Source organism: Berghia stephanieae, chromosome 5 (genome assembly GCF_034508935.2).
Source record: "Berghia stephanieae isolate SIO BIC M18660-M18661 chromosome 5, UCSD_Bste_1.3, whole genome shotgun sequence".
Taxonomy (NCBI): domain Eukaryota; kingdom Metazoa; phylum Mollusca; class Gastropoda; order Nudibranchia; family Aeolidiidae; genus Berghia; species Berghia stephanieae.
This window is the reverse complement of record NC_088364.1, coordinates 78,552,081-78,612,080: the sequence shown is the minus strand read 5'-3', so window position 1 is coordinate 78,612,080 and position 60,000 is coordinate 78,552,081. Positions and strand designations below refer to the sequence as shown.

Sequence of the window (60,000 nt, the reverse complement as noted above, 5' to 3'; positions counted from 1 at the left end):
TGTTCTTGAAGTGAGTTAAAATTACAGGATCAAATAAAAATATATAGAAATACATGTCGCATAACCAAAGCATAATAATAATATTACTATAACCTCCCTGAGTCAGAACTAATCATAGTCATAGTGAGAGTCATAGAAAATAGAACGATTCAAGTGAAATTAATTCATTATTTGTGATAGTGATGGAACACGGATTACACTAACTACAGAAATGGTGAGTCTTGACCAAATAAAATCCGAAACTTTTGTGTACATGAACCTTGTAACACACACTTTTGAACAGAAAACACCCCCTCCCCATACACCCCCCCCCACACACACACATAACACCCCAACCCCCCCCCCCCCCCCCCTTTCCACCTCTCTTCCCAACGCAACATCATACATTCTCAATACGAATTGAACTAGAGAGGTGGAGTCTACATTCATTGTGATTTGTTTGGGTAATTAAAAAATTAATCTCCTTCCACTGCTCCCCCCCCCCCCCCACCCCAACCTCTCTCTCTCTCACTCTCTCTCTCTCTCTCTCTCTCTCTCTCTCTCACACACACACACACACACTCACATTCACTAATTGACGCAATGACAATCATAAATTAGGCAATGACGGATCAAATGTAGCGTGCACTATTTATTGGCTTTGTCTACCTTGCCCTCCTCTTCTCCCAAACCTCTCATCTCCTCTTGACTTGAATATGCGGATGACTGGGTTTTTATTGACTTATCATGAGTAATTAATGGTCAATATACTAAATAGCTGGTGTCTGGAAACTGAACGTCAATAATGGCATTTTTCAGACTTAGTTTTTGTTCTCTACCTATCTCTCTGTCCGCAGTCTATGTTGGTTCCTCTCTTCTCCTCTCTCTCTCTCTCTCTCTCTCTCTCTTCTCTCTCTCTCTCTCTCGTGTGTGTGTGTGTGTGTGTGTGTGTGTGTGTGTGTGTGTCTGTCTCTCCCATTTTATTGTGAGAAAAATAGACGGGGAAAAGCATGGAGGAGGTCGAGAGTGAGTGAGTGAGAGAGAGAGAGAGAGAGAGAGATGAGAGAGAAGAGAGAGAAGAGAGAGAGAGAGAGAGAGAGAGGAGAAGAGAAGAGAGAATTATTGATTGATATAAGAGAGAAAGGACGGAGAAGTACTTAGAGAGAGAGAGAGAGAGAGAGAAGAGAGGAGAGGAGAGAGAAGGATTATGATTGATATGACGAGAATAACGTACGAAATACTACAAGAGAGAGAGATGAGAGGAGAGAGAGAGGAGAGAGAGAGGATTATTTGATTTGATATGACGGAGAATACACGTACGAAATACTATCAAAGAGAGAGGAGAGAGAGAGAGGAGAAGAGGAGAGAGAGAGAGAGAGAGGAGTTTATTTGATTTGATATGACGGGAATACACGTACGAAAACTATCAAAGAGAGAAGAGAGAGAGAGAGAGAGAGAGAGAGAGAGAGGAGAGAAGAGAGAGGAGAGAGGATTATTTGATTTGATATGACGGAGAATACACGTACGAAATACTAATCAAAGGAGGAGAGAGAAGAGAGAGAGAGAGAGAGAGAGAGAGAGAGAGAGAGAGAGAGGATTATTTGATTTGATATGACGGAGAATACACGTTCGAAATACTATTAAAGAGAGAGACACAGAGAGAGGGAGAGAGAGAGAGAGAGAGGATTATTTGATTTGATATGACGGTGAATACACGTGCGGAATACTATCAAAGAGAGAGAGAGATAGAGAGAGAGAGAGAGAGAGAGAGAGAGCTATGAAGATATTGTTGTGGATGAGAACAATAAAGAGCGGAATAAGAAAACAAATGAATTGTGTGGATGAATAGATAGATACATAATACATTTAAACATAGATATGAAGGTAGATCGATTGATTTTGTCGGTAGGTAGATGGATGGATGTATGTATGAAGGAAAAGATGGGTGAATAGATGAAAAGGTGAAACATAAAGAGAAATATAGATTCATAGACAGGTAGATAGATAGATAGATAGATAGATAGATAGATAGATAGATAGATGGATAGAAAAGCGGATGATGGAGAGAGAGAGAGAGAGAGAGAGAGAGAGAGGAGAGAGAGAGAGAGAGAGAGAGAGAGAGAGAGAGATGTAGTACCATATACCTGTCCCAACAACGATCAGGCCTGGACTAAAACCCCCCCTATCTCTCGCGCTCTCTTTCTATCTCTCTCTCTCTCTCTCTCTATCTCTGTGTGTTTCCTTATCTCTCTCTTTCCCTCTGTGTATGTGTATGTGTGTTTTTCCTTCTCTCTCTCTCTCTCTCTCTCTCTCTCTCTCTCTCTCATTTATCAATTCCGGGAATCGGTAACATCTAAAGATGGATGAAAAGAAGAATAAGGAGGAAGAGGCGGAGAGGGAGGTGGAGAAGTGGGAGTGAAGATAAAGAGAAAATAATAATGAAAAAAATATAGAGACATAAATAGATAGATAGATAGATAGATAGATATAGATAGATAGATAGATAGATAGATACATAGATAGATAAATACATAGATAGATAGATATATAGAGACATACAGACATACAAATTGATAGATAAATACAACCAAAGATAACATATTGCACTGTATATATTTGTCCCGATGGTTGTCCGGCCCCGTAGAACGTAAAATTTCGTCGGCGACTCGTCCTCCTATATAAGAAGTCACTGGTTAAGATACAAATTTGATCAATATCCTACAGAGATCTTCATTATTTTTGTTATCAACCAACTGGACCTGGGCGGAGACTACTGTTTTGTGTTAATTAGAAAATAATGCTTCAAATTTTACATTAATATTCTTAGCTGTCATCTCTCAGTCTTTTTTGGACTGCAGTTACTGTTATACTTATCATCATCATCATTGTCGTTGTCGTCATCACCACATCGTCCTATTTCCACATTGTACATCCCTCTATATTTACATACAGCAATCAAATTTTGAAAATAGTTTTTCTCTTTTTATATCTTATATAGTTTAAAACCCAAAACTGATATTGATAATTTTTCAAAATTGTTTTACAATGTAAAATATGTGATATTGATATGTTTTTTTTAATTGAATGTGTTCATTGTCTGTAAAAGTTGTAATACATTCCCCCAACATTTTAAAACAGTATTTTAAAAATTTATTGGTACCTTTATATAACCCATTAAATGATGGGAATTCATCGCCCTCCAACTGATGAAGGGAAATGTCATTGCTCAATATTTTATTTCATATTGAAATTCTTCATTTCTTTCTATATGTACATTAAATAAAATAAAAACATATGGCCCCATTTATGAGTAACTTTTTGAAGTTTTTCTCATGTTGTCACTTTTCTATATTGAAATGACTGGGCTACATAATTTGTCAATGTAAAAAGTGATTGTAACCCACTTGACTAAGTAACCAATTCAAGTTACCCAAAATGTCGTCTCTTGCTTGATTTTCAATCCAACAAGGACAAGTATGCGTCCAATCTACTGTTCATATTGCATTGATTGCCACGAGAAAAGCGGTTGACCTACAAGATGGCTACCAACAACAATGTGTATTTTACCTCGGTATCCTGCATTACCTCAAGTTCAATGTCCCATATAAATCTAACCACCAAGGGCTCAGATCTGCAGGCGACACAACACTTGCCTGAAAACAATGGTGAGGCTGATTTTTCCAACACCAAGGACGAACAAGCCGGAGTAATTTACGAGAGCCAAGAGAGATGACAGACCATACTATAAATGATTCAAAGGAAGTCTAAAAATATTTCTTTTCATTCTCTAAATGTGAATTTTAATGCCTAGAGCCTGCTGTCTGTAGGGATTGGCACATTATAAATACCATCAAATATTATTATTATTATTATTATTAACTCACTTATGTCTAAATGGCGAAAATCACAAAATTGTGTAATATAAAAAGATTACTAACCTCCGGTATCAAAATAATTGTTTGTTTCTAGAAATTTTATGGTATTTATGATACTTAAGGTCCTTTCAATGCTAGTAAAAAGGAAGATAAAAGAAAACTTAGAGGAGCAATATTTAGCTATCAAGTACCTGATAAAAATAAGAACACTGATACATTTCATTGCCCTCACCCTAACAATAATATATGCTTATTTTAAGGGGGGGGGGGGGGTGTCACTTTAGTTTGCTATTCTCGTATGTTATCCCATTGATATTGCCAGGATAAAACCAAATGAATACTTGATAAAGAAGAGGTAATGTAAACTATTTAATATCAAACATAATTCATTCATAGTGATTAAATTATATAATCACGGTAATCCTTTTTTTTTTTTGGTACTTCTAACATTCCCTTTAAATGAAATAAGAATTTGAAGCACTTATCGGGAAAATCTGTCTGTTATTGGGAATTAAGGAACGCAGTCAGATGCGAAAATTTTAGAACTATAAGTTTAATAAGCCACATCAACAAAATACTGTTGCGTATAATTATCAACAGGCTAAGGAATAAGATTAACCCCGAAATCGCAGAAGAACAATATGGATTCCAACCTGACAGAGGGACAAGGAACGCAATATACCTCCTCCGTGTTTTAAGTGAAAGAGCTATACAGGTTCAGACCCCACTATACCTCTGTTTTGTCGACTACAAAAAAGCTTTTGATAGAGTACGCCACGAAGAAATACTAAAACAACTGCACTCCATTGGCGCTGATGAGAAAGCCCTCAGACTCATGCAAACATTATACTACACCCAGCAGGCATCTATCAAAATCGGAAACTCTACAGGAAATTCCATTCCTATTAAGAAAGGAGTCCGTCAAGGGTGTGTTGCCTCACCAGATCTGTTTAATCTATACCAAGAAACAATCATGAGGGGCATAAATAATATGGAGGGAATAAAAGTGGGAGGTCACAACATAAATAATATAAGATAAGCAGACGATACGGTACTCATTGCAACATCAGAAATCCAACTTCAAAAGATTGTTGACAAAGTGGTAGTAGATAGTGAAGCCAAGGGAATGGAAGTGAATATCACCAAAACGGAATGCATGGTAATACAGAAAAACCCCGAAAACAACAACACCTGCAATATAACGATTCACGGCGAGCAACTTACCAACGTAGAAAGTTTTAAATACCTAGGTTCAATAGTGACAACAGATGGAAGATGTAACCGAGACATACGAGCAAGAATAGCTCAAGCCAAACAGGCCTTCATGGACCTGGGAAACATTTTGAAAAACAAACAGATGTCGTTCGGGATTAGATTCCGAGTCTTGAAGTGCTACGTGTGGCCAATCTTGTTATACGGATGCGAAAGCTGGACTACAAATGCAGAAACACAAAAGAACATTGAAGCTTTTGAAATGTGGTGCTTGAGAAGGATGCAGAGAATATCGTATACTGCACACAAAACGAACGAAGAAGTGCTAAAACAAACATACCAACAAAGGAAACTAATGCCCTTAATAGTGGATCGACAACTATCCTTTTTCGGACACATAGTAAGGAAAGATAAGAATGAATACCTGGCAAGTTGTGGAAAAATACCTGGTAAACGCGCCCGGGGGAGACAAAGAAAAACACTCATAGACCAACTGAAGGGCTTCACCAGCCTAACAATCCAAGAGCTGTTTGAAAAGGCAAGAGACAGGGAGGAATGGAGAGAGATAATTCATGCAGTATCCGAAGCCTGGACCAGGCATGGAACCTAGAAGAAGAAGAAGAAGGAACGGGACCGGGACATCCGAATTGGAAATTTCCCAATATAACAGCAACTGACCTCCCTGGCCACTATGGGAGGACAAAAACCCCACCCAGTCACAGATTGATACAAAATAAGCCCAACATTAAAAACTTAATCAATAATCGAGATATATGATTTACAGGGAAAAAATATGTAATAAAAACATGGATATCCACATCCAAATGTTTCCCTCATGGCAGAACACTCCAGGCAGAGCTCAAGCAAAACCAAATGGGTCCCATTATAGAAAAAAGACATTAAGACATACAGAAAAGGAGAAAATGATATTGCGGTATAGATAATATAGCAAGGCCGAAGACCAGTGAAGAAACCACTGACATAGGGGCAGTCAATATTCTCCCACCCAAGGAGGGAATTTTACAGCTATGTGATGTGGTATGAGTATGACACTAGACTAAGGCTACTAAGAGTCCCACTCTGAGTGGTGCATAGTCGAGTCCCAGGAAGAGGCTCTTTTACTCACACTCTCTCACTGTACTCTGGTGTAAAATGAGTGCCTGGGTGTTAAAAGCGTTGTTTCTGTCAGAAAGATATTGTAATACCATCTAGCAGTAACGGGCGTCATGTCTTGTCCTACATATTCACTATTGCTGTTGGTCTCCTTGTAAAGCATTTTGAGAACATTTAGTGGATATTGCTCTATATAAATGCTCAGTTTCTATCCATCAATAACCGATGATGAAAATATAAAAATAGCCTGATGTCAGTGTTTGTTTTTAACAGATTTATGGCGCTTGCGACACATTTAGGTCATTTCAGTGCCAGTACACAGTCAAAAGATGGGACAGTAAATAAAAATCTGTATTTATTAAAAGCACACGAGAATAAACAAGTCAAAGGGGAATGGCTCAAATAGGGAACAGATGTAGATTCCAAGATCACACTATCAGTGTGCTTGGTTTGAGATCACCTTAACTCACTCAACCCTAACAGCGACTATATCCGTAGTTTACCACGGGTTACTTTTACCCCAAACCTATTTATTACATTTTTATGAGAAAAAATTATAGGCGTATCTAGTATCAAAATCAAAGCTAATGTTTTTAGATTTTTTTTGCATGTTGATGACAATTGAATAAAACTAGCTATGTACGTGCTCATTTTTAATACATTTTTTTCCAATTTTGAAAAGCAGCAAAAATCTTTAGGATTGGGTGAGTTAAAGTCTCATCCAGGCACAGGCACAGGATCCTACCACTACCAGCAAGAGAATACGCTCAAATGCTTACTAAACAAAACAAAAATATTACAGTACATAACAGAGAGATGATTTGCAATGAAAAACACATGTCTCCCCAAATTAACACTATACACTTGACTTTGACTCTTTCCCCCTTTCAGTCAAGGACTCCAGCCAGGGCCAGAACAAACCAGGTCATCTCATTCCACAGACAGATAGAAAGCAACTCGGAAAACACATATAGGGGAATAGAAGACACAGCAAGTGAACACCATGGGAGATCAAAGACCCCACCCAGAGCTTGATGACAAGAACCACATAGCAAAATATTATGGAACGAAAGTCTTTTTTATTCAGTACGGTCTTCCATTTATTTGAAAATCAACGAAAATAATGTTCAGTACAATATGCCACAAGATAAAAGTCATCATAACCAGGGGGCAAAAGGAACAGAAAGCAACTTACACATGGTCAATGTCATCCATAAATTTCTATTATTATACAGAACAGAGATAAAAAATAGAAAAAAAAATATACCCCCCCCTCCCACAATATTCAAAAAAATAATTTTGACTATCCTATTACTATTATTTAATTTCTTTTCCTTTTTCTATGTGTTGCAATTTAATACTAAAACTAGATATTCTTTCTAATGCTTTAGACTTTTATAATTCAAAATAAAGGAAATGCATGCTACCTAATATGATACTGGACAAAAGGTCATTTGTGTGAAATACAAAGATATTAAGGTTTATTTTAAACAAAACTAATCAAAACAAAAAACAAGAAGGAAATAAAAAAAAAATTAAGGAAACAATAACCGAATAACTTTTTTGTAATCAACTTCCTTTTATTTTTTAACACAACACATTTCAAATGATCCATAAATAGAGAATTTGGTACCAAATTAGAGCAATTGGAGCCAGTTTATCCAAAACTATAGTATTAGCAACAATTGATAGCCCCCCTTTGGGTAGTATGGTAGTCTATTACAATATACTCAACATTCAAAGAAGGCTGATTTTTTTTTTGCAATTACTTTTCAAATTTTAATGTTGCACAAAAGCCTGCTCAAATTATCACTAAGTCTAGAAGAACCAGCAACCAAATCATTGCTGGGAGGTCGGAAACAAAACAAAACAAAACAAAAACAACTGAGCCCCTGACCAATACAAGTCTGTTTGCTATTCTGAGCTTTCAAGACCTTCTTAGCAAGCATAAGTAATTATAACCGAGTTATTATACGTACAGGAACCTTTTATTGCGGCTTCATATTATTGAAATCAACCCCATTAAATTTAATTATAAATTAAAAAGCTTATTTCTTAAAAAGGGAAACAAATTGTACTCCGTTTTGAACGTGCAAAGTGTATTAAGTAAAAGTAAAATACAAACTTGTAAAAAGCTATCAATTGTGATGTCATCTGAACCAGTATGATTACGTGTTTCTATTACTCATAACGACACAGAAGCAAATTAAAATTTATGCATTCATCCACCTTTTTCTCGTAAGTTTTTAAGTTATGCTTTGAACCCCAATTCAAAACAAGTAGAAATTCAAATGAGTAACTGTTGAACAAACATCTTCAAATGTCTTAATTAGCATTATAAAATTAAAAAAAACACATTTTGTAACATCACGCAGGGTTATTCAACGTATTGTTTATATTTCCTTGATACTTAACCTCATATAACATAAAAGGTGGGAGATTTTTTCAGATGATCATCTGTCTCAGACTCTTGTAAAAGTTAAATGTTTATGCACAATCAACAGGATACAAGCAATTGCACTGATATAATTAAAATATTCTTCAACTGTTTTGTGACTACTTCTACCAACAATAAACCTCTAAAGTTAAATTAAGAACCTGAAAAAGATTTTAATGATAGAGTGCCAGGCAAAGGAGAAAGAAATACAATGGACATGAAAACACCCCAAAAAACATCAGCTCCTCCAGTGGAGAAATTAGGTTTAACGTCCTGTCAAGGAAGGCTGGTACTTTTTTTATAAACTTTACCTTGTATTTTTTTTTTTTTTTTTCTCTTGCACTGGACATACACACCTGTTCAAATTATTATCTTGCACCAGTGCCTAATGTAATTTTTTTCAATTTCATATTTTTCAAAGGAAAATTATACTATTAATACTACTCCAGAAAACTAATTAATTACTAATTACACATAGGTGAATAAGAAAATGGAATATGGATTATATTTTCTCGGGTTACAATCATCCCCAATAATTACAAACAAATCATCTCACATCTCCAGTTGGAATTTGATAAATAACACATACGAATATTACCTTCCACATATGTGTACCAATTATTCATAATAAATATATAAAGTGCGAAGCTATTGAAGCGCACATTCATTTTGGACCTTTGTATCCTTATTTCGAATTCTCACACACACAAGGAGTCGTATAAGTTGAGGCAAAATATGTGCAACAACCATATGACAGCTCTTGGTGATCAAAGTGAAGAAAAACAGTAGCATTAATTTTTTTCACGAAGACCGCAAGACAAGTTTCTGTGAATTATTAATGTATTAGATATCAAATTGTCTATTTTTTCAAACAATGAATTGGAAATAAATCTAAAAAAATGGATGATTCAATTATTTTTGGAATTATTTGTTTCACAGGTACCAGAATCAATGATTTTTAAGTGTTTAACTTACTTAATGCTAGTGAATACATTGGGAAGTGAACATTTGTATTGAAAGGATATTTATTAGGAATAATCAGTAATATCTAAAAAGACATAACCTTTTACCTTTAAAAGAAGTACGGGCAGATATAAAAAGATAATCATCTTAACATTATATCAGAATAATTTTAATGTAATTGAATATTGAATATAGCAATGTGCCAAAGTAACCATTTTATATGACAACAATACAAAACACTCCATTGATAATGTCAAGACTTCTTGGAAGCAGCCTCCTTTGCATCTTTAGCTGCTGAAGTAAAAGAAAATGATGTAATTAGATGAATGATAAAGCCTTACTGACACCAAACAACTTATCTGTCTGATCTAATTCATCTTAAATCTTTTAGACAAAACAAGAAGACAGAGACTTTTATCCCACACCGCACCTCAACACATAAATGCAATACACATGTTAAAGGTTTTTCAAAATGTACTGCACCAATCTGATGCACACCAACTCATGACATCTGCGTTTTTAAGCAATAGACTATATATATATTTCTTTTGTTGAAGATCTCGGTTTGAGGAAAGTTAACATGTAATTAACAATTTCCGCATGTGGTGAGTTCAATTCCTTAAAAACTGTGCGATCTATTTACCTTTCAGCTCCTCATCTCGTTTCTTAGCTGCTTCTTCCCTTTGTTTGCGTATGATGGCTAATCTGGCCAAGTCTGCTTGTGCCTCCTCTGTCTTGCCAGCTGCATGCAAGGCCTGGTATTTACGTTTGGCTTCCTGTTTCTCAAGCTCTTCTCTGGATGGAAGACAAACGTGATTGAGATATTGACAGCATCTTTTTCAAAATCACACAAAGCAATCTCAGTGCTCTCTTTGATATCAATTTATCATTAAGGTTTACAAATTATAAGCTACAGATAACATTTTTACCATTAATGTGGGAATAACATCAAAATCATTCATCTGCAAGTAGTAGTCATTTGATGATGATAAAATGGCTTTTTTTTTTTACAAATAAACAAGGTGGAAAAAAAACAACTACTCTAATCTTTGAGACTCATAATAAAATGAACTGAATCCAGGAACATAAGAACATAAGATTTTTTGTTGGTGTTAGCTATATACTCACGGAAACTTACATCCTCTCTCCCTTTCTCTCTATCTATCTATCTATCTATCTATCTTTCTATCTACCTACCTATCTATCTATCCATCTCTCTCTCTCTCTCTCTCTCTCTCTCCCTCTCTCTCTCTCTCTCTCTCTATCTCCTTCTATCTACCTATCTCTCCTCCTCTCATTTTGTTCATTGATATATATTTGGTATGATATACTAACCACCCAATCAATCGCTCTCTCACCCCCATCCCCATTTTTAAGACCTTTTTGCAGTTACTTTTACTATATATACACATACACAGACATACGCACACTGACACACATACACAAACATATACACATCCTCTCCATTCTCTCTCTCTCTCTCTCTCTCTCATTCTTTCTCTCCCCCCCCCTCTCTCTCTCTCCTTATCTCGCGCCACTTCTTGCATCAACACTCGACGCCCTTTCCTCACATTAACTTTATTTCCACATTTGACAAAATGTGATATTTTGTAAATTTACATATTTGTTTGTGTTTTTGTTTACTGTCTCCTGACGACGGCCAAGGGCCGAAACGTTGTTTGTTTTGTGTTGTTCCCTTATATATGAGTCACATCTACTCACTTTATATTTTTTATCTCCAGCTATATATATACTTTTTAACAAGAAAGTGAGTGAAGAAAATTATGTGAAATCACCTGCCTGGATATGCCTGATAAATAAATAATTAGTTTTGGTATGAACACCCCCCCCCCCCCGCCCATAAAAAAAGTAAATTACAAAAACAAAGAACCCCCCCCCCCCCCAAAAAAAAAAAAAAAAAAAAAAAAAACCCCAACAAATAACCCGAAATATAGAATGAACTAATTGCTATCAACACAGTTGATAAATATATTATTCACTCCTCTCCCCCCCTCCCCCTCCCTGCTATGCTTGGAAAATTTGTAGACTAAAAACACATACCTTTCTCTCCTTGAAAGGCTAGCCGTCCCACTGCCACTCAACTCTGTAATTTTCTTGGCTGCCTTATTCCCTTGTCTATTTGGATTTTCAACTTCTATGAGGTGTGATACACCATCCACTCTAGCCTGTTAAATGCAATGGAGGGAAAAACAAGAAAATTTCAACTCGAGAAATAACTCTTGGACCCTTACAAGACATAGAAGTGGATGTATGTAGGATTTGTTTTCTGTTTTTTTGAAAGCTAGATTGAAAGACGAAATTTTTCGATTCTTCATACTTGAAAAAAATATCTTGGATTTAATTCTATTTCTATTAATTTCTACTTTAAATATAGATTTTCTAAAACTAAAAGATAATTGAGTCAGTGTTAGATCATCATAAAATCTGATTTAATTAAAATCAGCTAAATAAATAACTGATAAACTACTTAACTCCATACTACAAAAAAAAAATATATTTATAAATTAAAAAGAAGAAAAAAATTGCTTCTTCCTGTTTTACATTTTCAAAGATTGAAAATAAGAGAGTTATTTGCCATCATAGGCTGAATCTTTGTTCTGCTCAAAGCCAATAAGTTTTGAATATAAAGATATACCACTACACAAAGTAGATGGACAACTTGGGCATTTAATTGAATGAGCTTTATTCACATATATCTAAATTAAATTTAAAAATTAGTCTTGAATGTTGACTTTAACTATATTCAATTTCCAATCATAATCCAACCTCCTCTTCACTGCTTTCGTCATCTGAGTCAGATGGAGGCATGTCCCTGTTTTTGGCAGCGGCATCATCATCCTCGTCAGAGCTTTCAATCCCACACTGCCTCTGGTGACAAATTATTTTGGGGAGAAAAATTAAACCATACTCAATATAATTTGTAGAAACTGATATTTAAAAACTTTTTTAATCTATAAAAATATGATTGACATCTATGTCAATCAAGATAAATTAAGTCAAATTAAAGTGATTCATTGATGGGGACAAATTCTAATAAAACTGACTGAATCTGAATAAAACTCAATAGGAAAAAAATAATTTTGCCCTCAAAAAATTACAGAACAGACCACAAAAATATATTTTAAATAAACAAAACAAAAACCTTACCCTCCAAGCTTTTGCCTTTTCATCCTTGACAGCATCTTCCCTCAGTTGATCTTCATCTGTGAAAACCCTACGTCCACCTTTGTGATTCTTCTTCCTGCCACGACCTGCTCCACCACCTGATAATTCAAAGAACATTTGAAGTCATCTATTTGATGCTAATATGAAGAAATTGAAACCCAGGATTCATAAGCCTGTGTGGCTTTGTTGTCTTGCAGTTGGTCCCTGATTTGAATAAGTTACATAAGAGTAGAAGCCAAAAATTTTGTCAGAACTTCAAGGTCTCATTTCAGGCCTCATGTGAGCTGCCAAAATTGTCAACTAAGCAACCAAGTCTATGACTATGACTATCAATGAATTGTAAGTTAATAAATTGTTAACAAGGATTAAATCTCATCACATTTTAATCACCATAGATCTTTTTGTAATATTTTTGTAAATTTGCTCAAAGACGGTTAAAATGAATAGCGCTTTTTGTGCTTGATTTGTTTTTTTCTCAATTCTTACAATAGGGTTCAAGATTTTCGCTTCATATCTATTCTTTTTACACACACGTATATGTCATCCATCACTACCTATAGCTGAAGTGTTTTGAGATTATAGCCAGATACCATTTCACACGTTTAAAAATTTAAATAAATGAATTCGGATGCTGAGAAGACAAATACCGCATTGATTCTGCGATCACAGCCATGACTTTCAAACATGCAAAGCAGGGAGTCTTTTTGTAGAATTGATGTAAGTTGAAAAGTTGAAGATGCCACAGTATCTTCATCGATGTCATTTATCAATGCCATAATTTAAAAAAGATTTTTATGAGTTTCCTGCAAAACGCACACTCAAATCATTTTATTTCTAGTCATGAATTGACCCACCAGTAAGTCCAACATTTCCTTATTACCCTCAAATATTATGAGTGTATAGGCTTCAAAATATTTTCAACGTGCCTATTTGCTGTAGTCTAGTGATTGGTTTACACTTAAGAAGTTAGAATTAGTAGTAAAGGATGATCACTTCTAAGTCTAGTCTAGTCTTAATAGGATTAGTGCTTTGAACCAATGTGTTTGTAGATACTTGCATGAAGCTGCTATCACGAGTTGAAAAAAGGCGAGAATTTCTGTTCCAATTATTGAAAAGGAAAAACTTAGGGGTAATCTTTAAATATTATATTGATTTTTTGTTTTCAGTGAGATGAAATGGCAAGTTGTTTATATCTCTGGAAAAGGCATAAAATTCTGCAGAGCTGTGCATCATTATTGTCCTTCTATGTCATACCATTGAGAAAACTTTGTGTGAAGGAATTGCATGTTAAACGCTTATACCTTTTGAATAGGAAATAATCCTTTTTTATCAAAAAATGTCCATTGGAGAGTCAACAAGGATTGTCTCCCTTTATATATCGGATTCCTGAGCACCTTGCAAAAAAGCAATGACTATTGTATTACCATTAAGGTAGGTTCACAGAAAATTACACAGCAAAATAAGTTCACACACAAAAGTTATATTCTCACCACAAATTTAATTGACAGGAAGTTGGTAAAATAACCTATTTTCGATAATCTATAATACACCAACTCATAAATTTGTCAGTCCATATCTCCATTTTTAGAAGGTCAATTTTCAATTTGAAAATTTCAAAGTGAACAACTAAAAAATGATGCCGCTGCAATGGTGTGTTTGAGTTTGGTGTACCACATGAATGACAATTTTATTATTAACATTCCCAATGTTCCTGTAAAGTGGTTGTCACTCATTTATGACGGAGGTCACTCAAAGATTAACGGAAGAAATTTTGAGGAACAAAAAAAAAGTTTTTTTCTCATTGAATCATACACTATTGATAAAGACCATTAATGCCTGAAATGTGTATGTCACTGTCTCATCTCTAGTTATTTAGATCCCCTGTTTGTAGATTTTATGATTTCTGTGATGTACGATGTATCTGAAGGTTTCTGACTTGTGCTTGATTTTCCATTTTGCATTTGGTTACAAATGTTCAAATAATAATATTATAAGCTATGTAACGTAACAACTTTTGGACATATTATTGTTATAACTTTTTAACCAAATGATATAGAGCAATAATTTTTTCAATCTGATAAAATTTCAATTCCTTTTATTATTCTTTGCTAAATCAATTGTCATATTTCTATTTCTAAAAAAATTCTTGCAAGTGCCTAGACTATTGAATTATTTTTAAAGAAAACGGACAACTTTTAGAACAATACTACCATCTATGATCATTAGTCAAATATATTTATATGTATGTTGGGTCACTGAACACGAAAATGTCATAATTTCTGGGTGCAATATTCTAGATTTTTGTGTATAATTGTTTTTGTGTCCAGACTACTTTGCTACTTCTGGCAGCATAATAATATCCTTCCATCATTGACTGACAGGTCATTTCTCAACAAGATGGCCAAGACAACATATTTAAAAGTTAATTTAAGGAATAAAGTAGTTAGTGGGAAGGGTCTCAAGCACGAAAATTTTAAAGATTGGTTAAAGGGGAATTTTCAACCTGCAAGTAGTAGTAGTGCCATACAAATAAATGACAAATGTCTAATGAAATGCAAACAAACTCCAAAATTATGACCCAATTATCAATTTTCACTTGACCCTAATTTTCTATATACCTCTCATACATGAAAATGAGTTAAATGAAAATAGCAAACGCAAAGAAGATATATACATATGAAAATAAAGAGACCTTAAAAATGAACTTGCCATCAATCCACACAAATTAAATGAATACCAAAAGTGGTCGACTGTAAAACCCAAACTTTCCTTGTAGCCGTGAGATGCAGCAGACCTTTCTCTAAAGGTAAGTGTCTCCAATTTACAACAGAATAATATAAATAATTCTGGAACTGTTTGTTGTACAGAAACAAATTAGGTGTCAAATTACATCTGATAGGGTCAAATTAAGGTGCAGGGCTACTGAGTTTTTAAATTTTTGCCTACCACTACCAACCAGGAGAAATCACCTCCCAACTTTTAATTTATGATTAGAAACGTGATTCGCACCAGTCAGTTTCCAGCATCATTCCTAGCTCTACAGACTCTATAATCAAACAAATCTTTCAAAAACACAATTGTAGGGCTAATACTAATTGCTTGTTGTAGTTGTATTGTGCTAAAAGTCAAAGTTGACAACAAAAAAAAAGTCACACATAGTATGCGTAGGCACAGCAGCTTGTCATTTGTGCGGCTATGTGGTCTTGTGGTATGACACTCGTGCATAGTTGAGTCCTTGGAATCTGGAAAAGGCTCTTTACTCACATTCTCTCAATGTACTCAGGTATAAAATGAGTACCTGGCCGTTGACAACGTTGTCTTTGTCCGAAAAAAAAAAAAAAATGTAATATCGCCTAACAACAGGCGTCATGTTTCGTCCTACATGTTAAGTGTTGCTGTTCGTCAGGGACCCCCTTCCCTGTGCCTGTAATTCTGTGAAGCGCTTTGAGCACTTTAGTGGATATTGCGCTCTATATAAAAGCTCAAGTTATTATTTTTTGTTGATTATGAAGTGATGTTGGTTGGAGTGAGTGTAAGTGTAGAAAGAAAAAAATAGTATAACTAAAGAAGACTAAAATTGACAACTAAATGGTGGTACTTCTTATTCTTAATAAAATTACAAAGAAGTTTAATTAAGTTAGTATTTTATTGATGTTTTTCAAATCCATCAACACTTCTAAAATTTATATTCAAAATCAAATTTCAGTTTCAGTTTCGATTGCCACTCCTACTGCCAGGCATCAGTCAGAGTGAGAGTGAGGACTGATATAACTATACTATAACTGATACAGTCTCAGTCACAGTTAATTGTCAGTTTCAGTTCAGTATGGAACTATCAATCAACTAACGTCTCTTTTCTTTACTTAAAATTTTAAAAACGTAGAATGACCTATTTCAGTTTGAAAATATTTGATTACGAATCCGACATTTACCTCTAGGCATCTTGGCTTGAGATTATATATCACAAAAATAAAAAATATACCGCCGTAGTCTGGGTTTTCACTTTCGCACGCAATAGAAAGTTCTTGTTGGATAAAAGACAAATTGCAATCGCCAAATTATGGTTCCTTCCTTAACACTTTTTAACTCTCCCAAGCTGAAAATGGATGGAGTGGCTAAGTATTTATTCTAGGTACTATGAATATATCAAAATTTTAGTTTACATCGGTGGTAATAATTTTGGCTTCCGGGGGGTTTATTATTTCTATAATTTGTTTCCAACTCAATGGTGTAATTGTTTGAACATCATCTGAATGAAATACAAAATAAGCACAGTCAAACAAAATCTAGTGTAGATAAAAGGATAGGCAGAGAAGTTTAATGTGCACTGGTGCACTTTCTTTAATGCCAGCTGAACATATTCTATGCTGAACTTTAGTATTTATCCAGCTAATGTCAACTATCGCTTTTATTCTAAATATTAATCTATTTTGCCTATCTGTTTGTTGTCGTAGTCTCAGTAGTAGTAGTAGTAGTAGTAGTAGTAGTAGTAGTAGTAGTAGTAGTAGTAGTAGTAGTAGTAGTATGGTATGGCACTCGCTTTCGGATCGGAAGGCCCTGGGTTCGAGTCCCGAGCGGTGCATAGTTGAGTCCTTGGAAAAGGCTCTTTACTCACATTCTCTCACCGTACTCATGTGTAAAATGAGTACCTGGCCGTGAACAGCGTCGTCACTGTCGAAAAAAAAAAATGTAATATCGCCTAACAGGCAACATGTCTCGTTCTATGTGTTACGTGTTGATGTTGGTCAGGGACCCCATGTAAAGCGCTTTGAGCACGATTAGTGGATAGTGCTCTTTATAAATGCTCTAGTTTTTTTTTTGTAATGCTCTAGAAGAAGAGAGAAGAGAAGGAAGAAGAAGAAGGAAGAAGAAGAAGAAGAGAGAAGAAGAAGAAGAAGAAGAAGAAAGAAGAAGAAGAAGAAGAAGAAGAAGGAAGAAGAAGAAGAAGGAGAAGAAGAAGAAGAAGAAGAAGAAGAAGAAGAAGAAGAAGAAGAAGAAAGAGGAGGAGGTGGTGAAAGAGAGAGAGAGAGAGAGAGAGAGAGAGAGAGAGAGAGAGAGAGAGGGGGGGGGGGGGGGGGGGGGGGGGGGGGGGTTGAAATTATTTGGCATTTTAGCTACAGACTATCTGGCAATTGCTTCTTGCCGAACATGTGGACATTTGGACATGGAAATCGAAAGTAGAAGTTGTAGATGGAAACATAAACATTGGTACCTATTCATTCATTGATCATTGCATTCCCTCTCTTTCTTTCTTTTATGAAGGTATATTTACCAAGTCAAGATTTTGATAGTGGTATTATTGTTGAGTTGATTCTTTAAAATAATTCAGAATGGACTGTGACAGTCCGATGTCCTAGTCATGGTCCTCGTGTCCTCTGGCCCTCTGTTGAGTTGTCCACCAAGTCCAACAAATTATTTTTATCATTGTCAGTTTTGTGGGAAACGGTCATTTAGCGCAGTATATATATTATTCCCCAATCTTTTAAATTTTGAGTATGGAAAAGGCAGAAATAGAGGATAGTGCCGACATTGAATATTTTACTCAAAAGAGAAAGATAAGTAATGACCTCGACCATCAAGTCTTGTCAGTTCACGGTCACAATGACTACGACGGATGTGATGGAATTGGAAAGCCTTATCAGATGATGCAGCAGCAAGTACAAGCAGACATGGATAAACAAGTCGATGAAGAATTCGACATTAAGCAGGAAAACTCCATGGAATTTGTGAATTGTGGAGTTAACGTCATAGGAAAGACATCTGATTTCTCCGAAAATACCGACCAGGAAAACAACTCCAAATCAATAGAATCTTCTCCATCGACTCTTCTTGGACCAAGACAAGATGATGGTGATATCGAATATGGAAGCAATCATGATACATCAGAGAATGGAGATTGTGATCCTCATACTCATAATGCTTGTAAAGATCCATCACATTTAAAAGAAAACCCGTCACTTGATTTGTTCGACATGAAGTCTAGTTCGGTATCCAACTTTGATCATTCACACCAAGGACACGAAATAATTAGTAGGGTTTTTGACCTGACTTCTGGCACTTCCATAAAGCAGCAGGATTCAAAAACTAATGATTGTGATTATGAACCAAACAAAAGTATTGAAATAGAAAATCAACCATCATCACAACAAATGCAGAACTTTCGATTAGTCACATACAGTGATTCAGAGAGTGGAAATGAATCAGATTCTTGTTTAGAATCAGAAACTGAAACAGAGTCACTCCATACAGGGGATTTAGAGTCAAACTTTGATGAGGATGAAGATACTGATGGCGCCGGCAGTGATGAAAACACTGGTAATGGTGACAGCCATGACACTAAAGCAAATAGGTTGGTATTTTGTTTATTTACTTGAGAGGGGATATACATGGGGTGCAGTTAAAGTTAGGAACTGAAATACCTCCAATTATTTATTTATTTTTTGTTTTTGTAAATGCATTGCATCTTAAATCGCTTTTTTAAACAATTAAACGGACATATTTCACAATTTAATAAATGATTTATGTACAATTATGCCTATCATAAGATTATACTATTTATTACACAACAGATGAAGGAAGGGATAATAAGTGAAAATTGTTTTGGAGAGGTGAAACATAAAATAAAGTAAATTAAATACTTATCACACGTGAAAGCTTATCTATTACTATTAATATTAATGTTTTTTTGTTTTTGTTTTAAGTTGCAAAAAACGTTTTATATATTTCAGAAAGAAACTAACCCAAAAGGCAAATGATGACCGCAGACTAAGGACTAAAGGAGAGGTATTCCCTGAGGTGATTACTTGACTATACTCCTCTTCCTCAATGATTTTAGCTCACAGCCTTAATGCCTTCCTCTAATGTGATTTTTAATGAGCTGATTTTTACCCAAAAAAATTTTTATTTGTGATTCTTCTAAATTTAGAAGTATATAGAATATAGTTATTATTGATAAAAGCATATTCAGTCTCAGAAAACATTTGCTCAGTAAGTTGGAAGACGAAAAAATAAATAATAGAAAACAGTCCAACAGAACTGACAGGTCAAATATATATTTACTTGCTGTTATGTAGTTTGATAGCTTCTGATTCCAACCTTTGCTTTAGGTCCCTGATTTGGATATCACTGAAGGTACTAAAACTGATACGTTAAGGAAAGGTTCTTTCCTCACACTTTTTCATCAACTTGCTGGTAATATTAATGTCTTTGTCTTTGTCAAAAGAACAAAAAAAAAAAAATTAAATCTGTGAGCACATTTAGTAGTTGAATTTTCACTACCACTTAACTCACTCAATCCAAGATATTTTTGCTACTTTTCAAAATTGGAAAAAAAAAACATGTATTAAAAGTGAGCATATGCAATATATTTTTATGCAACTACCATGAACATGTAGACATTAAGATCATTAATAGCTTTGATATTACGCCTATAATTTGTCTCAGAAAAATGTAATAAATAGGCATGGGGTAAAAGTAATAGTAACTCCGGGCATACTACGGATATAGTCGGTGTTAGGGTTGAGTGAGTTAATACATAAATGCTCACCTCATATAGCTACAGGTCCAGTTGTTATTGTAACTAGATATATTCATCTTTTGTTTTCTATTTGTCAGGAGTTACCTCCTCTTGAATACTTGACCATCTCAGCAGGTGATGATGTGGAGTTAGAAGTTTTGGGTACAATTACTGGTATTGTGGATGTATTAGGTATGTATTTCGACACTTATCTTTGATATAACATTTTTAAAAAAAAGAAACTTATTCTATTGCCATATACCTTGCCTAGTTCTTCCCTGTGTGTAGGATAAGTAAATAACTTAATTCTTGATATTTCATTGATTTGAATTCCAAAATGAGTAACAAATTAACAGAGTCGACTCTTTACATCCAAGTCTACCACAATATGTCTCATATCTAAATCGTATTTTTTTTGGGGGCCAATTTTTCAGCCTAGAAATAGAAATGTTTCAACTTTGCTTTTCTACTTTCTAATGTTGGTCACACAATCACCGTATTTAGATCAGTTGTATTCATATACTCACCCCCGCCACCCCCCTCATTACTTTTAACACTTAAATTTTATTGATATCCTGAAGTCTGTAATATTTCCATACTGCAGAATCAATGTGCTGGCTTAAATGTAATAATTCCCTTTGGGTTCAGAGTTCAGAGTGTCATTATTTCCACACTTAGTTCAAGCACATTTTAGGAAACTTTTATTCTGAGTGACAATAATAATAATTATCTGGTCTGTATCATTCCCATTAATCAATTTTGACAAAACAGTTTTCATAGTTTTGTGTGTGGCTTATACTGGAATCTGATATCGTTCAAAGCTATTTTTCAAAGGACATTGATGGTGTTGAAGTTACATCGGACCAAAGATCTTCTCAGTGAAAACGGACTTTTTATCTCTTAATAGTCCATATCTGCAGTCGACCTCATCTTAATGTCTCCATTTAGAAACTCTTAATGCCAGCCTTTGACATAATCAACATTTTATATACTTCGATCTTCTTTCAGTTGTGATCAAGTCAGTGGAATCATCTCCAGCCCTTTTTGATGATACAGTTTTGTTCCAAGAGAATAGGCAACCTCTTGGACTGGTGAGTGATTCTCATATTTTCAAGAAATCCTGTGACCATTTGTGTCAGCAGATAGTTAAGTCTTATGGTCTGTGTGGGGTCTTTGACCTCTCATGATGGGCAGGAGGTCACACTGTGTTTTCTATCCCCTTATATCTGTTTTCCAGTTGCTTTTTGTCTTTGTCTTGGAATGGGATTACTTAGTTTTGTCCAAACCCTGGATGGAGTCCTTGACTGGGAGGGAAACAATCAAATGTATTGTCATAGTTTTGGGAGATTATATTTTTTTCCTTCTAAATCATCTCTATGTTGTGTACTGTTACTTTTTGTTTGTTTGTTGCAAATACATTGGTTTGTAAACATTTGAGTGTATTCCTCTCTGTGTTTGTGTCTAGATGAGACTTTTAGGTGATCTAAAATTAAGTACACTGATAATGTGCTCTTGGAATCTACATCTGTTCCTTATTTGAACCAGTTCCCCTTACTTTTATGTGTGCTTTCAAATTGTAAATCCATGAATTTTTTTACTATCCCATTTTCTTCCTTTTTACTGGACTTTAATGTATCTCAAACACCATAAAACTCTTAAAAACAAAAAACAAGTCTTTTGGTCTTGTCAATTTAATTTCAGTTCCACATGTGATGCAGACACCCTTAATATTCTGGTAAAATATGAATCTACAGTTTTATTTTCCATCAGTCTGACAAATTCAGGTTTTTTAGTTCTTTCACTTTCACAGTTAACACCACTTTTCCCCGAAGGAAAGCAGTGAGATTACTTATTTGTTTTTTTTTTGTCTGTTTTGATGTCATGGTATTATTTGTCAAGCCTCATGATGGAAAATCTATTATTTAGAAAATTCATTTCTTTTGTATTGTTTTGGTTTCAGAACAGAACCATTTGATACATTCTCAATTTTCATTTTGTTTCAGATATTTGAGACAATGGGAACAGTTGAGATGCCTTTTTACACTGTAAGGTTCAACTCCAATGATGATATTGTAAGGAAAGACATCAAAGTTGGTGACAAGGTGATGTTTGCTCCTCAGGCAGACAATTTCACCAAATATGTATTTATAGCACAGCTCCAAAGGTGAGTAAAGATAATCAAATGTTTCTTATATTAAATTCTCTCATTAATCACTTCCAGTGCAAAAATTTAAAGTGTAATTGTTGAATTTAGTAGAGCAGGATTCTTTTTTGTATGACTAGAACTTATCTGTTAAAATGCTCGCACCGCTCAAGTCTTCTATTTCAGATGGTGTTTGTATGGGGTATAACTTTGATTTATTAAGCAGGGAATTACTTTACAAAATTAAATATATTTTCTGAATTGTGCAATGTACAGACATGCTTTAAATGCCAGGGGAAAAGAAAAAGAAGAGTGAATGGTCTTTTTATGATGACAAAACATATAATAAAATATTGAGAGGCTGAAAGAAAAATTGAATCCTTGTTTGATAATAGCATAAATGACCTAAATCAGTTCTTAATTCTCTCTGGTCCCCATGGTTGAAAATTGAACAAATAATGTTCGATTTTCCATTCATATGAACTCGAGAGAGTTAAAAGGAACTTACAATGCACAGGATCTATTGAGTGGTGACATGTTTTCCTGTACCATGAAAGATGATGACGTCAGGCAATAAAACTTTAGAATCTATCTTTGCCACCTTTCTTGCACTGGCTCATGCAATCTGCTTTCAACAATTGTTCAAATAATGTATAACACATTAGATAACTGATAATATGTTGCAGTCTTTCTCACTCCCTTTATAGACATTGCATAATACTACTGATTTTATCTATGGCTATACCATGAATTGATTTGTTGTTAACACAGGAGAAACTATGTAGATGCATCGTGGGAAAGTGACAACGAGCCCCCTTTAGAAGTGAGTATTTGAAGTTTTGTCAGTGTATATCCATTTTCAATGCATTCCAGTCGATCATTAATGATCTTTGATAAAGAAGAACCTGAGTAATGTAGATTTACAATGCATAAGGCATGGAAAGAATAATTTATATTATTATTTTTTGTTTTTATTTATAGTAACTTAATGGATATCATTCCAGTATTTATTTCTGTCTAATAATAACCAATCCTTCATGATTCTGTAAAAGCCTCAGCCTACAGGAATTCTTTCATTCATTTATGAAGACCTTTTTTTATCAAAGTACAAGAGCAGAAGTTCAATAGATTAATATCATTGATATTGATATTGATATTAATTATTGTTATAGCAAAAAATAGAAACATTGAAATAGAGACCTAAACGTAATTACACAAAAGGCTTTTTTTTCTTTTCAAATTCAGAAAATCTGAAGAATTGCTTGTCCATAAACTTTTAGATGATCGCACATAAGAGACCTTTAATGAGAGATCTAATCAAAATCTAATGTTTTGATTAGGACGATGATGACGATGATGATCTTGTAATGATGATGGCTGTCAATCTATATTTTTTTTTTACATTACTATTACCATTCAGATTACACTAAGTTTTTACTCTTTGTCATTTTGTTGTCCTACCAGGCAAGAGACTATTCTGATGATGAGGAGGAGCGAAGGGTTAAAAAGAAGTTGTCTTTTGCCAAGAAGAAGAAAGCCAGTGAAGAATCAGCAGGGACCAAAAGGTAACGTCAGTGTTGGCTGTTGATGGAGATACAGCAATTTTTACAATGATTATGTGATCGATTGTTTGACCTTGATTCTGAAAGAAAAAAATATACATGTTTTTTGGGAAAAATAAATTAAGTCTTCTCAATTGGAATTCTTGTTTTCTCACATATTGAAATTATTATATTTGTATACATTCTTGTTTTTTTTTTTTTTTTCTTCAATGCAGGAAAAGACGATCCAATAAGAAAAGCAATGCTTCTGGTAAGTTTTTTTTTTTTTTTTTTTTTGATTGGCCTAAATTGATATGTACATATTTGTGTTGGCAGATCTTTGTATAGTGCATCCACATTTATAACGACATTTGTTTTAATGACATCCTATTTATAGTCACAAGTCCCTCATATATTCATTAGTTATAAAAAAGTCACCATAATGACACACAGATTATTGAAAACCTTGTTTAGTGGTGTCTTTATGGTGATAATTGACAACTTCATGTAGACAGTCAAAAAGAGACTTTAATGAAAACGCTTGATTGGTTGGCCAATGATATTTATTCCACTCAGGGCTGACACAAAAAGCTAGCTTAGGTGGTGCTGTCTCGCCCTAGTAATGAGATACAGTGCTATCGACCCATTATCATTATCTGTGATTGGTGATCATGCATTCGAATATGAAAACTAATCACAATGTCCATTACACTTACCACGTTGAAGAGAAAAGCAATAACTATTTATCTAAAGCTTGAGATTCTTGCCCACGTCTATAAAATAACATTGGAGTAGAAGGACATTGCCGCCAAGTATATGGTTTCCCCATAAGATTTTATCCCTGATCATCATTGGGGATTTCTCTGGTCAACATTCTAGGTGGGGTTCCTACCTCCCACAGTGGGCAGGGAGGTACTTGCTGTGTCTTTTATCCCCTCTTATCTGTTTTCCAATTGCTTTCTGTCTTATTCTTGGAATGAAATTTTTTGGTTTTGTCCTGACCTTGGTCAGAGTCCTTGGCCGAGAGGGAAACAGTCGAATGTATAGTTATAGTTTTGGGAGATGATATTTTTTTCCTTGTAAATCATCTCTCTGTTGTTATGCATTGTATTATGTTTAGTTTACACATTATATTATATGATTGGTAAACATTTGAGTGTATTCCTCTTAGTTGGGACCTGTGCTTGTGTCTGGATGAAACTTTTAGTGATCTCAAACTAAGTACTTTGATAGTGTGCTTTTGCAATCTACACCTGTTTATTTTTTGAACCAATTCCCCTTTTTCTTCCCTTTTCTCGGATGCTTTATTGTAATTCTATAACTCTTTACTATCCCATTTTTTTTCTTTTTTACTGGCGCTGATATGACCTTAATGTGTTGCAAGCGCCGTAAAACCCTTAAAAACAAAAAAACAAAACATGGTCAACATTGCATTCTTGGTACTTTACACCCCCCACCCACCCAAGTGGTTGCTCATTTATGTCAACTTTCTATAACAATATATTTTTCTTGTTCCAATGTTGCCATGACCTTTGTCTAATGTATTGGCCATTGGCCTCCCGATAGCTAAGTGGTAGAGCACTCGAGCAAGGGGAGGGAATCAATCTCGGGTGAGAGGAGATTTTTTTTTTATGACCTTCCTGTCGACCCATCTGTGATTGGGTAGCTGGGACTGTCATATCTCGTAGAAAGTACTTTGTAATAGATTTTCATCCTGTCCAAATGGTAGCAAGCAATTTTTATTGTTCTTTTAACACTATAGAAACTGTAAACTTGGATCTATGGGACTCATGGCTCTGAAGGACTACAGTGTATTGGTCTTATTAACTGTTCAGAGGTGGATAAAGCAGCAGTCTTTGTGTGGTGCTAACAATTTTATCATATAGATAGTATGCGCTTGGCTAAGAAGCTCATAACATTGCCATCCGGAAAAATAATGGACCAACACACAAAATTATGTGTAACCATGAACGTTTATAGTCTGGATAACACCGTTTCGTAAGTATTACTCATAAACGTGGGGGCAAAAAACAATAACAGACGAGAGTGACGTCAACTGCATACTATCTATACACAACCCATACGTAATGATTCATGATTCACCTTTTTTTTTTAGTACCAGACGGAAACAGCTCCTCTGTGGGAATTCCTTCCAGCAAATCAAGTTTGCCCCAAGGAACCATGACTCGAAATCCTTTTGGAGACCCGACACAATTTAAAACAAGTAAGTAATGGACATTAGGCATGATTCTTATTTTTCTGTCCTGAATTTGGGACTTAAGTCTTTTGATGAAAATTTATTGAACAAAATTATTTTTATTTATGAAAGTGACACCAAGTCTTGACGAGTTTTGTGGCCAAAATTATAAAAGGGAGTTGAGTTTTTTTGTTGTTGTTTTAAAAACTTTTTTTTTTTTACAGAATAGGGCATTTGTCATTTGTAACCCATCTACTCAATCTAGTATTATGTCAGAGTGACCCAGATGTCGAAAAGTGAATGTCAAGCCAAAATGATCAGAGATGTGACATTTTACGTTTAAGTTCTTGAAGTGATTAGAACACAGTAAAGACACTGCTTACAAATGATTAAAAGTTTGTGTTGAGAATTTCCAATAAGTTCTTCATAATAGACACGTTTCTAGCATGGTGATTGGAAACCCTTCCACAATGCAATCATGAGCATTTTTATATCAGTATCCACTAAACGTGCTCAATGCGCTTTACAAGGGGTCCCAAGCCAACAGCAACACTTAACATGTAGAACTAACAAGACATAACACATGTTAGGTGATATTATAATTTTTGCTGTTAATGGCCAGGTACTTTTCAATATCTTGAGTATGGTAAGAGAATGCATAAATGTAAGGAGCCTTTTTCAAGGAGTTCACTATGCCTTGCTTCAAGTAGGACTCGAACCCTGGACACTCTGTGGACCATATTGCTGCACAATGTCTAGCAGACCCAGCTATCAAATCACTGCTGACTGGGCATGTTGTCAAAGGCCTTAAGACAATTTGATAATTATGTGCAGCCCAAATACAATTGTAAGACCTTATGTGACTCTTGGCATGAATTGAATACAAGATGTAGAAATGGAAATTTGGCTTGGCATATGCTTCTAACACCGATAGAATTGGATAATTATTTTCCTCTTTGACCACCAATTAAGTGTGACATGCAGTGCCAATTTTTGATTTGAAATAAAAATAATTGTGATTTTGCATGTAACTCTTGCACGAGTAATGTAAGAGTCGAATGCTGACATGTTTGCTTATTATTTCCCCAATATTTACCAATATAGGTAAAAAATGCTCGATTCTTTGGAAAATCGCATTCATTTCGCAAGAAATAAACTTCAGATTTGTAATTCATTGTCATACCTCAACATTTTCTACAAATTACAAATATTTTTTGCTCTTATACATCTTCAGCAGGAAAAAAGAGTTCTGCCCCAAGGTCAACAGCAACTTTTCTGCCAGCCACAACATCAACATCAACTTTTCTGTCAGCAGAAAGTTTTAACAACAGCAATTCTTTCTGCTCTGCCCCGAGAGCTCCTCAACCCCATACAACGTTCGGTGGTAAACCTTCCTGGCAAGGACGGACAGGATTTACGACACCCCAACCTGGCAGCTCAGTCAACTCTACAACAACAAATAACAATAACAATGCTGTTATCAATCCATTTAGTTTTGTCCCTCCTACTTTTAATCCCCGCTCACCAGTCTACAACACTACCATCCCTGCACGGCCGAGGTTTGGAACAGGGGTAGGGCAGGCCTCAGGTAGAGGGGGTGGGTTAGGGACAGAGGGACAGATGATCACTTCACCTCATAATACACCACCAACTCCTCATTTTTCATCTCCATTTGCAAGCAGCTTCAACAACCCTATCATCAGGCCTCCCACATTTAACACCAACATACCTCCACCTCCTTTGCCTGGGATGTTTTCACAATTCACCCAGTCCCAAGCCTCTCGCTCCACCGGTCCCCTGCGTCCTCCCCTCAATTCTCCCCAACGTTCCCCATTCTCACAAGGGCAACCTGTAGTTGTTCCAACCATCAATAATGCCCCTCCACACCCACCCCCATCCTTTTCAGCTTCATCCCACCCAGTTTACCAAAGTCATAGATTTGCTCCAGAGTGATGACAAGACGAGAATGGTGATTGATGTATCAAGATTTTATAGAGATGAAATTGCTAGGGTGCAAGAGTATATTTTGTGAGTGAAAATAAACTAGATTATGTCTTGGAGGTTCGAGTCAACAATTAGACACTCAGACAATATTCCCAGGTATAAAGAGGGATTGTCTTTGAAAATTATATATACTTTAAGTCTCATCAGAGGTCTTTTTTTTTTAAACAGATTTTTTCTCCTTTAATAATAAAACGCGAACAGTAAATAGTCCATTTACATTGAGATTTCGTTTTTTCCCGATTTTGTTATTCTTCTCAAAGTTCTAATTTTTCATTTTTTAATTCAAAGAAAATACCTACAGATTTTATTTCTTGTTTTATCACCGGTGGAGAGTATGCTTTCACACTCTGCCAGAAGAAAAAAATACACTGAAATGTTGAATAAAACGTAATATAATTACTTTTTAAAAAAAGAAGAAATAAAGAAAAGATACAAGGAATTTTTCTGGCTCTGCTCTTGTCTTTCTAGGTATAGACTTTACAAATAGCATATTGTATTTGTCATTGGCAGAAGAAGGGTTAAGCCTGAAATATTCCTTATAATTTTTTTATTTTTATTCAACAGCTGTTACCGTGGAATCCTGATAAAGCCAACACTGCCAGATCAGAAAGATCGTTGACTTTAAGCAGGGTTGACTTTATCCATTATCAATGGAGCACACTTTCGACTTTCACTCAGGTGGAGAACAGAAAATTTGAGACCGACAAGAGGTGTTGACTTTAAAGAGTGTGGACTTTTTGCAGAAATCAGTTTCAAAGAGTGTTGACTTTAAACAGATTCCACTGTATATTAATTTTTGGTCAATTCTTTAATAATCTACAGCTTCAGACAAGAGCTGGAGAGCGTTGTATGGCCAGTTATGTATTTTTTAAACCATCAAAACTATTTTGATTTACTTTTTCATTTTGGCCAGAATTTTTTACTTCGAATATATGAATGAATCAAAATGATTTTACGATATTTAAAAAATGTTTATACTGGAGAAGAGATAAAAGAAGTATTTTGTTTTAAGAATTTCATTAAATTAAAATTTGTTGAAAAAGATAAAATAAATAACGAAGATTACTTTTATTCATCCCCAAAGGGTTATTTATTTTTCCTCAGAGTTTATTCCAAGGAATGATTGGAAGGTTCGGTTATATGCCAGGAAAGCTATTTTCATGAATTTGGGAAAAAAACCCACCAAACTTTCATATCTTTTCCTCTATGCACATCATGGGTGCCAGTTTTACGGTTCATGCCGGAATTCCGGTTTCGCAATATCTCAAAGTCAAATACCTCCGGTTTCAGTGTTTTGAGTCATCATCATATCTTGTCGCGCCAGTGAGTCAGCCAGTCCCGGGCAGTCAGTTTGCATTCCCTCAGGTCAGCATTGGTGCAGTGAGGTCCCAGCGAGCATTCGGACAGGATGTGGTCCATGGTCTGTCTGGGGTGACCGCATGGGCATTCAGTGCCCGGTGAGATTTTCCATTTAAAGAGGTTGGTGGCGGTGTTTCCCACCTTTGCTCTAGCTCTGTTCAACGCCACCCATTCTTTTCTCTTGAGGTCTGTGCCTGCTGGGAGCTTTTCTGTTGGGGGCTGGAGGGCATCGTTTGCTGTCTTGTCCCATTCTACCCATTTGTCCAGGCGGAAGAATGCTGAGTGGTCTGGGTGAAGGCTCTCTACTGTGAGGAAGCTTTTTCTTGATTTGAGCCTGCTTTTGGGGCAATTGTGGTCATGAAGGGGGTGTCTCTGGTCCATTTCCTGTTTGTATTTTTGTATTTGGGCATGAGTTTCCCTCCGGATGTGTGGTGGGGCTATTCCTGTGCACGGTAGACCAGTGGTAATGGTGTTGCTCTCAGCTGGCCCGTTATGATCCGGCAGGCGTTGTTGAGCTCGGGGTCTAGCTTGGAGGCATGGCATGATCGGGCCCATACAGCTGAGCAGTACTCCGCAGTTGAGTAGCTGAGGGCCAATGCTGTGGTCCTTAGAGTTTTAGGGTCAGTTCCCCAGTTCATGTTTGCCAGCTTTCCAAGGAGGGCATTACGCGTGGACGCTTTTGCCCTGGTCTTTCTCACGTGTTCTCTGAAGGACAGAGTTCGATCAAGCGTCACTCCGAGGTACACTGGGTGGTAGTTGTACTCTAATGTCTGGCCATTCCACTTGATGTTAAGTTTTTTGTGGGCTTGGTGGTTGTTGAGGTGAAATGCACACACTTGTGTTTTCCCTGGGTTGGCGTTCAGCGAGTTTTTAGTGTAGTACTTTGTAAGGGTGTCTAGGGCATTTGTCAGTCTGCTCTCGATTGGTTGGAAGGACACATCCTGTGTTGCGAGGCATAGGTCATCAGCATATATGAATCGGCGGATATTTGGGAACTCAGGCTGATCATTTGTATATATATGTTGAAAAGTGTTGGAGCCAGCACTGATCCTTGGGGAAGACCATTCTTGTGGGTGCGCCACCTGCTCTTCCGGCCATCCATTTCAACAAAGAAGCGCCTGTTTTCGAGAAGTGACTGGATAATATTTACAATTTTCTTATTCTTTATCATTTTAGCCACTTTGAGGAGTAGGATCTTGTGATTCACTGTGTCATAGGCTGCAGTGAGGTCGACGAAGACTGTGCCAGTGACCTGTTTTGTCTCAAACCCATCTTCTATGAATTGTGTAAGGTTAAGAAGTTGACCACATGTTGACCGTCCTGGTCGGAATCCAGCCTGGTCTGGAGACAGTTGTTCGTCTAGACTGGGTGACATGCGGGACATAACCATTCGCTCAAATAGCTTGTATGCGATGCACAGGAGGGAGATCGGGCGATAGCTTTTCTTGGATTTTGGATCTTTCCCCGGTTTCAGTAGGGCGACTACTCTTGCTTTCCTCCATGCACTTGGCAGCCTGTTTGTCCTTGCGCATACATTGAAGAGGTCCAATAGCCAGGATAGGGTTCTCGGGCCAAAGTGTTGAATCATCTCAGTTGTGATTCCATCCAGTCCAGATGCTTTTCCTGCCTTCAGATGGGACAAGGCCTCTAGTAGCTCCTCCAGGGTAAAAGAGTCAAGATGATCTTCACTATCCTTGAGGGCTTTGTCCATTTCACGTTTCAGGGCTTTTAGTTGGCCTCGTGCTTTCTTGGCTGGTTTCCCATTCAGTAGAAGCTGATGTGCTACTTGGTCAGGTGTTACTGCAGCCACTCTTGTCTGGGTATTTTTGTCATTATTCAGTTTTGAAATTGTAGTCCGGCCTTTTTGCTGTTTAGGGTCATATTGGTGGAGGTTATTAATTCCTTCCATCTTTCTGATCTTTCATCGGCTATCATTGATGTGAGTTCTTCACCCAGTTCTAGGGTTTCTTCACTGAAAGGATCCACCTTGTATGATTCAATGTATCTTTCATATAGTTTCTTGCTTTCATCTTGGAGACATGGAATATAACTTTTTCGGCATCCTCTGGGGATGTTTTTCTTTGCAACTTTCCATATGAGTGTTCTAAAGTCGTCGTATCTCTGTGGGTCACTTTTTATATTGGTGATCTCATTGTCTAAATCTTTAGTAAAGTTTTCCCAATTTGCTTTTCTAAAATTGAATCGTGGTATCGCATTTGATTCGAGGGCTTTAACAGCTGGTTTGATGCTGATGGTAATAGGCCTGTGTTGAGATTTCGGTATAGGCTCACCTACAGTCCTTTCAAAGTTTGAGAAGTGTTGAGAGGATATGAATGCCAGGTCCGGATTGTAACCTTTCTTCCACCGGGCACTCATAAAGGTTTTCTTGTCTTTGGGGTTATGGAGGATTGTGAGGTCATTGCCGGCCGCCCACTCCTCAACAGCATCTCCGTCAAGGTTATTTTGCTCATATCCCCATATAGTATTATGGCTGTTAAAATCTCCAATGATCAGGGTTGGTTTTCTATCGGATAGATTCATTTGGGGCCACTTGAATGGGGTTAATGGAGGTTTGTACACAGATATGATGGTAATCAGTGTTGTTTCTACTCTGAGAATCTCAATGTCATTTTCTGAGTGATCATCGCTTTTCAGTATGGTAGATTTTTCTCGAGTGTACATGGCACTTCCATATTTTGGGTGTTCGTGGTGTATTACTAGTTGCATGCCAGGTATGCAAGGTGGTTTTGAGTCTTTGTGGGTTTCCTGTAAGCAAATTATATCTGCTTTTAGCTCTGTCAGTATCTTGCAGTTGGTATGGGAGATTCCTTCTGTGTTGAAACTTACAACATTGAAGTTTTCCATTGTCTGGGCCGAGGGGCTATCCTTTTACCGCCCAATTTATTCTCTCTGGTCGCGTAGTGTAGCAATCAGTCTCCTTCAGAGAAGGATTACAGGAGCACGACGTGAACGTTTGCTACTTGCTCCCAGTGTTTTGAGTAAAATAACCTAAAGGGGGCTGAGCGTGACCTTCACTACCCTTATGGCCTCAGCACGGAGATTAAAATGGCGGCTGGCAAAGTTCTCGCTCAGCCCGTGCGAAGCGTGTGGGTATTCTACGTAATAATCTGAGATAACCAGAAAATTACGCGCAGCAGAGGAGTAAAAAAATAAATGAAAATCATCATTCCTTAAAGACCATAGATTACCAAGTTTTGTTCCTCAAGTTGCGGACCTACCAAGTACCACGTTATTAATTAAAAGAAAAGGAATAGATCTAGAATCTAATCTAATCTAGAGCTAGATACGCAAAATGTAACAATATAGTTCAGCAAAGCAGACATGAAACATGATTGCAGCTCTCTCTCTCTCTCTCTCTCTCTCTCTCTCTCTCTCTCTCTCTCTCTCTCTCTCTCTCACACACACACACACACACACACACACACCCACACACACCTTCAAACATGAAACTTGAATAGTGTTCTTAGTAATTCAAAATAAACCTTTTTTAAAAAGGTCTCTATTAACAACTGTGATTAATTCAATGCAATTCAATATATCAACATGTCACAATCAGCAGGTAAATTGTATTACTTCATGATTTGACGTAATATGATGTAATGATGTCGATGGTGGTAGTAATATTATTATATCTGTTATCTGCATTTTTTGCCAAATTGGGACCTAAAATTTGCCAAAAAACCCCCCGAAATTTGCCAAAAAGACCAAAATTTGCCGAGGAGAACTAAGCATTTCAGTAAAAATTAACACACGATACAGAAAAAAAATATATATTAAAAGATTTATTTGACTTGAGAAATGAAATGACTGTGAATAGCGTTGTTACAAAGATTTTAAAGGATCATTATCCGTAGAGAGTAGCTTCCCTTGGTTCGGGCCCAGGCAAAGCTGCAACATTTCTCAAAAGTTTCGCACTTTTTTTTTGTTATTTTGTTTTCACTTCTTTTTTTCCCAAAAATTTGCCACGCGATTTGCCAATTTTGGGAAATTTGCCAAAATTTGCGGATCCCCCTGATATTTGCGGCGCAAAAAATGCAGATGACAGTTATATTGATGAAGCTAACTGCAAATGATGATGATGAAAGTAATAAAACGTGACAGAGTTGCTCTATAAAGAAGGGGTAGGGGGTGTCATTTCAACAAGAGAGCAGGGCTGGAAAAGTCATTTTAAACTTTAAGTTAAACAAAATGTAGCTTGGCCCTCATTGTTGCTAACACAGACTTGCCAACCAGTATGAAATTCTGTATTTTAATATGCAAAGCGACCGAAAATATGAACATTTGGGGAAATGCAATAGAATATGCAAAAATACAAGAGTTAGTCACAAGAATAAGAAATAGACCTTTTCCTTTATCAACTGATCGATCAAAACGATTCCAAAATAGGAATTTCCTATATTTGATTTAGATCAAACAATGCAATGAATGGGGAACTCACAATTCAAACTACCCATAAGCCCTTTTTAACAATAACCCTTTAATTCTTTCTACTCTATGTCATTTAATCTAACACTAGATTAAGACTTATTTGGCAGTGTTTGCCCTCTTTGGAAATCCTCATTTATTATAATCATTGTATTTTTAACTTTTATCACTGCTTTGATTAAAAACGAATACTAAATCTCAAAATATGATTTTTTTTCATGTTGAGAATATGAAAAAATCCTATAATTTGAGGCAAAATATGAAAAAAAATTTCCATGTAGTTTGTAAGGGTTGGTAAGTCTGCTAACAATAGAAACATAAGGGAGAAAAAAGCATCAGGAAGTGAGAACAGAAAAAGCAACAATCAACAACCTTCTGTTTCTTTTTGTCAGGGTTTTCAATTTTCTGGCTGATGTTGCTGTCGTTGCCTTGTCGCAGAAGTTTATGCTGTAAAAGTTCAAGAAAACGTTGACTGTTGGCTTTATTGTCCTTCTGATTAAATTTTTATAGTTGTTGTCGTAGTCACTGCAGCGTCCTTCGAGGAGCCCAGTGGCATCTAGCCGTTGCATAGACATATTGATGAGAGTCTTTCTTTGGCTGCGGCAAGCTAGAAATTTCTCCTCGATTTCTTTGTTTTTGATGAGAATTTGAAACATTTTGAATATTTCAAATGTAACGGTCAGTGATCGGTCTGAAGGCCAAGTCAGTCCTCCTCTGTCCAAGGCAGCTATATATGAATAAGTATCAGCAGTCGTTTCAACGTGTAGTGTCTTGTCCAGCCTTAGTTCATTTTTGCATTCCGCACATGATGTGTGTGGCAACAACTTTGTCACAGCATAGCCAGACACAAACACTAGCGCTTTCTTCTGTCCATCAGTCAAGTGAATTGTATCGCAGTCGGGAAGAAGGTGGAGGAAGCCTTTGTTTTCGTCATCTACAGTTGCAGCCAGCTGGCATTTCATCTCCTCCAATGGCTCTGCTATGTCGTTAAGCTTCACTGTACCTTTGCAGGCAGAGACCAGTTTGAGGACACTCTACAGCTTCAACTTTTTTTCCCCTTCAAACAACTGCTGCACTGAAACATGGTAGCTGCAGCCACTCAGTTGCCGATACTGGCCGAACCGGAATTCCAGGTTGTCGGTCTGGAACTTACCGAAAAGGATATACCGGTACTTTTGTCAGTCAGTATGTATGGAGTCAGGTGTAAGAAAGCCTTTAGTGTATGCTCAAATGCATCCATTGTTTCCTTTGACAGTGTTCCTTCTCTGGGCTTCAGATTAAGTTTTCTCCATCGCTGAAGCCAATCAATAGCCTGACGGAGAAAGTTGATGTTCTGGTCTTCCTCTCATTGGACAACACTGCAGTCATCATTTCGAAGTCTTTTTTGTTTCATGGGATGTTGACATTCAAAATGTTCCACAATTTGACGATGAGTGAGATGAATGACGTATCAATGCTCCATTTCTCTCCAAAATGTTGAAGGGCGACATTGTTTGTGGTGTTGAAGACTTTCAGCATGAGGTTTACATTTTGCTTCTCAGCTAATGTTGGATAAAATGCCTTCTGGTTTAAAGCTGGGGCCAATTTGACGACAGATGATTTCTCCTCAGCATATACTTTCCTCATATAAGACAAAGAAGCATTGCAACGTTGATCTTCAGAAGTAGTACTTGAAATTGAAAATCTGGGAAAGCAAAAGGTTTTCTCTGCATCTTGCTGGGCTAACCAATTGTTCCGAATACATTTAAAAATGTGTACAGTGTCAAACAAGAAAAATAGTCGCTCATTTGGGTTGAAGGGATTGGGGATGAAAGTTTGAAGAGTTCCTCCTCAAAGCGTTGAAAATGCATTTCTATTAATACGATTATTATCAGATATAACACAGATAACAGTGTCATGGTCTCAAGTGAGTAAAGAGCTACTCGACTATGCATAAAGATATATGTAGAGTGAGGCCCCAGAATTTACTAGTTACTATAAATGAAAAACAATTAACGATTTGTTTACAATGAAATAAAAATAATGATGAAATTTAATTAAAAGAGATAAACAGTGATCGTGGCAGTTACAAATAGAGATATGAATATTTTACGTAACTTATGATAATATGTCAGGTTCGTAAGTTTACGTTTCCAGGCAGTTGATGGGCTTGGATGATCTATTCCTCTGATAACAGGATCGGACTCGTAAAATTCCACTTCCAGGCAATTGGTAAGGAGTTAATATGTAATCCTTTGACAGCGGGCTCGGGTTTGATCCTTGAAGATTATACAATCAAAGTTAAAAGCTCCGGCGTCTTAATGGTGTAGATATAATATCTACAAAGTCCCAAAAGATAAAAATCTTCCAGTATATAGAAGGAATAGAGCGACTGGCCGTCCGGCATAGATTGTGAAGAGAAGTGAGTGTCAAATGTTAGACCTATCAGCTTTTATAATAAGTGGCTACGTGACAGAATGTAGAACGAAAAGTATTCACTAATTAGAAATTAATTCGAGGGAAGGCTATAAAAGGAAAGACGATCTAATATTAGAAGGTAAAGTTTATCTAAGCCTACCGAAATATAACTGGAGTGAGATGAATTCAGTTCTTAATAAAATAAAATTTAATAAGATAATTGTGAACAACCTTTACTGTGACAAACAGAAAATCCAATTTCATGCAGAAATTTCAAAACTTTGACAAGATGTCATGAAGGACTTGGGCATTTACATTTTTTTACTGGAACAATAGCCACAACATCTTTTTTCTTTGATAATACGGAAGAAATCATAAACACCTGTGCAGTGCTTGCTTCACATATAGTTTCATTGTGTACAGAAGACCCCTCCAGCTTTCCTCCTGTATAAGACATTTTGTTTGAAACATGAATTTCATCCAGCATCAGAATTACTTGATGCTCGTTCTCTTCCATCATTTCACATTGTTTACGAAGATATTCCTCGTGAAGAGAAGACTTTTCAATGCCACTTTCAACATTAAACACGGAACACAGTTTCTTTGAATATGATGGGTGTGGAAGAGTTAAGTTTGAACTTCTGATCATTGAATATACTTTGGGCGCAGCCGCTAATACTTGAAAAGCCCATAGAAGAGTTTCAGTAGAATAGCGCTTCACGGGTAATGTCAGTAGTCTCAATTGCTCCACCAAAAAGGAAAATTTGTCATTGTCATTAAGTAGATTGTCATACTTTGTACAGTATTCATGATCACCAGATATGTTGTTGCTTATTGTGCTCAAGCCATCAGTGTATGCCTGAAGTTGTTCTTTCACATTGACATCTGTAGGCACAAAGTTATCATTAGAAGAAAAATGGGAAAATAGAGAGTCAAGCTGTGACCACCTTGTGAGAGTAGGTGTAGACTGTTTCCCAAACAGCCATCTTAATGAAGTGTTACGAACTTGAATAATTACAGACGAGGATAGTGTGAAAGCGTGCACACTCAAATCACTGAATATTTTAATAGCAGCAACAAGAGAAGATTTTGAAGTGACAACATCTTCGATCCGATAAAATGACCAATACTGTCCATTGTTCTTGACTATCCATCCATCAATCCCACGAGTTTGAAGTTCACAGCTAAGTTCATAAAAATTGTTAATTTTGTCCTTTTCCAACGAATCATCAAATATTTGTTCATCTCTTCTGTCCACCTCCTTTTGCCTCTCTTCTGGTTTTTTCCTTTTGACACTGGATGACTCTGATAAATAGGAAGGGCAGTTTGGAAATTTACTTGGGTAAGCACTGTCAGTCAGTTTAGGTATTTTTCTTTCAACTGTGAGGACACTTCCATCTGTTTTGAAAATAGAAGTTATAATAAAATAAGGTTAGTATTAGTATAGATACCCGATACTGTATTTTTGTGCTGGTTTCCTAATCCTAATCGTCAATGAATGGAGATCTAGATCTAGACTCTAAACAATGAGTCCGTAAAGCCTATAATATATTAAAAACTAAATATATGATACATATATTACTTTTGAGACGACCCCTCTTTTCTTGCACTTTTCTTTTGTTTATATTATGCATTGTTGTATGTAAATAGTTTATTTTATTTACCTTGTCTGTCATACAATTCTTTAACCTTGTATTGTGTTAATTGTATTCTTAATGCCCTGCGCGGGTGGTTGGATTGGAGCATCACCCTTGAATCATATACCTATGATGTTCGCATGGGTGTACGATCCGATAGTGATGTCGTTTCTTCTTCTCTTTACTAGCCTATCCTGCTTCTTTGGTTTGTGATTGTATTTTTGACAGGGGATATTTTTTTTTTCTGTAAATCTTCTGCCTGTTTGTTCTTGGTTATTTATAATTTAGCTTATGATATTTTTAGCTTATGATTTTGATTGACATTTGTACTATTTTTGTTAGATTGCTTGTTTTTTTTGTTTCAGCGGTCTCTCATATAACCTCAATTGTGTTGGAAGAGACCTAAAGCAACAAACAAACAAAAAATTAATGCCCTGCTTTGTGTTATTATTTTTGCATTGTAAAGAACCAGTGAGCCGGTGTTCATCACTAATTTTTCCAAAAAATGTTAGGGAGTACCTCTGGTACTTTTTGTCTCTCTCTGTTCTTTGGCTCCCCTAAAGGGAGACAACTGCACTATGAGTATTTCACTATGTATTATAAGTTGGTTTTAAAATCAAATTAATTTCCTCATTGTGTCAATATGTTTGCTGTGTAATCATTTAATAATGGTATAAAAACGGTGATGAAATAAGAGTTAAAGTTTAGGCCGCATTTTCAGTAGGAACATTTTCAGGTTTGGCAAATTGTGGAGATTTTAGTTTCAGGTTTCAGCACTTCTTCCTGCTGGCCCCATGATGCACACGATTTTATAATTACGTAATAAATAAAGGGGAAAAAGAAATAGTTGAATTTGTTTTGTTTGTGATTTTTTATAAACACTATAATTTGACTTTTAACTCGCTCAACCCTAACACCGACTATATCCGTAGTATAATCGGGGTTACTTTTACCCCATGTGTATTGATTACAATTTTTCTGAGACAAATTATAGAGATAAAGATAAAGGGAGTAAATCTGACTCATGAATGTACAACATAAAACAAACGACGTTTCGGCCTTTGGTCTTTTTCAAGTAAACACAAAATACATATATATTTATATTAGATTGCCATAATAATATAGGCGAAAACTTGTAAATGTGTGTGTGTGTGTGTGTGTGTGTGTGTGTGTGTGTGTGTGTGTGCAATGGAAAAAGAGAGAGAGAGAGAGAGAGAGAGAGAGAGAGAGAGAGAGAATGAGATGACGTAATGATGTCAAAACTATATATATATATATATATATATATATATATATATATATATATATATATATATTTTATATATATATATCTCAAGAATAAGGGAGGGGGGGGGGGGTATTGAAGATTACTAGACCCCTAATTATGACAATCTAATATAAATATATATATATTATGTATTTACTTGAAAAAGGTCAAAGGCCGAAACGTCGTTTAATTTGTGTGAGTCAGATTTACTCCCTTTATCTTTATCTCCATTTTATTGATTCATTTAGGCACCTCTATTTATTAGGCATATTATAGGCATAGTATCAATTCTATTTTTTTTTAGTTCTTACATGTTAATGATAGTTGAATAAAACTATCCATGCACATTTTTTCTTTCTTAATCCTCTTCGGGCCTTGAGGCACATCGGGCATCCACCAGACATCTCCATTTTTTTGCGATCGGCTGCTTTTGCGGTGGCTGTATTCCAGGATCTATGCACATGCTCATTTTTAATACATTTTTTTCCAGTTTTGAAAAGTAGCAAAACTCTCTAGGATTGAGTGAGTTAATAATAATACACTACCTTTTCGGCTGTCTGGGTGGGTCTTTTAACTCACTCAACCCTGACACCGACTATATTGGTTGTTTACCCGGGTTACGTTTATCCCATCCATGCCTATTTATTACATTTTTCTGAGACAAATTATAGGCGCGTTTCAAAGCGAATATTTTTAGTTTTTACATGTTAATGATAGTTGAATAAAACTATCTATGTAGGTACATGCTCAATTTTAATACATTTTTTCTAATTTTGGAAATTAGCAAAAATCTCTAGTATTGAGTGAGTTAATAGTAATACACTACCTTTTCAGCTGTCTGGGTGGGGTCATTTAACCTCCACAATTGGCAGGAGGTCACTTGCTATTCTTGCTATGTCTTTTATCTCTCTTTATCTGTTTTCTGAGTTGCTTTCTGTCTTTGTCTTGGAATGGGATTACTTTGTTTTGTCCTGGTCCGGGTCGGAGTCCTTGACTGGGAGGGAAGCAGTCAAATGTATAGCTATAGTTGTTGGGGATGTGATATTTTCTTTCTTTGTAAATCATCTCTCCATTATGTACTGATAGTTCTATTTTTGTTGTTTTTGTAAACATTTGAGTGTATTCTTCTTAGTGGGATCTTGTGCTGGTATCCGGATGAGACTTGTAGGTAACTGGGTGGGGATCCTGACCTCCCATAGTGGGCAGGGAGGTACATGCTGTGTCTTCTATCCCCCCATACCCGTTTTCCAATTGTTTCCTGTCATTGTCTTGGAATGAGATTACTTAGTTTTGTCCTGATCCTTGCCGGAGTTCCTTGGCTGTGAGGGAAACAGTCGAATGTATAGTTATAGTTTTGGGAGATGATATTTTTTTTTCTTGTAAATCATCTCTCTGTTATGCATTGTAATATCTTTAGTTTACATATATTATATGATTGGTAAACATTTGAGTGTATTCCTCTTAGTTGGGACCTGTGCTTGTGTCTGGATGAGACTTTTAGGTGATCTCAAACTAAGTACTTTGACGGTGTGCTCTTGGAATCTACATCTGTTCCCTATTTGAACCAATTCCCCTTTGTCTTACCTTTTCTTTTGTGCTTTAATTGTATTTCTAGAACTTTTTACTATCCCATTTTCTTCCTTTTTACTGCTGATATAACCTAAATGTGTTGCAAGCGCCGTAAAACCCTTAAAAACAAACAAAAAAGACTTGTAGGTAATCCCAAAGTAAGTACATTTATGATGCTCTCTTAGATTCATTCCATTTTAACAATTGAACCAATACCCGTTTGTCTTACTTTTTCTTTGGTGCTTAAAATGTAATTATAGAACTTTTCAACTCCCCCATTTCCTTCCTTTTTACTGGTGCTTAATGTGACCTAAATGTGTTGTGCTGTAAAACCCTTAAAAACAAACAATTTTCTGTGGTGAAAAGAGTTGCTCATAAGATTTGTGTAGTTGTCTACAAATCCTTGAGCACTAACAGTCCGTCCTATATTAAAGACCTAATCATTTATGTCTCCAATAGAAACTTGAGGTCAAGCAATGACCAATCAATCCTTGTCAAACCTAAAACCTTGCGTAAAATAGGGGAACAATCTTTTGAATTTTCGGCCACCCAATTTTTAAATTCTGCCATCACACGTGAGATGATCTGAATCATTGACAACTTTCAAATATCGCTTTGCGTTTTATCTTTTTACGTCATAAGTTGCAATACATACTATTATCATATTTTGTTGTTAAATTGAATTCATATCATTTTTCCATCAACACTTATCTGACTGTAATAAGTTTTGTTTTATATCACTGTAAAGCGCTTAGAGCCTGTGACAACGGGGTAAAACGCTACATAAATGCCATCTATTAGTATTATTAAGATGTCTGGTGCTTTTGATTATCAATCTAGAATTTTTCTCACCCCCCTCCCCCCTCTTTTTTTCCTTTGGGGGGGGGGGGGGTGAAATGTGGCCTAAGAGCAGCACAAAGACAGTTTTTTGTGCATGCTAAAACCAAATATATCATTGGAAAGATCAAAGATTGATCTTTTTATTGATATATATATATGTCATTGCATTTACAATGAAAATACGTGGTGAAGATTAAGTGGGAACTTGCTGGAAATCAGCTCATTTTACGTCCAGAACCTGTTATAGGGGCAGTTTGGACTACCTACTAAGAGTGTTGTTATCGCTGTAAATCCCTTTCAAACAAAACCAAAACAAGAATATCTGGATCATGTCATTTTATATCCTGATAGGAGTCATTCCAGTCTATGACGAGGTGGAACAAGTTTCCAAATAGATCGGTTTCTGGTATGAGGATTTTTGAGATAAAGCCTAGGCAGGCTTTTGATAAAAAAAAAGTGGTTTTAAGTAATTTTATTTTTTGAAAGCCTCTGATTTCAAATGGAAAAGGAGTGTTCATACTTTTCCAACATAAGATAGCCCTGACGAATTTGAAGAGTTCTTGGAAAAATCCCACTGATATCCATTTTTGAAATTTTAATGACTGCCCCCTTTGAGTGATCTCAGAGGTCTAAACATTCCCTCTATTAAATTAAAATTGAGTGTTATATAGCGCAATATCCACTACATGTGCTCAAAGCGCTTTACAAGGGGTCCCTGGTTAACAGCAACATTTAACATATAGGACGGGACATGACACATGTTAGGCGATATTGCAATTTTTCGGACAAAGACAACGCTGTTAACGGCCAGGTACTATTTTACACATGAGTACGGTGAGAGAATGTGAGTAAAGAGCCTTTTCCAAGGACGCAACTATGCGCCGAGTGCGAGGCTCGAATCCATGACCTTCCGATCCGAAAGCGAGTGTCATACCACTAGACCACTTAGCCGCTATAAAATCAACAGCGAAAAAATTATAACCATTATAATTGTAGGATTACTGTTGTAATTTTTCTGCTTTTCTATTTATAGAGGTTAAGATTATACATAAAAGCAGCAGCAAACATTACAGAAATGGACATCTATGGTGTTTCCCCTGTACTCTTCTTTTATTATTCATCCATAAGTAATAATAATAATAAATAGCATGTCTACAGAACATAACCATGACGACGTCGTGAAAAAGTGTGACAAGTATCTTAAAACTCCCCTAAACAAACGTACAAATAATAATAATAATAATAATAATAATAATAATAATAATAATAATAATAATAATAATAATAATAATAATAATAATAATAATAATAATAATAATAATAATGATAATAATAATGATAATAATAATAATAATGATGATGATAATAATAATAATAATAATAATAATAATAATAATAATAATAATAATAATAATAATAATATAATAATAATAATAATAATAATAATAATAATAATAATAATAATAATAATAATAATAATGATAATAATAATAATAATAATAATAATAATAATAATAATAATAATAATAATAATAATAATAATGATGATGATGATGATATAATAATAATAATAATAATAATAATAATATAATAATAATAATAATAATAATAATAATAATAATAATAATAATAATAATAATAATAATAATAATAATAATAAATAAATAAATAAATAGATAGATGGCAAATCTAGTGCAATGATATATGACGTGAGTCAATTGGTTTGCAAGCTGTTGGACCAGCTCGTAGAAATAATAAAAATTAAATGTTTGTTTTATTTATTTATCATAGCACCGTGTAATCAGCTTTTATTACAGCACAATGAAATCCACAAAAAGTGTCCCAATGCGCTTTTCAAGGGGGATCAAGTCAACAAGCAACACTTAACACTTATAGTTATAGACATACATAGCAATTTCTGTAGGTGCCATTTCATATATTTTTTTTTCTTTTGGATTTTATCAGCCAGGAATTTGTTTTTTTTACAGCCAAGTACGGTGAGAGAGAGAGAGAGAGAGAGAGAGAGAGAGAGAGAGAGAGAGAGAGAGAGAGAGAGAGAGAGAGAGAGAGAGAGAGAGAGAGAGAATATAAATACAACGAACCCGTGTGTAACAAGTCCCGATATAACAGGAACCTGGTTATAACACGTTTTTTTTTTTTTTTGTTGTTGAAAATCCTGTTGTTTTTTCTCTCCCTCCTTGCCCTAAGTGCCTACGTAATAATGTGCCGGCTGTAGGAGGGACATTTAAGAGCCTAATTTGTTATAAAAGGCTCCATACACGCACGGTTTTGATAGGCGTTCGAACCACGATCAGGCAAACCGGGGTGAAAACGCAATGTGTGTGGCCAAATACCTGGCCGATAAACCTAGGTACGGTCGATCGCTGGCAAAGCCCGCCATGCTTAATATTTTTCGAGGCGATCGGCGATCGGGGGCGTGGCAGTATAAAAAATTGACAATTTTTTTCGGATTTTTGCTGTTTTGACGTCAGATTCGTGATCAGCGTCGAATTTACAATAGGTTTGATACCAAGAACTATGTTTTTACTCCAAAAATTGATGAAATTAGAAATAAAATTTAATTAATATTGAGGTTATGTGGCCGACAGAACAGTGCCCCTCCCTGTTTTGTGGTATGACTCTCGCTTCCAGATCGGAAGGTTCAGGTTTCGAGACCCGCTCTGCGTGGCGCAGAGTTGAGTCCTTGGAAAATGCTCTTTACTCACATTTTCTCACCGTACTCAGGTGCAAAATGAGTACATGGCCGTTCGTTGAATTTGTTAGGAAAAAATGTCACATCGCCTGACAGGCGTCATGTCTCGTCTTTCAAGTTTAATATTGCTGTTGCCTTGGGACCCCTTGTAAAGCGCTTTGAGCACGTGGATATTGCGCCAAATAAATGCTGTGCTATTATTTTTTTTTAAATAATATTTTTATAAATGTTGCGCCAGGAAGAGGTAGATGGCAAAAGTTTCGTTCTTGATCATCGTAAAATTTATAAAGGATTTCATACAAAATAAAAAATAGTTTTCATAATTTTCAATGTAGGCAAATCTTTTTTTTTTTTTTCCTCCTCATCCTTTGACGCGACATGACGGTCGACCTTGACACAGACATTTGGGATTGGCAGATGCCAAAAAGCCTTGACTACGTGATGACAGGGATGGGCATTGTAACTCTGAATTATAATCTACAAACAACCCCCCCCCCCCCCCCAAAAAAAAAAAAAAAAAAAAAAAAAAAAAAGAGCTGTGTGCGTTTGTGCGGTGGCGGCGGTGGTGGTGGTGGGTGGGGGGGGGGGGGGGGGGCGAATGCGAGTAGTCCCGGGGAGTACCCGTTTAACCTGCCACGGGAACACTGTCGATTTGTTTTATAAATAATAATAATAATAATAATAATAATAATAATAATAATAATAATAATAATAATAATAATAATAATAATAATAATAATAATAATAATAATAATAATAATAATAATAAGGATAATAATGACGATAAATAACAAATCTTTATTGTCCACAAAATGGAAAAATTTCCGTGGTCTACGTTGCTTTTAAACTTAAATCGGATTGCAAATGTATGGATGTTATGCGTATTGGAAAAATACTCACGACATCTCCATCGGGGTATAACATATTAACACACAAAACTGCAAACGCGAACGTTCATTGTCTGATTGATATAACTTAGTGATAAGTTAATTATAAAATGCTGTCTAAAAGCAATAACAACGGTTGACTAACGTCAAATTCATTCCTTTTATTGATGCTCTGTGTTAAATTAAAATACTCACAAATCCGCCAGCCAGAAATATCACTCCAGCCCAAAGATCTACATGGAACCTTGAACGTTATAGTCTGATATATTTTAATGAGAACTAATCATAAAAATGGGTGTCTAAAAACAATAACAATGAGATGAGTGACGTCAATTTGGTTCCTTTTATAAATATCCAAGAACTTTACTCACTCCATCCGCTCTCTCCTCCTTCAATACATATGAATCTATTCTCTCATCACTTTTTTGTGCGGCTATGCATGTGATCTTGTGAAATGACACTCGCCTTTGGATGGGACGGTACTGGATTCGAGTCCCGCTCTGAGTGGCGCATAATTGAGTCCTTGGAAAAGGCTCTTTACTCGCATTCTCTCACCTTGTTCACTGTTAAAATGAATACCTCGCTGTTTACAGCGTCGTCTCTGTCGGGAAACAATTGCAATATCGCTTAACAGTCATGTCTCGTCTAACATGTTTTTATGTTGGCCAAAGACCCTTATAAAGTGATTTGAGCACCTTTATTGAATATAGCGGTATATATAGCGCAAGTAAATTTTTCTCTCTTTCTCTTTCTCTCTCTCCCTCTCTCTCTCTCTCTCTCTCTCTCTCTCTCTCTCTCTCTCTCTCTCTCTCTCGACATGTTAGATTTTTATAGCTATTGCTACATATGATGCGAATATCTTGGACGGTTATTGATGCTATGAGTTTAGGTAAAATGCTCACAACATCCACCAGTCGGAAATAACGTACCGTCACACAAAACTACGAGTAACCTTGAACGTTAAAAGTCTGATTGATATAATTTAGTGAAAACTAATTACCAAAATGACTGCCTTAATACAATAACAAAGAGTGGAATGATGTCAATTTCGTTCCTTCAACAGTCTAATTGATATAATTTAGTGAGAAGTAATCACTATTGTGCGCAAGACGAAAGATAGAATAACAGACAGTAACTGGGATCGGTTCTGTCGGCCACATAGCCTCACTATTAATTAAAATTTATTTCTAATTTCACCAATTTTTGGAGTAAACACACCGTTCTTAGTATCAAACCTATTGTAAATTTGACGCTGATCACGAATCCGACGTGAAAACAGCGAAAATCCGAAAAAAATTGTCCACTTTTTTATACTGCCACGCCCCCGATCGCCGATCGCCTCAAAAAAATATCTCCCCGTATGTGGGCAAAAATCATCTGCGATAAACGCAGGGATCGGGTCACAGCGATAGGTCATCCGATCCGCGATCAGCGGATGTCAGCGTCTATGGGGGGCTTAACAGGGGCGACGAATCCCACTCACATTACAATGCATTCATTGGCCAACAATGCGCTCAGGTTAGGTAAGACTACAGCCGAAGGCAACATTGAGTTAGGCTTGGCTTAGTTCGTGAATACTGTGTGTTTGTATGTATGTATGTATATATATATATATATATATATATATATATATATATATATATATATATATATATATATATATATATATATAGCTTGAAAGTGAGAGAGAGACACTATGTATGTTTTTTGTTTTTTGTTTGTTTTTTAATGATGATTTAGGCCATATGGGTTGTGTTTCTCGATAAAATAGACTTTTAACAGGAATTTTTAGGTTGGCGCCATCATCAATATTAATACCCTAGAAAGAGGAGCTACGACTAGAAGGGACAACTCGCCGTTCGCGTGGCACATACCACACTTGCCTAGTGATTTGTTAGCGCGTGTTAGCAACACGCTCCTTGGCTGGCCGCCGGTTTCGCCTGGCTAGACTAGAGGGGGAGGGCGGGGAGGGGAGGCCTAATTAAACTGGGCACGTGTGTGTGTACCCTTTGTTTTGTTTTTATTTTTATTGGGCCATGTGTTGTAGACACCGATCAGTGACTCTTTGTTGAAATTTAGTCTTTTTCATTTTAGTATTGAGTGGAGATCTGTTCCCACGTGTTATAGACAACCATCAGTGACACTTGAGATTTCTAGATCTATAATAGGCTAGTACTATTAAGATCTGAGATACTTTAGAGATTGAGTTGAACATGGAAGACGCTGAGTTGTACATTTTGTTTATTTTGTGTGCCCCCCCCCTTGTTTCTCTCTTTTCTCTCTCTCTCTCTCTCTCTCTCTCTCTCTCTCTCTCTCTCTCGCTATATTATATCTACCTACCTACCTACCTATCTACCTACCAATATATCTATCTATCTATACCCAACCCACCCAACCCCAAAGTAAATTTTAAAATCACAGATTATTATAATAATAATAATCATCATCATTGCCTTTTTCACCCTGGGTCAGGGTATAGGCCACAGACAAACAGTTTCCATCCTTCTCTATCTTGAGCTAACTTTTTAATCTCATTCCAGGTCTTACCACTTCTCTGTATATCAGCTTCTTTAATTCTTCTCCATGTTCCTCGTGGCCTTCCCCTTGATCTTCTGCCCTGAGGGTTCCAGTAATTCGAAGCTGCTTGTTTGGCGAAGACGTCATCGGGTCAAGCAGAGTCCTTTCGGCTTTGTCTGTTGACCTTCATAAATTCTGTCATTCCAGAAACTCTTCGGTCGCCCAAGCTAAAAAAAGTATTTGGTTTGTCTGTCTGCGTTTCTGTAACAGTTTGAGTCTAACGGAAAGGGGTGTTATAATAATGATAGATCTTTATTGTCCATAAATACGGCAGTTTGTCATTTAGGTACACTTGTTATGACGTTATACAATAACGATAACATTGAACAGATATTTCACTCCTACTTATTCTCTCTCTCTCTCTCTCTCTCTCTCTCTCTCTCTCTCTCTCTCTCTCTCTCTCACACACACACACACACACACACACACACACACACACACACACACAATTGAGGAATGTGAGTACATTAAATAAAGTTAATTTTGTGTGCCCCCCCCCCCCCTGTTTCTCTCTCTCTCTCTCTCTCTCTCTCTCTATCCCTCTACCCCCCCCCCTCCCCTCTCTCCCATTCTCGCTATATTATATATATATCTACCTACCTATCTGTCTATCTATCCCCGACCCACCCAACCCCAAAATAAATTTTAAAATCACAGATTATATTATTATTATTATTATTATTATTAATAATAATAATAATAATAATAAAAAATAATAATGATAATAATAATAATAATAATATAATAATAATAATAATAATAATAATAATAATAATAATAATAATAATAATAATAATAATAATAATAATAATAATAATAATAGATCTTTATTGTACATAAATATGGCAATTTGTCATTTAGTTACACTTGTTATGACGTTATATAATAACGATAACATTGAACAGATATTTCACTCCTACTTTCTCTCTCTCTCTCTCTCTCTCTCTCTCTCTCTCTCTCTCTCTCTCTCTCTCTACTACTACTACTACTACTCATACCACCACCACCACTACTACTACTACTACTACTACTACTACTACTACTACTACTACTACTACTACTACTACTACTACTACTACTACTACTACCACTACTACTAATACCACTACTACCACTACTACTACTACTACTACTACTACTACTACTACTACTACTACTACTACTACTACTACTACCTACTATACTACTACTATACTACTAACTACTACTACTACTACTACTACTACTACTACTGTTGCTGCTGCTGCTGCTGCTGCTACTACTACTACTACTACTACTACTACTACTACTACTACTACTACTACTACTACTACCACTACTACTACTACTACTACTACTACTACTACTACTACTACTACTACTACTACTACTACTACTCATACTACTATACTACTGTGATGACTTTCTCCATTATTGTGTCATTGAGTTGAAAAATAAATGCTTAATAGTTGATCAAATTTGTTGTTTTTGGGAATATCTAGGATTTCTGGTGAGAGAGTGTTCCGTTCCTGGATGTGTCTTTGTTGGTTCTGTGTGTTGGAATTGTGAACTTACTGCTATGATAATTTCTTGTGAATGTAGTGTGTTTTATAAAATCTTGTGCTAGAGCTACTACTGTTTTGTTGGAATGTATTGTTCTGTGAAGAAGTTGGAGACGTTTGTCTTTCCGCCTTCTCTTCATTGTTTCTCTACTGCAACAACTTCAGGGCCTCAGTAACATCCCATTTTTTTTCCTTTTTACTGGCGCTGATATGACCTTAATGTGTTGCAAGCGCCGTAAAACCCTTAAAAACAAAATTAAAAAACAAAAAAACAAAAAACAAAAAACAAAAAACAAAACAAAAACAAACAACGGATCCTCGCTCACGCAAGTAGATAATTGTTGGTTACGAGACTCTAAGTTACCCTTTGAACTTGTCCGATTTTCTTGACGTGTCCTTGCTGATAAGGATCCCACACGGTACACACGTATTCCAATACGGCTCTGACTAAAACATTGTATGTGTGTTCTTTTAAAATAAAGAATGAGCTTTTATATAGTGCCATCTTTACTAAACAAAGGGATCCTAACCAACGTCAACACGTAACATGTAGGACGAAACATGACGCCTGTAAAGAGATATTGCAATTTTTTCCCGACAGAGACGGGCCAGGTATCTCATTTTATACATGAGAACCGTGAGAGAATGTTAGTAAAGAGCCTTTTCCAAGGACTCAACTATGCGCCGAGGGAGGCTCGAACCCAGGATCTTCGGATCCGAAAGCGAGTGTCATACCACAAGACCATGGCCGCATCTTACCTTTGGGGGGCACTGTTATAGGTTCCGCCTCGGGAAGCCAAGGGTACGATTTGCTTTGCCACAATATTATCAATATGTTGGACCCATTTCAGTGATTTGTTTAGTTGAATTCCCAAGTAGGGGATTGTGTCCGCGTGTTTTAATAACTGACCGCTTATTTGGTAGTCAGAATTAATTTGCTGTTTTGTTTTTTGTTTGTTATTGCCTCATTTTTTCTCATTCCACTTCTCTTCTCCTTTTCATCCCCTTCCTTCTCCTCTATTTTCCTCTCTCTCTCTCTCTCTCTCTCTCTCTCTCTCTCTCTCTCTCTCTCTCTCTCTCTCTCTCTCTCTCTCTCTCTCCCTTTTTTCTTCCTTTGATTAGAAAATTATGTTGATGTACAATCGTTTGTAGGGTTTCAATATTGTTTACCAAATCAATCCTATAACAATAATTGTTCCATACACGAACGCAATAGGAACGAGCGATTAATATAATCCTTTAAAATGAAAGAATTGAGATCAGGTACTGTTGTAAGATAATGATAAATGTCTGAAGTGGTATATATGAACGGTGCCAGACAAAGGAGAAAAACAAAACACATCTTAAAATTCATTCCAATGAATCATCTTGTAAATCATTTTCTTAGATGATGTGTTTTTATTTGTGACCCGCCGTCTCCACACGGATTTATGTCGGGATCGACGTGTGCATCTATGCAGGTCTGACATCCGAATCCACTTATCATCATCATCATCATCATCATCATTATCATCATCATCATCATCATCATCATCATCATCATCATCATCATCATCATCATCATCATCATCATCATTGCCTTTTTCAGCCTGGATCAGGGTATAGACCACAAACAGTTTCCATCCTTCTCTATCCTGAGCTAACTTTTAAAAAAAAATCTCATTCCATGTCTTATCACTTCTCTGTATATCTCTTTATTTAATTCTTCTCCATGTTCCTCGTGGCCTTCCACTTGATCTTCTACCCGGAGGGTTCCAGTCCAATACTTTCTTTGTTATAGTGGAGTCGTTCTTTCAGAGGTTGTGTCCAATCCACCTCCATCGTCTTCTTCTTATGTCCTCTCCCACTGGTTTCTGCTGTGTTCTTTTTCATATTTCTTCATTGTTAATTCTGTCCATCCATTTTACTCTGAGTAGCTTACGCATGCACCAGTTTACGAAAATCTGTACCCTCCTTAAACATGCTTGTGATACATTTCAAGTTTCACATCCATACAGTAGGACAGACTTCACATTTGAGTTGAAAAAGTCTTAGCTTTAGTCGAAGGGAGATATCTTTAGTTCTCCAAACTCTGTTCAAAGATGTGAATGCAGCCTGTGCCTTTCATATCCGTGCTTTCACCTCTGCGTCCGTGCCTCCATCCTTGTCAATTATACTCCCGAGATAGCAGAAAGTGTCTATAGCATCTATATATGATCTGCTCCCTGTGACGCGAACTTATCCTCAAGAGATTTGACTTTGCAGGGTGAATTCTTAGACCAATCGATTCCGAGAGGCTGTTTATAATTGTGTTTTTTTGCTTGCATCTGGTCCTGGGTGTGGGACAGAAGAGCCAGATCATCTGCAAAAACCAGATCATCCAACTGTGTCCAGGGGGTCCACTGCATCCCATTTCTTCGCCCATTGGAGGTTTCCTTCAATCCACTTATGGGCCTAGTTTAACATTATTGTAATAAAAACGTGTAAAACCAGTAAAGAAAAGTGTACAGATCTGGAACGGAAGTGTGTGTGAAGATTTGCGTGGTTGTTTTGAATGCACTGACTGGAATGTTTTTATCGAATCATGTGATAGTGTGGATGAGCTGAATGACTGTGTGAGTGAGTATTTAAAATTCTGTGAACAGCTAGTGTCTTGTAAAAAAGAAATAAAATATTATCCTAACAACAAGCCTTGGATAACAAAAGATCTGAAACTTTTATTGAACCAAAAGAAAACTCTCTATACTAGTGGAAACAAAAAAGATCTGAAAACAAAACAAAAAGAGATAAAGAGGGTAATATCTAGTTGTAGAGATAAGTACAAAAATAAAATTGAAAAATGCTTTTCTTCTGGGGATATACGGGACACGTGGCGGGGGCTTAAAACTGCTGTTAACTATAATCCAAAGCCCACGATTATATCAGAAGATATCGAAATTGAAACTTTAAATAAATTTTATTCACGTTTCGACACAGCCAACAAATTTGATATTGAAAATGAAAAACATAAATTGGACAGGGCTTTGGAAGATGAAATGACTATTGAGGTCAGTGAAGAGGAAACAAGATTCGTATTTTCGAAACTAAACGAGAGGAAGGCTGCTGGGCCGGATGGATTGAAAGGAAAACTATTAAAAGAATGTGCCCACCAGCTTTCCCCCATTTATACACATATTTTTAACTGGTCCCTCCAATGCGTTTCGATCCCTGAAATTTGGAAAACTTCAAAAATTATTCCTGTTCCAAAAAAAGAAAAACTTGAAACTATGAACGATCTCAGACCTGTTGCACTGACTTCAATAGTCATGAAATCTTTAGAAAAACTTGTTCTTGTTAAAATTAGGAATCAGTTTATGCCATTGAGTGATAGTCATCAATTTGCTTACAAACCAGGACGTGGCGTAGAGGATGCCATTTTGCTGTTTACAAACAACATCTACAGGCATCTAGATCACGCTAGGAGCTATTGCAGATTGCTTTTTGCAGATTTTTCTTCAGCGTTCAATACAATGCAACCTCAGTTGGTTGTTCAAAAATTGACTAGTCTGAATTTAAACAAGTATATAATTGCTTGGGTGCTCGAATTTCTTACGGAGAGAGCACAATATGTTCAATTAGGACAAAACAAATCTTCCTGTATAACTACTAATACTGGTGCTCCTCAGGGTTGTGTACTGTCCCCAGTATTATTCACAATATACACGAATGACTGTAGAAGTCAAAACCTGAGTGTACCTTTAATAAAGTTTGCAGATGACACCGCTCTTCAAGGCCTCATAACAAATGGCAACGAAGTGGCTTATAGGCAAGAAATTGATAGATTTGTGTCTTGGTGTGATGCCCACCACCTAGAGCTTAACATAAGCAAGACAAAGGAGCTAGTGATTGACTTTAGGAGAGTGAAGGAACCGATAGAACCGTTAAAATTAAAGGACCAATTCGTCCAGCGAGTTCCTCACTACAAATACCTTGGTGTAACGATTGATGACAGGCTCAAGTGGGATGAACACTTGAAAATAATTAGGCATAAGATGTGCAGACGTACATATTTTTTATCAAAACTCTCTCAGTTTAGAATAGATAAAACCCTCTGCACATTATTTTATAGAGCAGTAATCGAAAGTGTTTTGTCATTTTGTATAACAGCTTGGGGAGGCAATTGCTTAGCAGTGGAAAGGAACAAAATAAATTCAAATATTAAAAAATCCATTAAACGCTATATAAATGATGTTGACGATGTAGATCTTTTATACGAGAAATTTTGTATTAATAAAATAACTAAAATATTAAATGACCAGTATCATCCACTAAGACCATCAATTATTATGTCAGAAAGAAGTGGTCGCCCTTTCTCTATTTCAACGAAAACAGAGAGACACCGAAAATCTTTTCTGCCGTCCAGTATTAGGCTTTATAACAACAAGCAATAATCATTTTATATAATTCTTTCTCATTTTTACTTTTTTAAAATATAAATATTAATTTATTAATTTATTTGTTTTGCAATCTTTTCAATTTTCAATTTATAGTGACAGTTTTAACTATTTTACAGTGTTGAAATTATTATATATTATAAAGCGCAGCTCTGGTTATAGAGCTGCTCCTTTTTTATATATATATATACATCCTATTTCCATTGTATTTTTATCTTATGTGTAAATTATAACACGTCTGTACAAAAAATTTCCTTTTTGGGATGCAATAAAGTATTATTATTATTATTATTATTATTATTATTATTATTATAGACAATATTTTGCGTTTTGTTTTTTTTGAGATTTCAGTTACAACAATGAGTCCAAAAGAAATTGGGTTATCAGACCTGCAAATAAGGGTACGCCGGTCGGGATGAATCTTACCCCTAAAATTAGATTCAATAGTCTGATGTCACGTCCGCCCAACAACCAGCAGCTTGGTTCTAAACAAAGAAAATAAGTACTTTTTATTCTTCATGCTGACTAGAACTTTTTCACTTGTCTTGTGATCAGAATGTATAAAAGTCAAAATATGATCAGATTTATAATGTTCTTCTCCTCTGGATACACTTTTATGCTCGTTGGAGAAGTATTTCATAAGTACGTCCGCCATTGTTCCGATAGTTTAGAACCAGTTACTAAGTTACTATGCATCATTACTAGGGAAGTGACGTCAAGACTGTTGAAGGCTATTGAATTATATATGATATATAACACACCAAGGACACCTTTAACTAGTTAACTACCATACCCTGGAAAAAACCTCGTATCTAAAAATTTAGCCAGAAAACTCGTCCTTCACAAAGTCCCAGATTTGACAGTTTTTGCCAAGATGAGAATCATTTAAAGCCGTCGATATTTGAAGGACGAGTTTTCTGGTCAAATTATTAAAAACGATCCGCCGCCCCCGGACTAAATATTTAACCCTAAGTCGCTTATATTTTTTAAATAACTTAATCATTATTCTAAATCGAAGTATACTTTTTAGCAGGTCTGATAACCCAAAGTGTTATAGGTTCACTGCTGAAATAGAGATAATCTCAAACCAACGCAAAATATTTCCCCTAACAACAACGTGAAATCAAGCGTTCGGCTATCAGACCTGCAAAAAATTACACATTGCTCTAAAACTAAATCTATCTATAATCATTTGACCATTCCATCCTCCCCCTCCCCCCTATTTTTTAAACGTACAAACAAACAAATAAATCGTCTCTTCTTAAAATTGTTCATTTTCCTCAATCCAAGTTTATTTATTCGATAATCAATTTAGTTTTCTTCTCTTTTTTTCCCCGTTTTATTTTCTTCCTGAAGCAAATCATAAATTTAAAGTTCTTTTTTTGTTTTGTTTTGTGTGTGTGTGTGTGTGTGTGTGTGTGTGTGTGTGTGTTTGTATTTATAGCACAGCTCCAAAAGTGAGAATTTATATTCAATTTATTTTTCCTTTCTTTTTCCCGTTTTCTTTTTCTCCTGAAGCAAATCCTATTTTTGTGTGGTATTTATAGCACAACTCCAAAGATGAGTAGGGATAATCAATTTATTTGTCCTTTCTTCTTCCCCGTTTTCTTTTTGTCCTGAAGCAAATCCTATTTTTTTTTGTATTTATAGCACAACTCCAAAGATGAGTAGGGATAATCAATTTATTTGTCCTTTCTTCTTCCCCGTTTTCTTTTCTTCCTGAAGCAAATCATAACTTTAAAGTTTCAATTTTTTGACAGTCTCGTTGTTTTTAAAATTTTTTTCCTGATTCTAATCGTAACATTAAATTTAGAATATTTTATACCTTTTCATATTGGCCTTGAGGTTTTACATAGGACAATAATAATATCCACGAAATGTGCTCAAAGCGCTTTACATGAGGTTTTATATAGGGCAATAATATCCACTAAACGTGCTCAATGAGCTTTTCAAGAGGTCCCTAGTCAACAGCACCATTTGATTTGTAGGACGAGACATGACGCCTGTTAGGAGATATTACAATTTTGTCCATCAGAGGCGAGGCTGTTTACAGCCAGGTGGTCATTTTACACCTTTGAGGATGTGAGTAAAGACTCCAAGGACTCAACTATATTATCGCACAGAGCAGGACTCAAACCCAGGACTTACTGATTATTATTTCCTGAGTTTTCTCTCTCGCGTCCCGATTTTTCTTTTTACGCGAATTTTTTAATTAGAAAAAAAAAATGGCGGAAAAAAATTGGTAGAATATTTTTTTTTTTAGCGGTAATCAAATGATGAGGTGACCGTATGAACCGGATGTGTATAGAGCAGTATAATTAGGTGCCCCAAACGTAAACAATAACAAGTTGCTAGTGATTTTCGTTAGGGGCCGGAAAAATTTACGCACAATATAGGTCTCCCAATTTTGTAGTTTGAGTTGTAGGCAATACACTTTCAGTATTGAATATATGTTTACATAAAATCTAACAGTTGCAGAAATAATAATATAAGACTAAATTATTCTGAAAATCAGGCTCCGAATAATTCTCGTTTTGTTCACACCAGCGCAATAATTTGCTCTGGTCTAAAAATAGATAGACTGTAACTTTTGATAAATTTTACCTTTTGTTCCATAAAATATCCATATCTATACATTATTTGATGCATGATCGAGTATTTATGAATATGTGTTTCTTTTGCCACCTAACAGCCAAATTTTAAAGGTTATTTTTTTTCTATAATTTACATTGGAACTTGAGCTGTCAAGACAGGAACATGTGGTTTGCCATGTGCTTCTCGACCTTTGTTTACGTTTGGGGCACCTAATTATACTGCTCTATAACATATCCCCACCCCATTGTACGGTATCGATATAATGATATCGGTAATGTTGCCCAGTCATAAGTATTTCTTTTTATACTATGGGCAGACGGGAATGAATTCGTAGGTGTTATTGTTTCATAGAAGACATCGATGTGTTGTTGGTTTATTTCAATTTCGTGCACACCATTCGTTCAATCGTCAATCACCAGTCACAGTCACTGATTCATTGTTCTCAACTCTACCTCGTGCTGAGCTGAATTGTTAATTGTGCATTTTCTTTGGATTTAATTAGTTTTTTTTACTACTTTTTCATCTGTGTGCATTATAATTGGTCTTTGTTATTTGTGCTATACATAATACATCCATTGATTCATTTGTGTTGATAGATAATTATTGATTTTATTGACTTAAAATAATTATGGCTTCGCCAGCACCAAAACGACCTCGTGTTCAAAAGTTCCGTGAAGAATATAAGAAGATTTGGAACTTTGTGACTGAGTCAAGGTTAGGGGATAAGTATGCCAGGTGCACAATTTGTGAATGTGACGTAAAGATAAGTAGTGGAGCACGTTCTGATTTGGAAAGACATATTAAGACCCCTAAGCATTGGAATCGTGCGAAAGCATTTTCTTCTACCCCATCCCTAATTACAATACAAAAACCAGGAAAAACGAAAGGACCCGTAAACAACCTGCGCCCAATAACATTACTGAATACCATAAGAAAAACACTGTCAACTATTGTCCTCAACAGAATTAGACCGAAAATAGAAAAATATCTATCACATAGCCAAAGCGGGTTTCGCCAAGACCGAAGCACATCGGGCGTTGTATGGACACATAAATGGTTGGCAGCAAAGGCACTCAAAGAAAACATATCCATAACAATAACCGGAATCGATATGTCCGCAGCCTTTGATACGATCGACAGAGGAAAACTTTTGGAGATATTAACAGACATAGTAGACGAAGACGAGCTCCGAATAATCCGATTTCTCCTCAGCAACACAAAGATACAACCAAGGATATACGGGGCCACAAAACAGACGCAGTTCGAAAATAACATCGGGACCCCCCAAGGAGATAGTCTGAGCCCGATTCTGTTCACAATATACTTAGAACACGCTCTGAAAGAAGTTCGAAAAGTCATTCCAAAACCAACGACTCATATTGAGAATGCAATCCCTAGAGAAATCGCCTATGCAGATGATGTCGATTTTATTGGATCAACACCAGCAAATATAGACATCATACAAAATACCCTCATGAAATATAACCTCCAAGTCAATGCCAATAAAACCGAATTTACAACAATATCGAGGAACAAAGAGGAATGGAAAAGAACAAAGAAAGTCGGCTCACTAATTGGAGACACCGAGGATGTACAAAGAAGAAAACAGCTATCAAACGCCGCACTCAGTAAACTCACCAATGTATGTATTAGAGGTGACAAAATAAAGAGAAAAACCAAACTGAAACTGTACCGTGCTCTTGTAAAACCGGTACTTCTGTATAACTGCGGCACTTGGGCGTTGACAAAATCCGAAGAAGAACATCTGGATGCCTTCCATCGCACATAGCTAAGAAGGGTACTGGACATCAAATACCCAAAAAAGATCTCAAATGAATCACTCTATAAGATCACAAAAGAAAGACCAATCTCCCTTGACATTTTACAACAACGATGGCAACTTTTCGGTCACATACTACGCAGGGACAAAAACATACCATCTAACCAAGCCATGTCGGGATACTTCCAAAAACACTGGAACCTTTTCAGAGGAAGACCGATCACAACACTCCCTGTGATCCTAAACAAAAACCTCACAACACTTGGACAAAGCATTAGTCTCATAACGGCAGGGGACCTTGAAAATCTGAGAACCCTAGCAGAGGACCGGCAATATTGGAGACACCTCACACAGGAAATACTGGAAACAGCCAAGGCGACCCGATCTATCGGTCGAGACGCGAAAGGCATCTAAGTCAAGTCAAGCCATCTGTGATGTCCATGTTTTCGCCAAAGTCTCGGAGCAGCTTAGATGATAAGGTGGCGACGGCTGAATTGTTATTCACAACTTTTATTGTTGAACACAACCTCCCTGTGGCCATTGCTGATCATGCTGGAGAACTATTCAAGATGATGTTCCCTGATAGGACATAGCTAAAAAATTCAAATGTGCTAGAACGAAATGTCGCCAGTTGATGGGTAATCATTGCTGAGGATGCTAAATCAACAATTGTTAAATCTGTAAAGGATACCCCATTTTCACTGTCAACTGATGGAAGCAATGATCGAGGATCAGAGCAAATATACTCGATTGTGCTTAGGTACCATAACAATAGTCAAGTTGTGACAGATGCTTTGAGTATCACCACTCCAGCTGGGAATTCAACAGGAGAAAATAATTATACTACACTGAGCAGTGAGTTAGATAAACATGGACTCTCTTGGAAGAATTGTATTAGTTTTGGTAGTGACAATGCTGCTGTTATGTTAGGGAACCAAAATGGTGTTGCTGCTCATATTAAAAAACAAATCCTGATATTCACATTCAAGGTTGTCTCTGCCATTTACTACATATTGCAGCCAAGCGAGCCTGTCAGACACTGAGGTGTCCTATTGAGGAAATTTTAATTGACGTTTATCACTACTTAGACAATAGCACAAAGAGACAAAAATCCCTGCAACAGTTCCAAATAGAAACAGGGCATGTTGTTAAAAAAATAATCAAACATGGACCAACAAGGTGGTTGTCACTTCACAAATGCATTGAGAGGCTTGTGGAACAATGGGATGCCTTGACTGTTTTTTTCAGTGCAGAAATTAAAGACCTTAAAAACCGTCTGATAGGTCTGATAGCGGCTATGTAGTCCAGTGGTATGACACTAGATTTGGATCATCCAAATATCATACTACTATGATCATCCAAATCTAGTGTCATACCACTGGACTACATAGCCGCTCTTTTATGTAAGCAAATCATAACTGCAAATCTTCAAAAATTTTTGACAATACCTGGACATTTAACAGGCGCAATAATCAATCAAACTTGTAAAACGCCTCCGCATTGTTTTGATGAGTTAACTGGTTTTGAAGGTACATATCTCATTACACAGATGTTGGTGTCACATGTTAAATAAACAATTGATTTGGATATAAGAATAATCAAATTTTTAAAATGATTTACAGTTAACTGCCGTAATATGAAAAAACATGTATTGAAAAAGTTGTCCAGAAATAAAAAAAATAAAAAAAACAAAATAAATATTTTAAAGGTATTTAAAAAAGTAAATAAAACAATATATATATATATATATATATATATATATATATATATATATATATATATATATATATATATATATATATATATACACATAT

General features: G+C 36.0%; 2 protein-coding genes across 4 annotated transcripts; one reads left to right on the top strand and one right to left on the bottom strand.

Annotated features, from left to right (window-relative positions):
• Positions 1 to 7,254: 7,254 nt before the first annotated feature.
• LOC144973657 (uncharacterized) lies at positions 7,255 to 16,869 on the bottom strand. Of its 2 annotated transcripts, none has more exons than XM_078916380.1 (6): positions 16,698 to 16,869; positions 12,748 to 12,863; positions 12,367 to 12,468; positions 11,641 to 11,765; positions 10,223 to 10,374; positions 7,255 to 9,873 (listed from the first exon to the last, which is right to left on the bottom strand). In XM_078916380.1, the coding sequence occupies exons 1-6, from the start codon at positions 16,705 to 16,707 to the stop codon at positions 9,833 to 9,835; spliced, it is 546 nt and encodes a 181-aa protein (XP_078772506.1). In that variant the 5' UTR covers positions 16,708 to 16,869; the 3' UTR covers positions 7,255 to 9,832. The 2 variants fall into 2 exon arrangements, with proteins under 2 accessions (XP_078772506.1, XP_078772507.1); XM_078916381.1 differs by having other exon boundaries at positions 7,255 to 9,870; positions 16,698 to 16,863.
• Positions 16,870 to 17,899: 1,030 nt separating this feature from the next.
• LOC144973656 (uncharacterized) lies at positions 17,900 to 32,980 on the top strand. Of its 2 annotated transcripts, none has more exons than XM_078916378.1 (10): positions 17,900 to 19,114; positions 19,494 to 19,560; positions 20,380 to 20,473; positions 21,290 to 21,372; positions 22,285 to 22,445; positions 23,196 to 23,247; positions 23,889 to 23,989; positions 24,202 to 24,236; positions 26,082 to 26,189; positions 27,397 to 32,980. In XM_078916378.1, the coding sequence occupies exons 1-10, from the start codon at positions 18,261 to 18,263 to the stop codon at positions 28,113 to 28,115; spliced, it is 2,274 nt and encodes a 757-aa protein (XP_078772504.1). In that variant the 5' UTR covers positions 17,900 to 18,260; the 3' UTR covers positions 28,116 to 32,980. The 2 variants fall into 2 exon arrangements, with proteins under 2 accessions (XP_078772504.1, XP_078772505.1); XM_078916379.1 differs by having other exon boundaries at positions 17,916 to 19,114; positions 27,400 to 28,605.
• Positions 32,981 to 60,000: the final 27,020 nt, after the last annotated feature.

Bases quoted from the DNA above. Each gene is read 5' to 3' on its own strand.
- LOC144973657 (XM_078916380.1), bottom strand. The intron at 11,766-12,366 runs GTTGGATTATGA...TGCATTTAACAG, and splicing joins ACGAAAGCAGTGAAGAGGAG to GCTAGAGTGGATGGTGTATC. The intron at 10,375-11,640 runs GTATGTGTTTTT...TCTTCCATCCAG, and splicing joins AGCCTTTCAAGGAGAGAAAG to AGAAGAGCTTGAGAAACAGG.
- LOC144973656 (XM_078916378.1), top strand. From the start codon at position 18,261: ATGGAAAAGGCAGAAATAGAGGATAGTGCCGACATTGAATATTTTACT. The intron at 19,115-19,493 runs GTTGGTATTTTG...TATATATTTCAG, and splicing joins CATGACACTAAAGCAAATAG to AAAGAAACTAACCCAAAAGG. The intron at 22,446-23,195 runs GTGAGTAAAGAT...TTGTTAACACAG, and splicing joins TTTATAGCACAGCTCCAAAG to GAGAAACTATGTAGATGCAT.